Raw genomic sequence first — 63,714 nt, forward strand, 5'->3', positions numbered from 1 at the left:
TAAAAATTCCCCCAGTTCAGTTAATGTTGCTGTAGGCCTGTAGGCTTACACACAGAATCCTCACTGACTAAACTTAATAAAAAAATTTTGCACTTAGTGTGTCCAAACTTTGCCTTTATTACAGCTTCCATTCTTTTCAAGAGACTTGCTTACAGTTTTTCAGAGAAATATGCAGGGATTTTTTTCCACACCTCTGAAGCTCAGTCTTAGAAGTTGGTTGCATTCTTCTTGTTCTTCTTGTTCTTGTTTTTTTTTCCTTCTTCTTCTTCTTCTTCTTCTTCTTCTTCTTCTCCTTATCATTATTATTATTATTTATTTATTTTTGCTTCATATGATCCAAGTAATCCTAATTACTTAATTATTAATTTAGACCAATCAGTCAATGAAACTCCACATCTCAGATACCCAGTTAAGCTACACATCCTTTCAGACCCATAGTGTAATCTTGTACATGTTTGCAGATCTGAAGCAAAAGTTGAGCCTGATTTTCTCCTTTCTCTCAAGAATGAAATGCTGTTTATCTAATGGTGACAGTTGGTGGTCTACCAGGGCTTGCACTTGTGTTAGGAGTGAAAAATAGTTACTAGAAATTTAATAAATAAGGGGTGGTCTCTGACTTTTACTCACTAATATTTGCCAATTGTTATATTTATTTATTTTTTTTGATGGATTTTATTATTTAATTCAGGTCTTATTTTATATCAAATATATCTGTTGTTGTCTTATGCTGGTTTTAAAATTCTTTTATATTCTTTTTATATTTTATATTCTTTCTCTTTGTAAAGCATTTTAAATGTATAAAAGGTGCTAGATAAACAAAGTTTGTTGTTATTATTATTATTACTATTATTATTATTATTATTATTATTAATAATAATAATAATAATAATATGAATATTATTGTTATGCTTTGTGAGACTGTTATTGCATTCAGTGTTCATATATATTACATGCCTGCCTCTATGTTTGTCTTTCCAAGTAGATGGTGATACTTGAAATAACAATAAATATAAACTAAACCTGAACTGTGACAGAGATTTAGAGCTGCTACTTTAAGACTTAAATGTCACACACACTTAAATTTTTTACACACACACACACACACACACACACACACACACACGCACGCACACATACACCCCCCCCCACACACAGATGTACACCTATACTTTAAATGTGAACTAAATGTCTTGAACACTACTCAGAACAGTCATCTGATAACTATCTCACACACCATCCAAGAAAACGTCCATCAAAACAAAAATATAATATTCTCCAGGGAAACAGTGCCACTGTTTTTTTTTTGTGGCTGCTGCCAGGTTTGATAAGATCTTCATAAGGTAGAAACATGCACACTCCCACAACCTAACCACTCCAGCCCAACATCAAACCAACAGTTTAACCTGTACATTCAGGCCTAATATCAATATTTGAAAAACACTTTGCAGGTTACTTTAAGAGTAGCTTTATCACAATGTGGAGAACACACCTACGTCTGCTGCACATCACATGCTAAAGCCCTCTCATTCATAACAATGACAAATGAGCATATCTGAATCATCCAAACATTCTGCACTTCAGATTAAACAGCAAATTACTCAAACTTGGCAAAACACAAGAACTCAGTTAAAAAGCAACACTCTCCTAAAATGTTAAACCAACAGAAATTATCCTCTGGCTCTCATGCAGCAGAGCATTTAGCAGGTCAGCCGGAGAGGAAATGAGGAAATACTTAAAGCAGTCCAGTTTCTTAGGAAACAACTGCCAACTACAGTAAAGCAAAGACTGGAATCATACCAGATATAACCACAGCAAGTCAACGAAAACATTTGTTTTATGTTTATCTTTGACTATTTCAATAAATCTGTCATTAATCATCCCCATTAAACATTTTTGTCATGTAGAGCTGTATCTGCCAGGGAGATTAATGCATTGTAGGATGGCATGCACATGTTTAAACATCATAATTATTTTTTTAAAGGTGGTTCTGAGACTGAGTCAGGTTTGTAGCATGTATTATAGACAGTAAAAACACCACTGGGGCTGTAAATAAACAATGCAAATAAGATGTCAGTCTGAGAGAAGACCTAAGGCTCCAGGACACTGAAAAAATGGATGCAATGAGCATGAACACATGACCAAAATATATTGACAGCATTGTGCTGAAGGTAAGTAAACTGAAAGGTTGAATATTTCCATTTCGTCTCCATTATTGCTTGGAATAACATCTCTTTACATGTATTTACATTAAAAGTATAGAAGGTTTCTCCCATAAAGCTACCATTTTTTATTTTTTTCTTTGTTTTTTTAGGACAGTGACAATGTATTCATGTGGAAATGATGTTGCGCATTTGAATAAATGTGGTAAATTTAATGCATCACTTTTTTTCCTGTGCATATGCACATGACGCATATGCACGCATATTTTATTTTGTGTAATCATTATTCATTCTACTATAGTCTCATTTTGCAACATAATAGCTGTCTGGGCTGATACAAAGCCAACCATTGGTGGTTCCATTACATTTGTATGGGACAAATTGCCCATACTACCAAAACTTTACTACACAGCTCAGCAGCTCTACAGAGAACAATCAAAAAATCCACCATGAGATGAAAGATAAAAAAAACACTGCCAGTGGTTAAGAGGCCAAACAAGGGTCAACTGAGAACAGGCAGCTGAAAAAAGCTGTGCTTATCAGTTAGCATTCAAATGGAAAGAATGGTGTGCTTTGGTACATTACACCAGCCAAACACATGGACCACTACAAATGGGCCATGGTTACTCTCCTTTCTATACTTTGGTATGTGTTTGCTTATTATGTGTATATTTTCACTGAAAACAGATTTAAACTACAAAACAAAAAGGTCTTTGGGACTTTTATTGCAAAAAAAACATTACACAAACCAGGTGTTATAATTAAGACTAGGCTGCCATGAGGAGACGAAATAGTAAAACAAACACACTGACCTATGTAAATTGCTACTTATTGTATAAAAGTTATTCGTATTTATTCTAATATTAGTGTTTTCTAAGCAAGTTAATGCTTACTGACCTGATAAATAACTTGAAACGCTGACACTATGGTAGAAAAACAAATGAAATGCAGTGCATTACCTTTACATTACATTTCAATACTTTTCATAGCAACATGTGGAATACATGCCAAAATGAAAAGCAAAATGTCACTTGACCTCTTTACTGAAAAAAAAACAATATGTGGGGATTTATAGGTAAAAATGTGTTTGGAGGTAAAAATATGTCAGAAATTAATACAATCCACTTTTAAATATAGTCAACACACAGCTATATTACTTTCCAACATGCGGTACTTCAAACCTATACGCCTCATTGAAATGCAATCATAACAGTAAAAACAGTTATGTGCAGTGCACACAGGAGATTGGATTTAAACAGTGACACATGCAGAAAATGTGCCAATATGCAAAGTAAAAGATCCATTATGTTGATTTAACGTTGTTTGAAGTATTGCACAGTGTAAAGCAATATAGCTGTGTTTTGATTACACTTCAGGGTGGATTGTATCGAATTCTGACACAAATCCAGTTTCATCACATGATGTTTTTATTATCTGATGTTTTTATCATTCTTTGACTGTCCAGTTTAGGCAAGCCTGTGTCCAGTGTAGCTTCAGTTTTTGTTCTTGGCTGACAGAATTGGAACCTGATGTGCTCTTCTGCTGTTGTAGCCCATCCACCTTGACACTTTTGGCATGTATGCCTTTCTGATCACTGCTGTTGTAAAGAGTGATTATTCAAAATACTGTAGCCTTCTTGGCAGCTCAAACAAGTCTAACCATTTTCCAATGACCTCTCTTATCAGCAGTATGTGTGTGTGTGTGTGTGTGTTTGTTTGTCTGAAGGTCCATTACACAGACACAAGACTCTAAGCAAATTTTCAGGTTCACATAGAGTTCTCCTCTCATGGATTTCTGAATCCCACTCACACGTGAACACAAGCAACTAATTACATCACACTTGCCTTCCCCTTCATACACATCCTGAAGGTGTTAAAGAATTTCCTCCAAATTTCCTTATCATACTAAGCCATCCAAACACAATCTTCTTAGCCTGTTTACTTCAAAGGAAAGGTTGACTTCCTGTGACACTTCTTTGAACTTTTAGGTCAAATACCAGAAGTGCTGACATTTAGCATTTATCAGTGTCATGCATCATTTATACTGAGCTGCTCAATATTGCTTAGAAAGCTTAGACACCAGTTTTAGTGGAATACAGACACTATCTCAGTATTATCTCAGTAATAATGTGCACACTGAACATTATTGTTAAGCAACGTTATATATTTTGGTTATATTTTACTTTTCTTATAATATTTTCTTTATTTAATGTGCCAAAAGTATGAATGTGTATTTCTGTGCCTTAAAAACTGACATATGTAAATGGCCTCAGTTCTGATTGGCTGCCATGTATTGTGCTTCCTTTAAAAAAGCAGTTACATTTTCAGATATACCAGGAACAGGACAACGTTTAATCATTTTCACTTACATCTTTGGTTCCAGTAACACATCACTATAGCAGACTACACTGCGGTAGAATAGGTGGTCATATGTATATGTTCTAAATCCAGAACATATGACGTGACAACCATGATAAATTGAGAATGGGCTGTTTGTTTCCATACTTGGACGGTAAGGTCAGGAGAGTGAATAGGTATGTTTTTTGAACTTGTACATCAAACTCTTAATTTAAAACAAGGCAAGGACTATTTGGTTTAACATAATATGGGCCCTTTAACAATATTCTAGGCAATAAGATGAACACTGGTATCTCTTACTCAGATGCCATGTTGGTCAGCTAGAGCCGGTTCTATTTCTAATCACAAGGACAACATGGTGACCTCTCAAGCTTATTAAAAGAGGAGGGACAAAAGAAAGGATGATGATGCAGTTTCCCGTCCTGCTTCCCGAACTGAGCACTGATAATGCAGCAGATAGGATACTTTTGCCAGTCCTGATCTGCCCCATTGATCCTGGTGTCAGCTTCGCCACTCAAGGACTTCTGCTCTTCCTTATCTCACTCGCTGGATTATCAACCATCTGTAGGCAAAAGGGGCATGCTGACCGTAAATGAAAGGAAAAAATGCTGGATCTATTAATGAGTCATAACCTGCATGACCTCTAGTGAAAAACAACACAGTGAGCCAGAACAAGGAAAAGACAACAGTGAAACAAGTTGAAATTCCAGACATGTTAGAGTTAGATTTGATGATTCCGTTTGATAAATCCAAGCGGGGAAGATCAAAAGTAGGAGGCAGGAATGAAATTAGATCTCGAGGGCTGGTAAATGACGTTCTTTTGGAGTACATCGAAAACATACTCACAGTGCAGGCCAACAAAAACATGCATCTTGAGTAGTTAATAAGCAATGAAATATTGACTGCACGAAAGGCAAGATCCTGGGAATATTACTACAGGATAGGCCTGAACTCCTGAGAAGCTGCTTATTCACAACCCACGTTCATCTACCACATAAGCAGTTATTTACAGTGTCTCCCAGAATTATTGGCACCCTTAGTAAAGATGAGCAAAGGATTTGTTGCTTATCACCTTCAACTTACAGTGATGAACTTATGGGACAAATCAAGTAAAGATTTTCAAAGAAACAAATCTAAGCAAAACCTTTTTTTGTAGGCATGCCATACTTTCTGGTACTCCTAGAAATTCTTATGAATAAAATTATAACTGATATACAGCCATAAGGAAAGTTTAGCGCTCCTGGTCAAATGTCATGTTTTGTTGAAGTGATTGAAATAAAAATAAGTGAACCCGTCTTCTACAGACAACACACTTCTGCACATTTTCACACACAATTACTGTTCATTTGCTGAATTTAACATACTATAAAAATAAAACATGACCGGTGCAAACAACATGGCATATATTTAATGCGTTTCCAGTATTGTTGTTGTCCAAAGAAAAACAAGTATTACAAGTTATTATTTTTTCCCAATTTTCTCCACAATTTAGCCATATCCAAATCCACACTATAGTTAGGAGTCCCCCCAGCGCTCGGAGGACTCCGACCAGTGCTAGGAGGGCGAAAGGCTTCCTCCAAGACCTGTGAAGCACTACTGCATCTTTTCCAACTGCAGCTGATGCAACGTCATTGGACAGTTGAACATGCTCAGAGGAAAGCACCAACTGCCAGTTGTGTTACATCAGCTAACAGACGCCTGCGCATCATGCTCAGTGATAGGGGGGTGCAGGGGGGCCATCTTATCCACCCAGAGAAAAAGACACCAGTTGTGCTCTCTCGGGCTCCTGGCCACAGATAGAGGCCAAAAAAGTTCTTAACTATTAATGTGAATTAATGTAAAGAGATTTTATTCCAAGCAATTCTGGAGCCTTTCTATTGACCCATTCATCATGAAGTTTTCGCCCAATGTGATGGGCAGCAGCTGTGGTCAAATGCAGAAAAATAAAAAAAGCAAAACAGAAATGTGTTTTCTTTTGGACAGTGATGGTACGTTAAACTCAGCAAATAAACACAAACTTTGAACAAAAATGTGTAATGGTCATATTTAAGTGTGTTTCCAGGAGAGGTTATGTTAAAGCTTAGGTTTGGGGGATTTGGAGACCTCTCTGGTGGAAATGCTGGTTGTGCTTCAGACCCGATGTGTTCCCCATTTTTTTCTGATCCCCTCAGCATCAGGAAAAAAGCAGAAAACATATATTTAACAGAAAATTACACAGAAGCCTCGACAACAAGCACAATATCAAATTTTGGAGTATTTGTTGTGTTTTTCCACACCTCCAAAGTTCAGTCTTAGAAGTTTTCTGTTTCTCATGATTCAAATTAAACTCAATTACAAATTTAGATGCTTCAGTCCATGAAACTTTACTGCACATGTTCACTGCTCAGCTGTCCAGTTTTGGTGTTCTATTGTTTCTTTTTCTCAGTAAAGGCTTCTTGACAGCTACACATCTTTTCAGACTGTTCAAACACCTGTGGAGTTTTTCAGATCTGAATCATGTGTGAAGCTTGATTTTTCCCTCTCTCTTAAAGATGAAAGCTTTAAGTGCTGTTTATCTGATGCAGACAGTTTTTGGGGTCTACCAGGTCTTACATGGTTGTTAGGAGCCCCAATTCTTTGTATCTTTTAACCACTTTTTTGAACTTCAATTTTCAATTTTGGAAAGTAATCAAATCTCAAAAATCCTTAGCCATTTTAGAAGCACAAAGACAGAAAGGTGTGTTTGGGTAGTTGCTTGTGTGAATGTTCATGTCTCTTTGAAGGGGAACAAAGTGCCATTGAGCCTAAAGGTAAATTGTGGACAAATTAAATACTGATAGATTTGATATTATTCTTAGTGTTGGAGGCTTCTGTATATTTTTTGTTAAATGTTTCCTGCTTTTTTCTAACACTGAAAAAATAATATCATAATTTATGTCCATTGTGACTGGAAATTAAATAAAGAAAAGGGTGGTCTCTGACTTTTGCCTAGTACTGTATATGGAAAGCAATGCAAACTGGCACAACCGTGTTTTAAGAGTCAGGTTCGGGCAGGCCCTAGTGATTTAGGGGTTACATTTAAAGAGCAGTGACATGATTGCAATTGATAACCCATCTCTTCCTCAGGGACAACAGCAAACACTGTGGAATTCTCCATTTCAGTCTGTGGCTGAAGGTCGTCTGTCCCTCCGCTTGAACACATACCATTACAGCTCCATTTCCTAATAATCTTTTCAAGCATGTGTTGACATATTTACAGTTCCTCTGTGGACTGAAGTAAACAAACCAGTGGCTTGTGTAAAGTTGTAGGCAGATGCTAAGAACATTATGACTTATTCTTGGTGTCTCCTATAAGAACATCCAGAAGGATGACAACAAACTCAAGTGACCTGATATCTTACTAAAATTGAAGGGTTCTTTGGAGCACACTTTTAGTTCCCTAAAGAACATTTGAGTGGATTTTTGTAAATTGTGTGAGTGTGAAAGCACTATTACATACAGTCATATGCAAAAGTTTAAGCACCCCTGGTTAAATGAGATGTATTGTTGATTTTCTGAGCGCACAATTGAATGCACAATTACCGTTTGCTGAATTTAACTTAACTGGAAAGAAAAATAAAAATAAAATGGCCTGTGCAAAAGTTACGGCACATTTCTTTTTTGTTTTCTTTTGTTCCAAAATTATAAATTCAGCCAAAACATAGATTGTGCACTAAAATTAACACCAAAAATGCCATATTTAAGCTTATTCGTTGTAACTTACTTTCTCTTAGAAAATCAAAAAACGTGTCATTTGACTAGTGGTGTTCGAATTTTTCCATATGACTGTAATGTAAAGGTTCCCTTTCTATAACATTTTTTTCTGTGTGCATATACTACAGACATTGCCACTATCACTGTACAGAAACTGCTTCACAAATCGAAGGTGGCAGTTATATTTCTCCTGCACTTAGTAGACTTTTCACCTGTCGCACCTTATAATTAGCTTTCTTCTCTGGAAGCTAGTACATGTTTGCTTTCCAAATACAAAGGCCAGAGCTCCAGCTTGAAGGCTGTGACACCCTCACCCATGGGTCAGGCACTGCTGTATCAGGTTACAAGAAACTGCTTGGCATAGAATCATGTCTGAGCGTGAAATAGCCGAGAGCAAAGGTAGGCTGGGGAGGGAGACTTCTCAAATCCATTTTACATGTCAAATAGATGACATGCCTGGTTGCTTTTAAGACATGGGGGTTAATCGCCATTCTGTCTCAATTAAGGGCCCCCTGAGTTCGATTTTGATACCCTGTGGACCCGACTGTGCCGTGAGGCAAAAAAGAGAACATGGAATGAAATCCTGGTGTTTGCCAAATGCTGGTGCAACTTTGTAAATAATAAGGCTCAACTTTGATCTGGGGTGAAACTTGAAGCTTGGAGAAAAGCCTCCGCATGGCAGTTTGGGTAGCTTCAGGGAAAATTCAACCACAAGCAAGCTAGGAGATACCCTTGATCCTGGACTCACATTACACAACTCCTACTATCTTGTCATGTCCGGGTAAAGAGTAACCTGCCCACACACACACACACACACACACACACACACACACACACACACACATAGGTTCATTTTTATACAATGTGAAGATGTGGGGTCATATATAAAGTGCTGTGCAAACTGACATCTAAGAAACAACCATTTCCAAAGCTCTCCTTAAGGAAGTCCAGTATTTACAGTTACCATCCAGTACCTAGTTAATCTAATCAATCCTTCATTACATTAAATCAGATGTGCTGCTGATGAAACCACTTCATGTAATGGTTGGAGTGCACAAAGAAGTCCAAAGCTGTGTTCTTCTAACAGTATTAAACAAACGAAAACCTGGGGCTGTACTACAGAAACTCTGAAATCTTGTCTATTTAGTCACCATGACAGCTTCAGTTAGGACTGAATTTAGGACAGAAGTTGTTACAGAACAACAATTAAGTGCATAATCTTATCGTAACTCCAGATAAGAAAAATTGTGTTACAGAAAAATTTCCTAAATTCTGTCCTAACTTTAAGACCAGCTCAGACAGTTCACTACTAGCATAAAGATGTTACATTTATTTACATTGCAGAACTGTGGTTTCACTTGTGAGAAGTTTTCTTTTCTAAATCATGTTTAAAAAATCACAGACGCTCACAGACACAGAATCTCCACTGCCCCTCTTATTGCCTTCAGGTGTAAATGTTAATAAAAACTCACCAGATAAAATTACAGTGAGGGAGGTGAATAAAGAAGAGACTCGGATGAACACGTGGCTGTTTATTAAGAGCAATAATGTTAGCGTGGTTGGCTAACAGTGGTCGGTTTGGGAAACGGAAACTGAAACTGGGGAGCAGTGGCACTCTAATAAACAGCAGAGAGCACCTTTGTAATATTCCTAACTTCCACTTTATTGCACTTTAAACTGAGTTGTCTTCTCACAGTGGAAGGATGGACAGAAACACCTGTGGATTTTTTCAGACTGAACGCTTTAAGTGCTGTTTATCTGATGGTCAAAGTTTTGGTGGTCTACTAGGTCTTGCATGGTTGTTAGGAGGCCCATTTTCTCTGTATCTTTTAATCACTTTCTGAACTCCAGTTTTGGAAACGGCTCTATTTTCATTTATTTTCTATATGCGAGTAGATTTTCTTATATCTAATCTCCTCAGAAATAACTCCTAAAATATGAATTACTTAAATGGAAACTAACCAAATGAAGGGTGGTCTCTGACTGCAAAACATTGTATATTGTCACAGTCAAAGTAAAACTTGAATATTCAGAATCTAAAAACAAAACAAATCAAAAAAGATGGTTTTGATCTGACAGCATCAATATACAGTATATACATACTTATGTAAAAAGAATTTTCTAAGCCTAAGCCTAAGGTAAACCTTAAACCTAAACTTTAACTTACCTGACTGAAAAGAAATTTTTGGAGCTTTAAAAAACATTGGTCCTGAAATTGTATGTTAGCCCTGTATGTAAACAAACACACAAAGACCTTAGCAGCCATGAAAAAGAACAACAGAGCTGAGGGAACAGGTGCACACTCATCACTGTAAGTGGGTTCTGGAAAATGTGAATCATTCTTGCTAATCGCCGCTTGTGCTACATCTCTCTTTCTCTTATGTGTGATGATTTGTGTTTGTTGTTTTGCTTCACATGAACCTGTGAAAGTGTCATAAGCATGTAGGTCTAATGCACTAGATTTCTTCAGGGATAAAATGTTGCTGATGGTGTGAAGGCTGATTAGTGCAAACCCAAAGGAGGTCTTTGTGGTGTGTGTGTGTGTCTGTCTGCATGTTTGTCTGACTGTCTAAGTCAGCATGAGTTGACATGTGCGCGTGAGAACCTTCCTGAACTGATGCCTTCATCCTGACCTTGCAAAACTGTGTCTGCTCCCTAAAGGACCCTAACGCTTTTCCTCAACATGTTGTTTTAATCCTTCACCTTTGGCCAGTTGACCTATTCAGGCCCTGCTCACAAGCATGTTATTCCACTGCAAGTGTTGTGAGTCAAACAGGCTTACAGAACATGTAATGCAATCCCATTCAGCTTCATGAGAAATTTTTTTTGTACAAGTCAGTTTTTGTCAAAATATCTACATTTAGAGTACCGTATTAAATTCAAATGACATTTGTTTTCTATGTGTTTGAAAGATTATACTGTCAGAACAGATTATATGTAGATTTTTTTGGTGGGTAACCAGGCTGGCGTTAGCATGGTGGCAAATTTACTGTTGTTATTTGCAAGCTGCCTACATTTGATTAGTTAAAACAACATAGTCCAGCTCTGTAACACAGCATTCTAAAGGAATGCTTTAGTGAAAATTAATGTCTATACGATTTTCCACTTACCCCCGATGTAGTTGATCAGCCAAGACCTGTTTGATGTCCAAATTTTGCTTTAAACTGGAGCTAAGAGGCTAATATTGCTAACAAACACTAGAAATCAATAGTCACCCAAGTCTTTCCTTAAATACATCCCCAAAGCTTCTGTCAACCTGCCCAAACTACATACAGGTCTTCATTAAGATTGCATAGACTTGTCAATGTGGTTTAGGACACAGTATGACTTACTTAGAATAATGAAACTGAAAAATAAAAATTAGCAATGTAGCTGAATGCAGGGGTGTTGTCCCAAATTCCGACTGCTCTTTGCATGCACCCATGTCACTATCAAAGAGTAAAGTTTGTGCAATTATCTGCAATTATGCTCTTTATTATCAGAGTAATTACAGTTAAGATGACAGTACACTGCAACCACAACTTCTACCCGACTGCACATTATTCTGTTTTTTTATTACACCAAGATTAAGACACAACTCACATGCTATGGTAAAGCAAAGAAAAAAAATACCCCACACCCCACCCGCTTACCCATTTACTGCACTTATTTTCCACACATTTACCAAGTAAGAAGGCTTTGTTATCAGCACAGTCCTACATAGAATTAATCCGACTTTTGACATGATTCGTTGTAGTTTGACTTCTGACTTTTGACATGACTTTTGCTGACCTTTCCTAATCTGCACACTAGAGCCTGCATGTTCTTCCACAATGACTTCCTAAAACAAAACATCATATCAGCCTGTTGTACTGATAAAAATTCAGTAAGTTTGAAGCATAATAAAGTAATGTTGGTTGAAGTTGTTTTTGCTTTGAGGAAATGTGGGCCTATAGATATAGTTATATGTGTAGTTCCATTGAACTTTTGTTGAACCCTTCTGAACTGATGCCTTCATCCTGACCTTGCAAAATTGTGTCTGCTCCCTAAAGTGCATCTCATGCCTTTTCCCAACATGATTGTATTCTTTCACCTTTTTGCCATTTGCTAAAGAATAAAGAGCTTCAGCTTCAGAAAGTTAGAACAAAATTCAGCAATGATTTAGTCCATACATGCCTTATAATCTACAGAATTAGTTTGACTTTTGACAGTTTGCTGACCTTTTCTGCTCTGCACTAAACTCTACACACACACACACACAACACGGCCTGCACGTTCTCACAGACTGATTACACCCATTTCCATGTACCTAAACCATCCCATCGGCCTACCGCACTGAGAAGCTGTAAAAGTCTAGCATGAGAGTCAGCAGGGACTTGCTGTTTATGGAAAAATGACCAAACACTATTCCCACAATTACTACTGAAGGTCCAACATATTGTTATGGAAGCATGGAGGCTGCTACAAAAGCACACATATGATGGAAATAGTTATATCTGCTGAGTCAATAAGCTACATTGCAGATGCTTGACCCACGGATTCAAACTGAACACATAAAACTGATTGACTGTAGTTAGCAAACAGTTCGCAGTTGTATAAACAGATGTAGGTAAAAGTTTGGCCACCCATGGTTAAAGCTTCCAGGTCCCTCCCCTTCCCTCTCCGCTTCGCTTCAGCCCTGCCTCCAAAGCCCCACCATTCAGAGGAGGCGGTCGTGCATGTGCAGGCTACCGATCATGGACATTACTGTTGTGAAATGTCAGCACTGCTGGCCATATATCTTTTCGAGATGAAAAGTAATCTAAGCAATCTTGGTAAAACGGCACACACTTATTTCAGTGCTTAGATGTTTATTTAATAACTGTTGTGAATAGTGCTAAATAAGCAGTAAACCACTTATATGAGAACAACTTGCCGGGAAAGCACAGACACACATAAATATCAGGATAAATACTGAACTGACATGACTTCCTGGGCACTTCACAAAGATATTTTCAGAAACTTTCGAATAAAACACTAACCTGTAACATTGGAAACAAGCTCATGTTAGCCCAACTGCAGCATCACAGTAACATGAGATATGCACTACAGTGTGTTACTGTAACCATTATCACCTTAGCTTCAATTTAAATCAAATAAAATGTAAATCGAGCAGGGGTAATTACTATCAGGCAGAAATGTGGCTAACTTTAAAACTTTCAGGTCCTGTAGCTCCTTCCACCTCTGAAAAGTCACTCCAATGTTTATCAATGCTTTATCTCATGGTCTTTTTTTTTCATTTGTCTTCTTCTGTTTACTGTTTTCTGTTTTGTCTGTCTGGTGTTGTTGGCAAAAGATGGATGGGCAGTTTTTAACTTAGTGGTGGTTGTTTATCGCCATCACGTTAGGGCTGGTGCGCAAGGGAAGAGCTGCTGCCCGCTGCATGTGCATGAGCAGTGGTCGACACACTCAGTGTCAAACACTCATCCTGGCTCTGATTGTTTTTTTTTATTCAGACTTGGTGGATTTTTGGTGTCAGGAAGACTAGGTGGAGCTAGAGGAGCCTGATTTTTTTTCAAAGCTTATTACGCTACTGTCAGGACATAGTGACAGTTTCAGCAAAGCTACCTTTTTTCAAGTTACCTACTGGAGCTTTGAATTACACTCATAGTCAAAAAAATAGTGTCGGACTGCAGTGTTATTTGGAAGGAAGATAAAGGTTACCAGGAACAATACATGATTAAAAATTTAGACTGATATGGGCAATATTTATTGAGCTACACATACAGAAGTAGTGTCTCTCAGTGTGGCGTTAGGCTGCCATGTTTGCTAATGCAACATACCAGATGTCTCGGCACGGAGTTGTAGAGGTTCCTAATGATGTCCTGCGATAATCCATCCCGTGCAGCTTGAATATTCTCACGCAGTACCTGCGGTGTGATATCGCGTCCCACATATTTTCAATCAGGGATAGGTCTGGCAATGCGGCTGGCCATGGCATAGTGTCTGTGTCTTCAAGGCAAGCTCTCGAGACGGCAGCAGGATGTGGACGAGCGTTGTCCTGTTGGAATAGCGCACTGGAGTGTGCATTCAGAAAAGGTAGGGCCACTGATTGCAGGACCTCATTAATGTAACATTGGGCTGTCAAAGTGCCTGTAATGAAGACCAAAGGTGATCTGGCATAGTACGAAATTGCACCCCACACCATGACACCAGGCCTTCTGGACATGTGATGCATGACAACAAACCGTTTATGTTAGCGCTGACTATGGTGCCTCCACACACGGATTCATTGGTCGTCTCCACCAAGACAAAAGTGGGACTTGTCACTGAAGATGATCTGTTGCTATTGTGAGTCACTCCATGACAGTCTGGCACGACACCATTGCGGTATTTGGCGACATTGCATACCGTCTGCCAATAGTGCAGGCACTAACATGATGACTCATGGAGGGCATCACTGCTCCCTGAATGTCCGCAGTCATGGCTGTTGGGTCACGCGCATGTTGGACAATCCATTGGTTCTCCCTCTCTGTGGTTCCTGTAGGTCTCCCAGATCCTTCATGTCACTGGTGCGTGCCTTCTTCTATTCATTGCTGCCAACAGTGACCTATGGTAATAACCGCGTGACCGGTATGGCGTGCAATATGTCGATAAGACCATCCTGCTTCCTGGAGCCCTAAGATGCGACACCTCTCGAATTCCTCTAACTGCTCGAATTGCTTTCAAACTGCTCTCTGAGGCATACTTGGAAGTCAGAATGGAAAGCATGAACAACGGGATGACCTTATATAGTCAGTCAGGTACAGCATTAAGGCCCGTCCTTGCTTGCTTGAAACTTGAATCATTCGCATGTCTCATGATGTCAAACCTACCCACCAAGTTTCATTTCTGTCGGTTGATTCCTTCTGGCGTGACGAGGAGTGTACATTTTGTTGATTTTCTAACACATCCTTTACAGAGAACATAATTACTGATTATTTTCTGAACACCATATATTGGAAAAAGTACATAGAATGTGGCCTTGGCAAAAGTTATGGCACATTTTATATTTGCTATTTTATTTTTTTCCTATTATGTTTAACTCTGCAAATAAGTTGTGCACAAATTGTAGAACATGCAATATATAAGTTTTTGTAGAGGAAAACCAACAAAACTAAAGTTGACCGGCGCTGTCCAAATTTTTGCCTACGACTGTATGCTGTCTGTCACCTACTTTTTCAGAATGTTTTTAGTACAAGCATGTTTTCTTTTTCAGTTTAATGACTAACCAGAGATAAACAGTATTATCACGTTAATAGTTGTGACAGTATTAGTGACAGTGCAACCTTGGGAACAATGCCAAATCCTCCTGTTGTGCGCCAGCACACCTTTCAGCTGTTTAAACCACCTTTGGGGCCAAAAGAGTTTTAATGCATGCAATCGTTTGGATAAGAAAACTATTAAAACATTATTTATGCAAAACCTTTTTTATACCAAGAGAGAAACTTTGGTGAACACAAAGGTAAATGTTGTAAAATATACCTGAAGTATTAGCAAATAACTCTTTTAACGAAACCTTTGCAGGCTGGGCTGTTACTTCCTATAAACAGTATAAGCAGATGCTTCAGGCCACTGAGCCATCATGGACAACAGAGTTCTTTTGTAAACGTAATTTGTAATGACATATCAATTTTTTCATGACTCATTCATTCTTACATACAGAATAATGTTGTGGGTAGGAAGCCCCAAAGAGGTTGGTTGTAGATAGCCAGAAATGTTACAGGTTGGATTTCTTTGTTACTTATTTAAAGAGTAACAGCAAAAGTCAAACATTACTCTGAAAATTACTAGAGAAGGAAGGTATCCCCAAGCTTTAGGCAGCGTAAATAGAGAAGAAATAAGAAAATCCCCTTCCTGTCTGTTAGAAAGAACTGAATGAAAATTCTGTGTCGCCTAACAAACCAAGCTAACATTCCCCTCTGGACTGTAGAGACTGTAGACGGTGTGTTATCTCTGCTGTGTGTTGTAGCAGTATTGCTTAACAACTCCCATATGGTATTTGGGCCTTATCTCAATGGGCAATCTAACCCGATGGAGAGTGCACTCCACTGGGCTCCTGCTGCTGCTCGGGCAGGTAAGCTGAACCCAGGCCTTGAGTTACGCTGAGCTCTCCGCCTTTCTTTCCAGGTCACTGCTTTGCGCTGTCTGACTCTGAAAGAGCACAAGAGGGGCCCTGTCTGTGGCGGCTGGTTCATCATAGCCCCCCTGCTGTCCAGACCCAGCGTTATAGCTCCCAGTGCACCCCACTGTTTGTGTGAACACTGCACTCAAGCCAGTCTAAACACAAACACTTTAAGAGTGAATGGGGAGCAGACTTAACCTTTAGATGTCGACCGGTGTTACTTTCATTCTGCTGTTCTATTAAAATGTAACTATGTAATTGCAATTTTTTTGTACAATTTCTTTTAATTTAATTAGAGTGAGTTTAGCAATGAATTACACTGACATTCAATATACATTCTGTATGTACAGGGGGCCAAATCTGGTTTGACAGAGCGGGGTGGGGTGGGGGGGTGTTAGGAGGCTACAGCAATTCAAATATAAAACTGTGCACAACTAGAGTGATATCTCATCTTTTAAAAGTGTTAAGAACATGTCCAGTGCAGGTTTGTGCTTCTTTTGTTTTGTTTTTACTGACTATAACTAAACAAAACAATAATCCGTTTTGGGTTAAATTAGACTTTTAAACTGAATTTGACAGCTATGTAATAACTGATTTCTGGCAGCACTTCTGCAACTCAGCTATGTACTTTTCTTGTCAGCCCCCAAAATTATCTTGCATAATTTCAAAAAGTAATTTGCACTTCTGTGTATGAGGAACTTTAAATCTGCACTTCTGACTCCATTTGTTTCAATGCCTAGCGATGACAAAAAATATTGCAAAAGTGCAAAGGATGGCTTTTCTTTGCAAAAACACTAACTTTTCGTCTAGTTCAAATCATAATAACATACAGTGGACCCAAAAAGTACATGGACACTTTAACCATTTAATCACTGGTAAATGTTAATTTAAAAAAATACAGTTGTTTTACAGAAAAACACTGTTAATATAAAGCTGATGGTAGTTGGAGAATTCCAACCAGACTACAGTATGGCTTCTGTAAAGTACAGGGGTGGAAACATTGAAGTCTGGGGCTGTTTATCTTACAGTGTCAGTGCCTCAGTGTCAGTGAGCTTGATCCATTGATGGCACCACGAACTCAGAAGTTTACAAATATGTTTTGGATGCAAACCTGCGGAAATCTGCAAAAAATAATTATCTGAAACAGACCAGCCGGCTTTTAGAAGAATACTTTTTCAAAAAGAAAATGACAGTCTTCACTCTAAAAATGCTGGGCTGAAAACCTGGATTATTTGGCAACCCAGCACCAGGTAAATACTATACAGAACACATGCTGGGTTATTTTCACCCAGGTGGTTAGTTTAAGTAAGTTAATCATTGTGTTGGGTTGTTACAATAACCCAAATCAGGAGTCTTTTTTACTCAATTTTACCATGGATGTTGGGTTTTTTTTTTCAGTTGATTTGTGTGTGATAATAATAACAATAATTATTACAACAAGAAGAAGAACAATAATACAACCTATTGGTTCTTTTTGACATGATTTTATTAGTTATAATTTAAGAACTTCTGAAATTGAATTAATCAGCATATCAAAACAATAAAACATTTGAAGTAGACATCAACAGTCTGGAAGAGGATCCGCTGTTCCAAAGTTTGTCCATTCACAGCAACAATATATTGACAATTCCCAGTTTCAAGCTCCAAGACAAAGTGTGTTCTTCTGTTTCTCTGGACTCAGATACCGCACCACGTCGGTCCCATCCTAACAAAAAAAAAAGAAAACATAAAAGCGAGAACTACTAGTCCAATTTTACTAATACAAACACAACATTGAATGAATACTTTAAATCTGCAATTTCCACAAAAAGCCTTCACCTGTTTTGATGACTTTAGCATGAGAAATGATTAATATGAGACATGCTTTCACCCCAAGTGTAGCCAGTCAGCATGTTTGGTGTCTGAAGTTTGCTTCTTTAGTTTTGCACTGGTGCTACGAGGCTAACGTAGCTAAAAATAAAGGAAATGCATTTATAAATCAACATGCTTGCCTCAAAACTGTGCTGCTAAGTAATCTCAAATAGACCTGTTTAAGTTGTTTCTGATACTGTATTTAGAGTGTTTCAGACTGGCACCCAGCCAAGGGAAGAGGAAAAGGGAGTGAGGGAGGGAGGTAGAGAGAGATTCAACACTTACACAGGATACAGGTCAGGGAGGCTGTAGTGAAGCAGGGGTGAACGAGGACGAATAAAGTAAGGAGGGTGTGTAGACCACCGCTGAACTAGTGAGTGTGAGAGCAGGGTAAATAGTTGTGGAAGGAGGCCCCGTTCACCACTGAGAGTGTGTCTTTCACATGCGGAGACTGTGTACACATGGATATGACATGTTTCAGCACATATTCGACACAAATGAACGCAGACCAGGCTATTATTTTAAGCTGGCTTTCACCGCCTGACCTGCAGTGTTAACGGGAGCTATGTGGGGCTGCGACATGTGTTTATTTGTCAGTTATAGACACATGTATGTGTGTGTGAGTGAAAGTCTGCATGTGTGTATGTGTGTGTGTTTATGTGAGCGCTGAGGCAAAGAAAAAAAGTGAAAAGCTGTGCAGTGACCCATGTAAACGGGCAGAAACCTGATCAGGCTAGAAAGACAGAAGCTCTACCCCCCCTCCTTCTTTCTCCTACTGTTCCTCCCTTGCTTTCTTTCTCTTCCTCTGATGCCTGCTGCCCGCCTTTCCCTGCAGCCACAGCACACTGAGACGAGGGGCCGGGTTCTTTTGGCCCTGCAGGACCCCGGGGCCCCGTGACCCAGGTGGGAGACTCCCTCCACATCCATCAGGAGGAAACAGGCGCAGGGGGAGGGAGCGCATTGTTACACACTTGGAACAGGCGAGTGACTTTAGGAAGGCCTAACCTAAGCGAGCCTCCACGCCGCCGTAAACAAAAGGGTCATTGTGGTTGCAGGTGAAAGCAGTGAATGAGCCGTGAGAGTAAATGTGTATACAGTCCGCACGCAAACTTTAGTAATGCCAGATTCCCACAAAAGGTTGCAAACAAGCGGACAATAGAAACTATGATAAAGAAAGGGCCAGCAAAACCAATTAGCCAAAATTGTTCCCAATGTACTAGGAGGAACCCGTGCAATAGTTTATATTGTATATGGACTGTATATGAATTGTATTGTATATGCACTTACAGTGCTAGTCTGTATATATACAGTGAGGGGAAACCAGTATTCTTTTGTTATGTAATATACTTCCAGTGCTTACATCCACTTCACATTTACACACACATAATGTATTTTGACTTTGTACTTAAAAAATGAAAAAAAAATGTATTCATAAGCATTAAAAAAGAAAAGTATATTAAAGTATTCACACTTTAAATATCGCTGCTGATGGAACAAAACATTGTATCTTCAAAACGATAACTTTACAGAAGAAGACAAAAATATACTTTACTTTTAATGTAGTTCAATGGAACCTGACACTTTTTTTAATAATTTTGGGCCGTTTCTTTTGGTTGATTCATCATGAAATTTACACATGATGGAAAGGGCAACAGGCATTTTCAAATTATGTGAAAACTGAAAAATGGCAAAAATGAAGATACAAGGTTTTGTTCCGACAGCAGTGATATATATATATATATATATATATATATATATATATATATATATATATATACATACATATACACACATATATGAGCAGCCTTATGTCTGTGGAATTTGTTCAAGACATGTTAAACAATGGGCGGTCACAGTTATATTTGTTGGACTAATGCCAAGATCAGGCCCAGCCTATACATTACAAGTCACTGGTTTGACAGACATGATCATGTAGGGCTGGACAAAAATTGGCAGAACAGAATGTTCTAGGTATAATCACATCACATGCACAGTACAACACACATGATACTGAATATAATGGCATATAACACAGCACTAAACACATAGTAGTATATTTGTTCAGTGGGCACCTGAAAAGAGTTGCAGAATGACCTGGAAGTAACAGGAACCACAGTGGCATAGACAACAATAAGCAATGAACAGAACCACAATCATCTTCATTCTAATACCCCTCACCTCTTCACTAAACTCTGTAAAAAATCAAGCACAGACATGTGGGTCCAAAATCTGCACACAAGCATTTTGACAAATCAGAATTCTTTTGGAACAATGTACTCTGGTAAGACAAAAACAGAAATATTTGGCAACAGGGGTGTGGCCAGAACTTTCACAATGGGGTGGCCAGGTTAGACCCAGTGAATATATTGAGGTGGCCAAGGAAAACAGTGGTTAATAACATTCTTCTGTGTGTATATTTAAAACTGAGTTGATGTATTTTATTAATTCAAGAAGAAATTATGTGCACATTTGAAACAAGTAAATTCAGTACTTCAGTACAGCAAGATTCATATTTTAGGTATATATGGAAGTTGATTATTTAGGGTGCTCTTGCTACAAATCACTCATGAGTCTAATGATAAAGCGAGTCAAACAGCAAAGTAATGTTGCAAGCGAACAGTTTTTGGCTTTGAACATATTCTGTTTAGCACTGGATTCACCTCAGATGGATCTAGCCCGAACACACACATACTCACCTCAGCTGGGAAAAACAGTTAGTTAACATGGCAAAGTGGAGTAATTTTGGACAGTTAACACACTTACCTAAATAACATTATCGTGTGTTAACAACATTTTTAGAAGCAGAAAGTGATTTTGTTTCAGTTTTTGATAGTGTTCTGTAAAAAATATTGTTTATTTCTTGTATCATTTTTACTGCTGAACTACATATTATATTGGATAAAATTTTTAGAGATTGACAAGAAAACATAAGCACTGTACCATATCGAAGCAGATGTTAACTGTGTTTCCTAATGTTTAAACCAATGCTCACTGACTCATTGATTCACAATGAACAAGGACTGCATTAAGGTTTTGTCGAGTGTTCTCACCGGTTTGCCCAGCAGGGTAGTTAATAATAGCCGTCTATACTGATTATTGAGTGTAGTGTGATCAGACTTGCAGCAGACTGGTAACTGCCCTGATAACAGATTTTCCCCATAACTGTTCACACAGAATAGGGAGGACAACCTTTCTCAGGTGTCTGCTTTATTGTTGATGGCTGCAAAACTGAGGTGGCCAGAGGGGTCGCAGTGGCCAAGCTTCACTCTAAAAAGGCACAGGGCACCCTGTCCACCCCTTAGTTACATCAATAAACATCATCAAAGGAAACATGAATGAAATGATGTACCAGGAGCAGGAATGGGAGAGACAAGAAGAGACAAGAAGCTGTGATACTAAAACACAAGAAAACAAGTAATTGATGTAGAACGATCCAGTAAATCAGATCAAATGCAATATCGTTAAAAACTATACAGCTGTCTTGGACAGGCCCTGGTCATCAAGTTATTGGCCCCCAGGGACAAATCTTTGGTGGGCCCCTACCTAACTACCTTACAATAACACAATAAGATTTCTCAATTTCAACATTTGATATGTTGTCAGTGTACAAAATGTCTTTGTAATACATTTTTTAAATTAAATATAAAGTATTAATGATTTGTACATCACTTCATTCTCTTCTCATTACATTTTGCACAGTGTCCCAAGTTAGAAATGGGGTTGTACTATTGTTATATATATATATATATATATATATATATATATATATATATACATACATATATATATATATATTATATATATATATATATATATATATATATATATATGTGTGTGTGTGTGTGTATATATGAAAATAGCCTTGGGTTCTATTCCCCTGCTGGGACGCATAAGCAAATCCTAACCACTCCACAGGCAAGTGTGTAATGATTTAAGCATGCAGTTTGCATTTTGCTGTGTGGTGTGGTGGAAGCTTCCATTACTTGATGCCACAAAGCTAAGGAAGCAAGTACCAAACACATCTTTACTGATTGACTCAGGGGAGAGGATTAGGATGATTCCAAGGGCCTTGAACAGACGAAACTGCAAAGATAATTTTTTTTTCTTGTGATTTTTAGGCATACTAAAAATTTAAATTTAAACCGCTTCATTCATTAAGTAATAACTCAAGACTACATCTTTGCATGCTGTCAGCCCTCCAATGGATCCCTCTGTATGGTTTAGGCCTGTGATGGTCTGTAAGAACGACAAAAAAAAATTAATTCTAATGAAAATACTGGCAAAAAAAATAATCACCAGAAAAAAGAACAGTAAAAATAGGGAAGATAGTCTCACAGTTTTTTTATAGGTAAACATGAGTTATAAAGATACTGGAGCTGTTAATAGAAATGAAGCTTATCATCACTGACAGAACAAAATGTTGTATCTCCATTTTTGTTCTTTTTTATTTTTTTAAAGAATTTGAAAATACCTGTTGGAGGTTACAACTTGTTACAACTTGTCTAAAATGACTTAGAAGAAAACATTGGGCCTCATTCGCCAACAACTCTTACGAAGAAATTTCTTTTAAAACCCACTTACACGGTTTTCACAAAGATCCGGATGTTCACCAGTGTTTTCTTATTTAGGATTTGTTCTTAGGTAACCACAGGATGTACAATTACTCAAGAGCACAAAGGTGTGAACAATTCTGTGGTTTCGGGACTTTTCTATAGGACCTTTCTCAAGAACAAATTTAAGAAAGAAACAGAATGAATGTGGCCCATTGTTCCATTAATGTCCATGCAGAGTTAAGAATGTTTTCTCCTTGTCCTGTAAAGTGAGCATTTTGGAGAGGTTTTGCTGAGACACTGATGTTATAGTAACTGCAATTAAATGGAGATGATGTGAGCGATCTAAACAAAATCCCATGTCCTACTGTATATTTTTGAGTTTTTACCTCATAAATCAATGAAATGTAAAACTTTAACTTGAAAGTGAAGGTGAAGTAGAAAGTGGTCCTGTGTCCACTATGTAGGCTAAAGACACTCTCCAGTCTCCACTTCTATGTTTTAGCCTGGATAAAGTGTGAATTAAAACCAGGAAATCTCTATTATTTCACAAATGAATTTCATGGTTTATAGCTGCTGGATAAACAAGTATGTTTGTGGGATTTGAATAATGTATCTGTTCCACACTAGACAAAAACAGTTCCTTATAGAGTTTTACTTTGACAGCCAAGATGCAACACTTTTGAGAAGAAACAAACTTTACAGTTTCAGCCAGAAGCACAGTGTACAGCTTACTGATATGTAGCCATGTTGCTTATATTCATATTCACAGTTTGCTGCATGCCAAGTAATAGTTGGAATTTATGGAGTTAAAATAAAGAGTAGGATTGTGAAAATGTTGGCACGTTTTAATGTTCACGTTCTGCTGGGGGAAATGGGGTGAGGCAAGGAGCCCACGCAAGACATTTTCAGGGGGCCCAGTTTTCGAAGTGGTGCCTCTGGTTTGACTACATTTGGGGTATAGGGGGAATTTGTGTCCATGTGATTTTTGTGATCTATCATTCAAGTATTCTCTCATTATGTTACTGAACTTCAAATAAAGCATAAGATAGAAAGAGTAAAATCACTGCAATTGAGCCTGCAAGTTGTTTTTGCTCTGAAAACTGCTGGACCTTTACAAATGGACTTGTGAAAATAACCATTCCTTTTATGTGATTGGCTTAAACTAGTCATTTCAGCTATAGTTTGTTAACACACGTGAAAACTCACATAAAACATAAAAGAAACTGAATAAATTGAGGTCTTCAAAGCAATACTTGGACACAGATGGTTATCAACATGTCAGCAAGGAGATTTACTGAATCACAGCATAACCGGGCTCTCTCAAAAGCTTCGGCGTCTTAAAAATAACACTCTATCAAAACACATTAATAGCAAAAGGGAACTCCTCTAACCGCCCACATCTGCTGGCATTGTGCTGTGATAGTATGTGTATTATGCTCTTTTCCGGCATTACCGGCAACCCCCTGAATGACATCGAGAACTATGTGAGCTTCTGAGTTGTGTATAATCCCGAATGTATGCCAGCACAGCCTCGTCACACAGGTGTGTCCGGTATTCCTCTACAGCAACAATGTGAGGACGTGTAAAGGTTGAATAAACCTGACAGCTACTCTGAGCTCCCTCTGCAAAATACAAAAGTACACTAGCGTTCAAAAGTTCACTATCCAAGCTAACAATTTTCATTATTTTACATTCAATAATAACTTCTGCAGTGTGGAGTTATTGGAATATTATTAACTTTCCACCAAAAAGTATTTTAGATTAAAATACTTTGAGAATATGTTAAGAATAAATGGTTAAAATGTAAACAAAGTCATTCAGAGTGGTTTGGTGTGAAATGCTCCATTCTAGGGAAACTAATCGAGTCAGAATTTTTACAGCAGTGGTGATAGGAACCAGACCTCCAAAGCATTTAATGCCTCCGATAGCCCTCTTACAGAAGGCTATTATATGAAATGGTTATGAATACTGGAATATAAACACTGCCTGCTGCCTGAGATGTTGATTTATGATAGTTTTTAGAAGGTTTTGGCCTAAAACATATTTTTTTAAAAACAGGTGCATACAGATTGTTGGGAGGCAAAATAGTCCCCTGTGAAGATCTTTGGGAGGCTGGGAGGAGTGCATACACTGGGAGCAGGTTGTGGAGACACATAGTTTTCCTTTTATTCTGAACACAACACAAATTGCTCAGCTTTTCAGCCAGCATACATAAGTTAAAGAGCACGTTTGCAGGGACTTTTCAGGCTTTTTCCTTTCTTGAGCCTCCTCTGATCTCCTTCTCTCTGGGCTCTGCCATCTACTGAGAAAAGAGATGGCTATAGGTAGGCTGGCAGAAACAAGGCACAGGTGAACATTATGAGCTCATCAGCCCGCTGGTTCAGCATGACTGGCTCTCCATCCTACATGTGATGCTCGACCACGCCCCCTCCTCCACATCTCCTAAGAAAACTTTTTTCTTAGATTTATGACTATTTTACCATCATCAACATTACATATAAAAACTCAGAAGACAAGTGTAGGTTCACTGGTGTTTTGGATAGTCAGTAAAATGACTATATTTGCATTGTAGACATGGTGGTAAGTTTCTCTACAATTAACCATTTCACATCAAGTCACTCTGAATGACATTATTTACATCTCAATGACTTGATTATACAAATATTGATTATTTTGGAAACTCTGGATCAGTGGAATTCCCCTTTAAATGATAAATACGATCTATTATCTATTTGCACTCATCTTCTTGTCAAGTTATCTACCTTTAGAATCTCCTAAAGCTCTGCTCGTGTTTCTTTAGTTTCCTAGTGTCCGACTAGTAATTTGAAAGCTGTGAAGTTGTACAGGTTCAACTTATTAGAATAACTTTAGACACTTGTCTACAGCCAAACTGGTTTTATGTTATTCATACATACATGCATCATCTAAACCACTTATCCTTCTGGGTCACGGTGGGGTGCTGGAGCCTATCCCAGCTGTCATTGGGCGGAAGGCAGGATACACCCTGGACAGGTCGCCAGTCCATCGCAGGGCAGACTGACAGACATACATACATATACAATCACACACACACTCACACCTAGGGGCCGGAGTACCCGGAGGAAACCCAAGCAGACACGGGGAGAACATGCAAACTCCACACAGAAAGGACCCCTTTGTTATTGAAAACACTAATTCCAAACACTTGAACGATAAGGTGCATCTCAGAACAGAAAACCTGTACAAACACTACTTGGCAGGTCTCATTCCATAGAGGAGTACAGAGTATTATTAAGCTTTCAACATTTCAACAAGCTGCTCTAAGAAATATGTGTATGTGTGTGTGTAGATCATTTATCTCACCAAGTAGCGTTGCCAAGTGATCATCAATTTGAACATCAACTTTATGACTAACTGTTATGACTTGTGTGACTATTTGTCCACAGCTGGAGTCACTTAAAGCTTAAATAGCTGTCTGTCATTACACACTAGTTAACCAGAAGCTTTTCAAGTGTTCTGGCATGCTGCCTCAGATTCTCCGCCCCAAACGTTCTCATTCTAGCACTGCGGAGAATAGGACATGTGGCTAAATGGAAGTCACTGTTCCTCTAAGGCAAAGTTATGTAACTGCTGTACTCTTACATGTTAAGAGCGCCAAGAAAACTGTACAGTTGTGACACAAAATGTTCTGTTTTTCTCCACTGTTTCCTCAGTTGATGGCTTCATGCCAGAGGGACATCCAGGCCTACAGTAAAATAAAGGTTCCTAAAAGGATCTTGGCTTGGGAATTATGGTGCAGAACCTTTAACCATATGGGGGTTCTTTGAACTTTAAAGTCTTTTACACTTGCAATTTACAAAAATGGTTCTTTAACTCAGTGAAGTTGGCCATCAGTGTTTAACAACCCTGGACTCAATTGGTGTAGAGACTTTGGATCAAAATGCTTTTCATCATCGTCATGATTCCAAATCTGTTCATTGCTTTTTTAGTTCAGTGATGAAATACCATTCCTATTTTGTTATTTTGTTCAAGTTAGAAAAACCTTTTTCTGTTATTTATTTGCCATCCAACTTTCAAGACAGCAGCAACTGTTGATTTGAGCAGCAGATAGAAAACAAGACCTCTGGACCGGAGCTGCCCAGATTTAGACGTGGAGAGATTTGATTTGGCCCAGCAGAAAGTTACCCTAACCCTGCCCCATTGAGAAAACAGGCATATTTTTATACTATATACAAATAATTATCCTTTTTGTTTACTGTTTTGTCTTTTTGGCTCTCGGCCCACCACAAGCATTGCCCCCCAAAACAAAAAGCTTAGGCACACTGGTCTACACCAATCAAGGCTTGTTATTCAGTCTCTACAATCATCAGTTTTCATTCACAATGCAGTTGTGCATGTCACCAATGATTGAAAACACATAGTAATCTCCATCAGAACAGTAATCCTGGACCACATGTTCCTGTTCAAATGTTCCTGACCTCATTGATTAGGTGGATCAGCTGTGTTAGATCAGGGCTGAACTCTGCAGGGTGAGTAGATCACCAGGAGCAGGTTGGGGCAACATTTGTCCATGGCATCACTCCAAACGACCATTATTGGCAAGCTTGCATTTCACAATATGTTCAAAAATAATAATAATAGTCCATCTTCAATCATCCATAATGCTGCAGAGTAGCTTTTATCACTTGTCAATAGTTTACAGCACCATGTTTCACAGTAATATTATGACTGGAAGAACATATGCTTCGGTGTACTTTTAATGACTACATGTCACACCACGCCTACACGCACAATGGAGAACACCCACAAGCAAAATGCCTTTGCATCTCTCTGACAGTGATTCATGTGATTTGTGGTGTGACCAGCAACACCACAGCGCACCTCCTTCTTCACAGCAATCACATTCTTCTCAGAATCAGCTGGTATAACAAAAAATTAACCAAGGGGGTTGTTTGACTTAAAAACGACATCACAACATTAATTGCAATCGTATTGTATGTTGAGACAACCAAGTATGTATATACTGACTCTGTTGTATTTGATTGAATGAAATTCTGAGGCTGTAACTGTCAGTCAAAAAGAACAAGTTATTCAGTTTTAGACTGTCAAGAAGCTGTTACTGAGAAGAGGAAATCAATTAAAAATAAGAAAATTTGCAAATCAAACAAAGAAGCTGCTGGTGTTCTCAGAATGGACTGACCGCCCCAGAGTCCTGTCCTTAGCTGAATGTGTGTGGGATTACTTGGATCAAGAGAGACAGAAAATACAACCAACTTCACACTTAACTTTGGAAATTTGGAAGACTTGAAAGCAAATCTTCCAAAAAAGAATGAAATCTGTGAACACTGAAGTTTATATTACACCAAACGGCCACTTCATTAAGTGTACTTTGTATCTACACTCATTGTCCATTTCATCAGCTTCACTTACCATATAGGAGGACTTTGTAGTTCTACAGTTACAGACTGTAGTCCATCTGTTTTTCTGAGTACTTTGTTAGCCCCCTTTTACCCTGTTCTTCAGTGGTGACCACCAGAGATCAGGTATTATTTGGGTGGTGGATCATTACATCCAGCCAACAGCATCCTGTAGGCAGCGTCCTGTGACCACTGATGAAGGACTAGAGGATGACCAACACAAACTGTGCAGCAACAGACAAGCTACTGTCTCTGACTTTACATCTACAAGATGGACCAACAAGTTAAATGTGTCTAATAGAGTGGACAGTAAGTGGACAACATTTAAATGTTTAAAATCTCCAGCAGCACTGCTGTGTCTGATCCACTCATACCAGCGCAACACACACTAACACACCACCATATCAGTGTTACTGCAGTGCTGAGAATGATCACCACTCAAATAATACCTGCTCTGTGGTGGTCCTGCGGCAGTCCTGACCTTTGAAGAACAGGGTGAAAGGGGGCTAACAAAGTATGCAGAGAAACATAAAGTTCACCTATATGGGAAGTGGGTCTACTAAAATGGACAAAGAGTGTAGATACAAGGTAGGTGTGCTAGATAAACTGGCTGGTTGGTGTATATATAGTTGTTTTGTCATTTTTTTTCCCTGATGGTGTAAAATGAATAATTTAATGGCCATTTTGACAGGAAATTAAATGAATGAAGGGTGGTCTCTGTACTGGTCTCTGTACAGTACTCTGTACAGTACAGTAACTCTGCAAAAACATTTGGGTTATGGACAAAATTGAGTCAAACCTTGAATTCACACTTTCTGCCTCTACTTCTCTTTCCTGCCCATTTTTCTTCATTGAGAGCTTCCCAGAGGAATTGTTTAGAGTTCATCACTCCAGAGTGTAACGTGCATTCAGGCGTAAGTTTGTGTGTGTGTGTAAATATAGGTCTTTCCATTCTAATCCACAATTACAACAATAAGCCACTGTGCATTACATTGATTTTACCACAGTTAAGGGATGTTGTTTTGCTTGACGTGAATTGATTTGTATTAAAAAAAAAGAAATCAAGCAATGTAGTTTGTTAACAGTAGGCTACGATTTCCATGCAACATAAGACTATTCTATTAATAATTGTATTTATTTTGACACATTATTACAATGTTTATTTGATATATTTGATCAGATTTATGTGTATTAAGTGTTTTACATAGCTCAGCCATTTATATTTTACATTTCAGAACTGGAAGTTTCTGTTTTATAAAATAAAGTGATGAAATAAGGAACTGTGTGTCGTGTTTGTGAATAAAAGGGGAACTGCAAGTAATGTATCATATATCACTAGTGTACTATCCCGACTACCCTGCTGTTGTTTGCCTCCAGGTGAGGAACTGCATCTTCAAATACATGTAGAACTGATCTCACATTCCTGAACATATAATATTCCAAGGACAAGCATTTCCTTTAAAGATATCATGTATAGAGAGCAGGAACGCCAATGTAGATTATTTGATTACCTGTGAAAACCTTCAGCCATTTCTAGAAGCAACATCCGTCAGGCAAAAGTGCCACTGTTTGCAGTCCTATACTAATGAATGTGATAGAAAAACAATTTCTCTAGCCTAGAATCACATGAAACAAACCCCCTTGAGATGTGCTGATGAAAAAAACTCCTCACCCATGTGAAAATTACTTTAAACAAATGAAAAAATAAACAATGTAACTGGCCTATTTACTCACTATTGCTATGTTGGTGCTGTAATGCTTGTCTGGCAGGACAAGTTGTCATCTTGTAACAAGAATGTCTGGGAACATCCCTGAGATATTTTGCTGCTAAATGTGAAACGTAGACTTATTAGGGAGGGAACAAGGAACTTGTGAATGTGGAGCTCAAAGTAGGCGCACATCGTCAGTTAACCTGTTGTTAGCCCATGCGTGTAATGTAAGTTAGCACGGCTGAAAAGGAAATGGAAATCACATTAAATACATCACATTTCCAAGGGAAAAACAGTTCAATTAGCCACAACAGTGTTTTGCTCGCTAGCTTGTGTTATCAATTGCACTCCAGACCTTAAAAGAGAACACACTAGAGGAATGTGGGCCACATTACATCACACTACATGAGGTAAAAATAAACTTCACCTCTTCCAAGGGAAAAACAGTTCCATTAGCCACAAAATTGTTTTGCTAGCTAGCTTGTGTTATCAATTGCACTCCAGACCTTAAAAGAAAACACACTAGAGGAATTTGGGCCAGATTTTCAGTGGGGACATACCTGAGTTAATGGTGGGTTTCATCACAATCTAGCACCAACATTAACATGTTGTCCTCAAACATGTAATCTAGATATGAGATCACGTCTGGCCCTACTAGGCTACACCTACTCCGGTAATGGGTGAAGTATATCGTCAAGTTATGGAAGCTGAACTCTTTTTTAAACCAACATGAGGTTCTCGCCCATCTCATTTATAAAAATCATCTAAAGAACCATCCATTGAAAGGATTTTTAGAGAACAAAAAGTGGTTCTTGTATGGGATCACTTCTTGGCACCTTTATTCTTAGGAGTGTATCCATTAGATAGGGGCTCCAATAAAGATACTAGTGGTCTTGGTCAAGATACGCACCTTGCTTTACAAACTCTATTGTGACTGCACAACTACACTGGCAGTAGTTACACCACTGAAATGAATTCTAAGCCAAAACTGGATTATTTAGTGCTTTGGTGGAAAGCAACATACCATGGAGTCAACATTTGATTTGACAATTGGATGTGACTGATATTACAGGCTCTCGAGTTTCTCTTTCATTTGTTAGAGAGCCATGCAGTAAGAAAAATAAACGTGAACGTGCTACTCTCTACCCCACCAGCACAAACTCACCAGCGGCATGTAAACTTATACCTGACAGGGTTATCATTTTGAATCTTCTTCAGAAGTGTTCAAGCTGCTCTGAGCCATTTAAACTTTGCCAGGGTGAACCCTGAGGCTAGCCACTTTTGTTCTGCACAGAGTCCACACAGCCACAAAAACCTGCTCCTGCACAAATACAGAGAGAGAGAATGACTCATGAGAAAGCTGCGTTATTCACTTTCCACTGCTCTTCTCCGCTATAGTATAAATTTTTCATGATTCTTAAGCAACATACCAAAGTAATGATTATGGTAGCCCGGTGTGAGTCACGCTGGCTGCCCTGAAGCTGTAAAGCTGCACTGTTTTCTACATTTCTTTTGTATAAGCTGTTCACCCAAATTATTGCAGACTGTTGAATTTGAGTTTCAGGTTTACATTGTATGCTTAAAAGCTGTCATCAAAAAATGAAAAGAAGCAGAGAAAAAAAACAAGCATGTTTTTTCAGGGAATGAATCCAATATTCTACATACCAAATCATAAACATAAACAGTGGAGCCATGTCTGCAGGCCTGCTGCCCGAGAAGTCCATTTATAGAAGTGCACTAATTTGTTAAGGGGGAAACAATTTCAGTATGTATCAAATAATCTTATTTGAAACAGTGTACTATCATCAGTGCATCTCTTGGTCTCTTCTGGGGGTCTCTCATGTATCATCTCTCAGAAACCACTGTCAATAGGGCTGTCATCTGGGTGAACCTATGACCTAACACCTATCAAGTGGGAAAGGAGAGGGAGGGGCTTGTAATATGTATACACAATTTTTACTTAGTCTCATTATTAGCTGCAGGCCTTGCTTTGTATGAAGTAAACCACTACTAAAAAATCTGTTCGAGTCAACCCGGCTTCAGTTACAAAGTGGGCCCACTCAAAGCACAGAACTGAAGAGCTATAAGCAGTTAATGTGGTGTTCAGTAGAAAAGAAGCGTAACTTTAACTTGGTGAGTCTGTTGTTTATATAGCACATAAACCAGCTACATCTAATTCAGCTGAACTTTAGTAAGTTTTACAGGAAGGTGATCTGTAACTTACTAAAACTACTTTAGCTAAAAAAGCTTTGCACTGGCTATCCAAGCTACCTGCTAGCCAAGAGTTTCAAGCTGTTTTGCCCCTTTCCTTTAAACACTGTTGTAGCACTTTGTTCTGTCCATCAGCCTGAAGGTTTTTCTATAACGAAAGGCTTTTGTTGTGTTCCATATCAAACCTGACACTGCTGCAAGCTGTGGGAGTACAGTACTGCAGTAATGACTGCGCTTTCCCTTGGCCAATTTGACAAGCAAAGGCATACACATAACACTGGAAATTAAAAGTGTGAATAATTTACTGCATTAAGGTTGGTGGTTTTACTTTAATATTTTTTTTCTCAAGCTGAAATATCATGAGTCATAAGTCATGTTGCAAGTCATTTAAGGGTGAGTTTGAGTTGAGAGTCATTTAAGGGTGAGTCTGAGTCGAGTCACAAGTCATTTGAGGGTGAGTCAGAGTTGTGAGTTATTTAAGGGTGAGTCTGAGCCGAGTCACAAGTCATTTAAAGGCAAGTCTGAGTGGATTTGCAAGTCATTTAAGGGTGAGTCTGAGATAAAAGTCATTTAAAGGCAAGTCCAATTCGAGTTGCAAGTCATTTAAGGGCGAGTCTGAGTCTAGTTACGAGTCTTTCAAGGGCAGTCCAAATCAAGTTGTGAGTCATCTAAGGGCAAGTCCGAGTCCAGTCGTAAGTCAGTTAAGGGTGATTCTGTGTTGAGTCACGAATCAATTATGGGCAAGATGAGAGCCATTGAGAGCCATATGAGTCCAAGTCGTGTCTCAGTCGACATGTGATTCGAGGGTGACTCCAGTCCAAGTCGCTGACTCAAGTCCCTGTGTCTGATAATTACAGCTTTGTTTCATATTTAACATTCCTACACATAACAAATATTGAACTGAATCTCAACCTCTGAATTAAAAACTGTATTGAGCCTGAAAATACATGCGTTGTAACGCTCTTGGTGCGCATGCATGTAAGCTGTGCACATGGGGCAAACATTACCATATTAACATAACATATGAACACAAGACACATATTTAGTAACTCTATCTACATTTACTAAGCACTTTATTAGGAACACCACTTTGTATCTACACTGATTATCCATTTTATCAGCTCCACTTACCATATAGGAGCACTTTGTAGTTCTACAATTACAGACTGTAGTCCATCTGTTTCTCAGCATACTTTGTTAGCCCCCTTTTACCCAGGTCTTTAACGGTCAGGACCCCCACAGGATCAGCACAGAGCAGGTATTATTTGGATTATTTGGTGTAGCGCTGGTATGAGTGGATCAGACACAGCAGTGCTGCTGGAGTTTTAAACACCATGTCCACTTACTGTCCAGTCTATTAGACACTCCTACCTCGTTGGTCCACCTTGTAGATGTAAAGTCAGAGACAGTAGCTCATCTGCTGCTGCACAGTTTGTGTCGGTCATCCTCTAGTCCTTCATCAGTGGTCACAGGATGCTGCCCACAGGACGCTGTTGGCTGGATATTTTGGTTGGTGGACTATTCTCAGTCCAGTAGTGACACTGAGGTGTTTAAAAACTGCTCTATGGTGGTCCTGACCATTGAAGTACAGGATAAAAGGGGGCAAATAACGTATACAGAGAAACAGATGGACTACATTCTGTAATTGTAGAACTACAAAGTGCTCCTTTGTGGTAAGTGGAGCTGATAAAATGGACAATGAGTGTAGAAACAAGGAGGTGTTCCTAATAAAGTGCTCAGTTAGTGTATATATCTATATATCGTCGTTGTCCAAAGAAAACCATCTCCAAAATAGTAACTTTACAGGGCAAAACATTTTCTTTCCTTTTAATGTAAGTCAATAGAAAGAGATTTTGTTCTAATCAATTTTGGTGCATTTTATTGGTCCATTCATCATGAAATTTTCACACAGCGTAAAGAATGGCCTCAAATGATGTAGAAAAGTGAAAATCGCAAAAAATGGAGATACGTTTTTCTTTTTGGACAGTGACAATATACTACCTATGTATGTATATACAGCTGAATGCAAGAGTTCAGGTGCCCCTGGTCAAATGACATTTTGTTGACTTTCTAATAAGTTAACAGATTCTCTACAGTGAACACACTTCTGCACATTTTAATGCATAATGAAAATATTCATTTGTTTAATTGAGAAAATAAATAAAATAAAATTGTGCACTTAAATCGTTAAACCCTTATACTTTATTATAAGGAGTTAACACACACACACACACACACACACACACACACACACCATGTACACAACACACGTTGAGTTTCACTCGTCAAACACAGTTGAAAGTACCAGCAAGTACTTCCTTACTCAGAGAGAGAGAGAGAGAGGGAGAGAGAGGGCGTGTGTATGTGTGTGCGTGCGTGCGTGCGTGTGTGTATGTGTGTATGTGTGCGTGTGTGAGACAGAGGGAGCTCCGCGCGCTCTCTCCGCTCCATAAGCCTGTTGGAGCAGCAGCAGCACGCGCGCACGGTGCGCCCTCGTATGTGCGGAGTTTAGCTCGAGGATAAAGGATAAAAACGCGCGGGATAAAAACACACGGGATAAAGCACACAGGTCACAGGATCTTTCCTCCACGAGCTCCTTCATGTCGGGACTGCTGCACTCCCCCCACCGATGCTATGGTTACCTTCATTACGGTACGTACTGTCCTCACTGCTCCTTTATCCTCTCGGGGTCGTGTGGTGCCCAGTTGGCACATGGGGGGCGCGCTTTTGGCACTACTGGCACTGAGGGGACTCGATGGAGACCAAACGGGGCGCGCGCTCCGTGCCAAAAGTGCCGTTTTCGAGCACTTTTGTGGGCAAAACGCAACGCGAGCGCGTAGTGGAAGCAGAGAGGAAGGAAAGGAAGTCTGAGCGCGCAGCGTGGATACCTTAAGCGCTGCGTCTTCCTCGCTCTTCCTCCTCCTCTCCGGCTGCTGTGCGTAAAGCTCGGCGCCTCTCCGAGCGAGAGCAACATGGCCGGGGAGGCGGGTTTGAGGAGGAATGCGCAGCGCCGAGTACAGAGCCTGAGGGGGAAGGAGAACCAGTACAGGCAAATTCGCCTTCCCTGCGCCGGAATGTGCGCGCGCCACGCAGGAGCTCTGCGCTTCCAGGAAAGTTCGCGAGAGAGCCATCAAGTCTGGTAGCAAGTCGAGTGTTTACAGCGCGAGGAAAGCGCTTATAGAGGTGATGTGAGCCGCAGGCGCAGCAGACTCACTCTCTCCAATACCAGCACAGGCTGCCCGAGTTCAGGGGTGAATTTGGGGGAAATTCAGAGTTATTTTAGTCCAATCCCACAACAGAAATGCTCATAAACTGCAAATCTGATAACGAAAGTGTGCATCAAGCGGAAATCTCACAAAAAAGATGTGAATAAGTTGTAAAAAAAAAAAGACACAAAATGAATACATTGAAAATCTGGCAACAAAAAATGTGCATAAATCATGAATTGAGCAACAAAATGTGTTCACGTTGTGAATCTAACAAGCTTTGAATAAATTAAATCTCAAAAATGTGTGAAAATATTATAAACGTGATCAAATTAGAATAGATTTCAAATCTGGCAACAAAAATGTACAAGAAGTAAAAACTTCCCTATGAAATGTGCAGAAGATGTAAATCTGACAGCAAAATTTGAATTAAATAAACATCTCCCAACAAAATGTGCATAATGTGTATATTTTGCTAGAAAATGTGCAGAAGTTGCTACAAAATTAGAATAGATTTCAAATTTGGCAACAAAAATGTGCATAAATTGAAAAAAAAAGTGCTGTTAATGTGACTGTAAAATTTGAATCAATTAAAAAGCTCACAACAAAAATATGCATGAAGTGAAAATTTCACAAGAAGTTGTAAGTCTAACATCATCATTTAAATAAAGTAAAAATCTCACAACGTCATGTGTGAAGCTCACTAGTAAACGTGCAGTTGTAAAAGTTGATCATGAAAAAGTGTGACAAATCAGATTACTTTGAAAGTCTGGAAACAAAACTATGTGTCACCTAAGGATAAAATGTGCATAAGTTGTAAATGAGACACCCACTTGACAGTGAACTGAAGCTCTGACAACAGAAATGGGCGTAGATTCAAACTTGGGGAACAAAATCGTGTAAATGGACACTCTGATGTCAAAATGAATAGAAAGATTGTTTTCTGGTTTCTCTCTGTGGTTTCTTCTCCAGAGAGGCGACAGGCCGTAAATAGGTAATCCACAGTAGCTGCAGTGTACCCGCTGCCCACTGCCCTGGGAGCGCGCCTCGGGAACGCGCAGCTCATCGAGTCCAACAGGTTCGCCTTAAACTTGTAAACTTGTGGCTTCTTGGCACGCAGAGTGGTTTGATTGATGTTATGAGTTTTGATAAGGGTATCGTCCAACATGAGGAGCTGGCACGCGCATGCTTATAGGCAGGCACACAGACATGCACAGAAGTTTGTTTGTTTTACATACATACATATATATATATATATATGTGTGTGTGTGTGCATATATGTATATATATATATATATAAAAGAATTTGTCTGAACCCAAACTGTAACCCCACCAATCAAAAGAGGGTTTTGCCTTTTTCAGTGTCAGGACCATTTTGTTGCTTCTGACATTGTAAATGAGGCCTGTTTTACTCTGGACATTTTTGTCCCAAATGGATGAAAACAAACACACACACACAAGCGCTGAAAGAAAGAGGGGGTGGGTTTCAATCTTGTCACTCTGTGGTATGCACACACACACACACACACACACACACACAGGAAGAAATAGAAAGGGAGAGGGTTACACTCTCATCGCTCTGCAGTCTTGTATGGGCTTGCCACTCTGTGGCCTCTGTCAAACAGTCTTTATAGATTACAGATCTGTTGCTAAGAGGATGGAATTTCGTGAATAAATTCATTCAGCATCACACGTGACACATACGACAACATGTGAGGAGGCTTTGGTGGTCTCTTTTTCTCTGTTCATTGCTGAGATTCCATACAAATGAGAATTCCATAGCATGAACATACAATTGTTTTTGTTTCCATTCAGAACGTCTGTGTACAGAATATAAGTGTTGCACTTTTCTGCCATCATGGTCCTCAGTGCCTCCTTCCAGCATGCCCCCCACGACCTAAGCCTCTCCGAACCTATAACAGTACCCACACATCAATGACCAAATTATAGGCATCAGACATATTTACTTATTTATGCTGTGCTGTGTGTAGAGTTTTTTGCACACCACATAATCCATTCTGGGGTCTGTCTGATGTTTATTATAATGCACACTGGGTTCTGATGAAAAATTTAGCGTACTTCATATTATGCTCTGGTGTGATGCTTATTATAATTCCTAACATGCTCCGGTTTGATTAGTATAATTCATAATGTGCTCTAGTTTTATGTTTATTATAGTCCTGACTGGGTTCTACTGTGATGTTTAGTATGATTTATACTATGTTCTGTTTTGATGTTTAGTATAATTCATTCTGAGTTCTGATGTGATGTTTAGTATATTTCATACTGGGTTCTGGTTTGGTGTTTATTATAATTCATAATACACTCTGCTCTGGTGTTTAGGATAATACATACTGGGTTTTGGTGTGATGTTCAGTATAATTCATACTGTGTTCTCTGATGTTTTTGTACTTTTTATTTTAATAACTATGTGTAATTATGAGCCTGTGTACATACAGTATGTGCGCAGCCCTCGGGAATCATCTCTACATTTAAAACAAATATGTTTTTTTTTCAATTGTACCATAGTGTTGTTGGAACATAGGTTTAGATGTTGTATGAATGAAGTGAGTCTTTGTGAACGTACAGTTTTTTTCTCCTAACATCTGTAGAATTCCATGCTGGGGGAATGTTTTTAGGTTTAGTAGTCAAATGAAAAACTGGTGCTTAGTTACAGGAATGTCTTTGTAGGATTTTTATTGAATTTGTACACATTTTGCTGGTGCTATTTTGACCAGTGATAAGCAAACTCATTCAGCATCATGGCTTCCAGCGTGCCATGCACATGTAGGAGGTGGGCCATTCAGTGCATTGATGGCCTCGTGAATTCATATCTTTTAGACATCAGTGGAAATATATATTATGCTTATATTATGAGTATTTGAACTAGTTTTACAAGTATTTGAACTTCAACTTGACCAGAGTACATATTGACTCTAGTACTTCATCAAAGAAGTGCTGTTACTTACAATGAGTCGGGATCTCTTTGAAGCACCAGGACGTTTATTTGAGCACAGAGCTTTCCAGTACTCTTTCCACCAGTGCTGTGGACTGAGGGATGTCTTATGTCCATATATGAGCCCTGCACTAGTGTGTGGCTCTATTCTCTCAGACATGATCTGACCCAGTTATCTGGGTGAGCAGGGTGACAGTGCTCCACCGCAGCTGGCCTGTCACTATAGAATGTGCACGGAGGAGCTGGCCAGAAACCAATACAGAATTGCAGAGGGTCGCATCATATTCAAACATGGCCATAATCAAACAGCCATACCCAGCAGGCTTTTTTAGTCTCCATATTCAAACTGTGGGAAATTCACAACTGTGACCAAATAAGGAACGCTCTGTCCACTAAATATTGAACAAGCAGTCATGCACATATTCTTTTTGCGTCCTGCTTCCAAAAGCTCGTTTGGGAATTTTCGGAAGTTTGCACATGGATATGTGTGTTGAGCAAATTACATAATTTCGTTTTCTCATAAACAACTGTCTTCTTTCTTTCATATTGAGAATGACAGGTTATATTGGCAAGAGCTGTCACTGTAGTGCATGAACAGGCCTGTCAGTATAATTATCATCAAGCCTAACTACATAATTGATTAAAACCAGTCTAGTGATATTATGTAAAAATGTTGTATGTATGATGTTGTAAGTCTAATTTCTCACATCAAAGCCAGAATGGCCTGGCCATCCTTGCAGCACTTTCACGTTAGCCGGCTATTGTAACTTGTCATCTTCGATATGAAATAAAAAAAGGAGTTTGTTTAAAACGGCAAAGTATTTACGAAAAAAAGTTATGCAATGGACAAAAAGTTACACAAGGTCCTGTCGCTTACAGCGCAAAGTTTCTCTCAAACCATTTCTATGTACATGTCCAAGTACAAAAAAAGCACAAGAACCAGAAAAACAAAACCCTAGCTCGCCTTGGGATAACTTACCCACATGTCAGGGTGTGCTGGCTTGTCTTTTGTCTGTGTGTCTCCTTGTGTCTCTGTGACGAAGGACTCATTTTACCTCTTGTGTCAACTATATGCCACAACATCAATCATAAATGCGGACTCAGTGGTTCAGCTGCTTTTTCAGATGCTCTGTCGTTCTTTTCCTTTATTGGCCTTCGGTGATAGTTTCCCAATGTAACCCTGTAGCAGTGGAATGCTGTTCAAAAAAACATCCACAACAACATCCACAACACCGTCCTTGCAGTTCTAAGCCATGACGTTTAACAGGAAAATTAGCAATATCCGATAGGTTGAATGATAGAATAAATGACTGTGTAATTTGGTAACTTGCTATTGCTGAACACTTTCCTTCCAGACAGGGTTAGTCATTACATTTCCACATGCTGCCAGCACTTAATGACTTTTGCCAGTGACAGGGTTCCAAGCAACAGTGTTTACACAGCACTTAGTGTTTGCAGGCCTTGGCCCAGTGTTTTATGATTGCCAATTTTGGGACTCACGCACGTCAGCTTATGTGAAAAGTTGTGGCCAGTTAAAACTATAATTTGGCAAAATATCAGATTCACAAAAAACTTTCAAATGTAGTCCATGAACCAAGACATATTTGATGCCCATGGTGACAAATTTGCTTCATTAGTTTTGTATGGGAGCTGCAAGGCTAGTGTCGCTAACAAGTAATGGAAGCTTATACTTACATCAGTTAGCACTGAATAAACTGCATGGCTAGACTTGCTTCTGTGGTTTCTGACACTGCATTACATAGATAGAGATAAAGTACAGGCAAAATTCAGGCTTCAAGGTGGCTTTTATGGCTATTTGTGAGTATATGATGTACTTAAGTCCATTTTTACGCAGAACACCAACTCAAGAGTGAAAAGGCCAAATCACGCTAGCTTGGAGCAGCTCTGTCCAAATAACTTTAACAATTTCACTAACAATTGCTTTAGTTTCCACATGTTGCATGACTGCCTCTCCTATATTGGCGGAAAGGAAAGTTCAAATACAAATCAAATAGCCCCTAATGTATAATGAGGTAGCACTTACTGCTACAGCTGAAACTTTTTCATAATGAATACCAGTCCAGGTCACTTCACTCAAGTTCACAGTAAAACTGCACAGGATCCAAATGTCTTTGTGGAACTGGTTGTCAGTGAAGCTGAGGATACACTAAAAGCGACTCTAGTCCCAAATCAGCAAGAGAACACTGCCATCAATTCCTACAAAGCTGTTGGTGTGCTAAAGACTATCACTCTCTTATGGCTGCTATGCAAAATTCCTTTGTGTAATCACAGATGAAGAAAGTAACTACTCTCATTATGGTATATTCAATTTCTAATAAAGACATAAAACTTCTATTTCTAGTAAAGTGTAACTGTAACAGTAACGTCTCTCCGTTTTTCACACCTGCCAATCTGAGGAAGCAATTAGAAGCTAGCTAGCAAGGTAACCTTAGCTATGGTTTCTGTGTTCTTTTACTGTTTTCATTTAATTTGTTGTTTTAGAATAACCAGCAACGCATTTTTTATTGAACGTAAAGTTGTTGCTTATATGCTTTATCGTGAGTGCCTTACGACTAGGTAACTTAGCTAAACAAATGTTCAAGGTAAGCTAATGAGTTAGCTTTTATGTAGCAGATAAACCAAGTGAAACCCTGGGTGAATTTTAAAGCAAGTCGAAGTATTTGCTCAAGTAGTTTTTAAAAAAACTTACTTACTGTTACATGAGGAATTTTCTTCAGAAATACTTTTATATGCATGCAAGAAAATTAGCACTTTAATGGCAGCACTCTTTTACACCTCTGTCTAATTGGGAATGGTAAAAAAGTAGGGATTTGAAGCATGGTTAAGACACATCTGTCTAGACTCTTGAAGAATGTCTGAAAAGCCTTCATATAATTCATCCACCCAGATTTCCTCGGAAGGCACTCCTCTATCTAAGTTTTCATCTTACACTGCATAAGTGTCATGAAGTGTTATGCATTAGACATGAAGTCAGACTGTATCAGCACTACTGAGATGAATGGCCTCTCACATAAGTATAACTGATGGATTAGAACTCTCACTGCCTAATATAGGTATTACTGCATTGTCATCCCCTCCAGTCAAACGAGCCACTTCTCTTTCTCTTCTCTTTACTGAATGCTTAATGCATAACAAGTGAATTTACACTTTGGTGGCAGTAATCTTCCTTAGGCAATACTCTTACTAATTGTAAAAGGTGAAGTAGGAGTGTGGTTTAGACACATTTATAGGCCTAATATGGGTATTATTGCATTGCTTTTCCCATTCAAAACAAGTATTCCTTTAGTCACTTCTCTTTCTTCTACTGAATGCTTATTCTATTTTATTTGGCAAAACAGTATCAATACTGTAGAATAAAAAGCGCTCTGAACTTGCACCCAACGTTTATTTGCCTTTAAAAGGTATCCTAGGCAAATCTGAACACTAATCATTCCCAGACCGAGTGTTCACCATCTCCACTCTGCACTCTGGCATCCAGACGGAATGTGTTTTCAATGAAGAATTTGATTATATGCTTTTCTTTTTTTATGGGAATGAGTTTTGTATGCAAGGTGCTTATAAAATATGGTTAAGGTGAGTGAGAGTCTGAGATAAGGGCCATGTTTAAAGACCTAATGCAGAAGAAGTTGAGGCCCAAATATTTATTACCTTAGACTGAAAAAGAGAGGCATTCCAATGTGGCCATTATTGCCTCATTAATAAAATATATATTAACAGAGTTTTGTCGTTCAGCTTGCCAGCAATATTCGTGTTGGTGCAATAGATCTGTTTCATGTGCTGATGCACAAATTTGAATGAAGTCGATACAATGCATCACTTTTGTATTATTTGGAAAACCTTTGGCACGATAATGCTCTGGAGTAGCACACTCAGTTAAGGGTAGAAAAGCTCTGGCTGTCAGACTTTGACTCCGAACGCGCCCTCCAAAATCATTAGAGAACATACCATTTCAGGAACTGGCAAACAGTCAGTGCATTCAGGCCACACATGCAGAGCGACTGAGTGCTAATGGGAGGCGCTGAATGCTGCTGCCAGGACTGAGTGGTTCTCCACTCACGAAACACAGACAAGGCACAAAGCAGCAAAGTCCCAAGCAGCTCCTATAAAACCAGTCTTTCTTTCACTGAACCTCAAGGAGAACTCTGTTCCACCGTGAACGTGCACAGCATCCAGATGTTTTTGTGGAACTCAGCATGGATGTAGCTGAGAAGATACCAGAAGCAACACTTGAGAGAATAGATCAGTAATCTCCAAGGCTTTGGCCTTTATTCCTGTGGCTGCTGTACACAATTTAAAAGTAAAGATGCCAAAAAAAGGTCCTTTGGAGCGATGCCATAGAACACTGGTTCTCAACGCGGTCCTCAGGGACCCCCACTCGGCTCACGACCCATGTTTTTGTTCTTCCAACGTCCAACACATAGGGATAGAGCAATGAGGGAATGTGGATGTGCCACAGAAGAACCACTTCGGCTTTTAGTGGTTCTTCATAAAACTCTAAATTGCCACTTTCCTCAGGGAACCAAAAGTAGTTCTTCTACAGCATTGCTCCAAATAGCACCTTTATTTTCAAAACCATAAAACAGTTCTATTGTACAATCATTTAAGATAGGGATTCTCAAATTTAGAGACTTTAGTAGGGATTCAGAGTGTCTCCCCACAGCCGTCTACATGCTTAGAGTGTTTGAAAAGCCTTCAATAATTAATCTACATAGATTTCCTGAGAAGGCACTCTCATCTGTGTTGCATTTGCAGTTGCAGTTTGCTCCACATATCAAATGCAGAAGAGTCACTTAACGACAAGGTCATTGGCAGCACCTACAAAGCCATTTCTGGGCCTTTCTTCCACTGATCCTCAAGAAGAACCCTTCAGTTCTTCATGTCACCTGTGACTTGTCTACATTGACCACACGGGCTTGTGAGCAATGCATGGAATTCACACCATTTCAGAATTATTATGGGCGGGCAGGTAGCAGAGGGCGGAGCATGGTAATGTCACTAATCTCAGGCTGATGTTGTGTAGATTTACACTACAGATACTCCCAAGTCTTTGGGACAGGGGTTGGAAATGTGTATTTATTCAGTTTCATCCAAAAAGAGAAAGAACATCATGTGAATGACCACTATTTTGTGATAAACAGCCACTTTGTGCTTTCTGGTTTGTAACTGGCCAATGCATGCTTCACTCACAAATGCATGTAATTATTGTCAGGTTGGACACGCTTTACAGAACATTAGCAAACATCCCATTCAGCCTCATGAGAAACTGTAGCAAACAACAACAGCACTTTGCTAAATTAAAGACCATCTTTTTATTGAATTAATTTCCAGTCAAAACAGCAATTAAGTCCAAGTTATTAAATTTTCAGCATCAGAAAAACACGGCAGGAAACATATTTAACAGAAAATTACATAAACACCTCCAACATCAAGTCAACAAAGTCAAATCTGAGTATTTAATTTGTCCACTCTTTACTTTTTATGCATCTACTGCTACTTTAACACTCCATTCTTCCAATCTTGAAAGCCGCCAGTTACAGCTGTGTCCTCCCAATAAAAGCAGTTCACTGACATTGTCCCCTTTCAAAGAGGCACTAGAAATCACATAAGAGTCTACCCAAACACACCTAAGCTGCCTGCAAACTTCTTTCTGATTTGCATCCAAAGTGAGATGTTACTGAAGAGATTATATTAGTTATAATCTTGGATAAGGAAGGGGAAAGTCAGAACTAGAATAAAAAAAGGCGCCTTTTTGATTGAAGGCGTCATGAATACTGATAAGTACAAACAAATTTCAATACATCATGAAATACTCTGGAAAACGTTTAATTGGGAAGAAATGCATCCACAGCAAGAGCACACTGCTGAGAAGATCAAGATGTACTTGATGTACTTGACAAAGAAGCGTCAAAGAGTCCAGACCACAAGACTATTACATGTGTTTGGGTTACTTAGATTGAGAGAAGCAGAAAATATAGACTGGAGTTTGGAGGTCTTGAAAAATTTCCCTGGAGATTTCTTTGAAAAACTGAGAGCTACCTAATAATAAAGGCTGTAATAAAAATAAAAGGTAAACAGACTAAATACTGAAAACATGACATTACATTTAATTGTTGTGACGTCTCTGTAAGTTTCTGTTAAAAATATATTTTCCTGATGCTGAAAAATGAAGAACTTGTACTTCAAGGCTGGAAATAAATAAATAAAAAGGTGGGCTCTGATTTTTGAGTACTGTAGGTATTCAGTTATTTCATTAAAATAGCTAAACGTAGAATATGTTGTTTATTTCAAATGAATATTGTGAAAACAGTGTGAAAGGTCAGACTTTGGATATTTTTTGCTATGCATTCTGACTGTGCCTTACAGCTGTAGCAACATCTGCAACTGGATCATCTGCCAGTTTCATAGAGCCTTGTGTGGCCCATAAACTTTCAGGGGGATCTTAAGATTTCTGCCTCTATTTGTCTCTCTGTTGCTGTTGTTGAGTAATTTGATATAGCTTAAAGCAACAACTTGTGCATTCTTTGCCAAAACTAAGCTTAGGATATACTGAGTAGAACAACCTGTTTTAAACACAAATAAAATACTATTCTTTTCTTCTTCAAGAAAAGAATAAAACTCAAATACCACATAGAATGGAAGTTAGATGTAAAGTCACCATGCCCTAGAGAAAAGCTATGGAAATTGTCCTGATTGGAATATATGTCTCTGCTTGATCTTGATGAGATTTCAAACACTGTGGTCCAAGTCTGAGCGTTGGATTCGTTCCCTGGGTCTCGCAGTGTAAACTAAGAAGTGTGCATAGAGCATTCTTTACCCTCCTCCACTGTCCTCCAGATGGAATTTGGAAGTGTATGATGCTGGTTATAGATCTAGATTTAGGGATCCCAAGACTCCACACTTTATGGAACATCTGGAGGCAATTGGTACGCATTAGGGTTTAGATGCTCTTCTTTGAAAATCCTGGGTGGATTTTGTTCGCTGGCGTTTTGCCCTCTAAGCCATCCTTAGAATCCTGGGACCATCAAGTCAGGTTATGGTGCACCAACAGAGTGCATGTTTCGTTTTGGTGTGACATCAGCAGATTTCAACATGTCTAGATGTTCTGAGGTGAATATTCTTCCTCATAGCTCAGTATATAACATCACTAAACAAATCGTTTTTCATTCTTTGACATAATTTGAAAACACCAGCTAACCGCTGACGTTGTGTCATCATTCTGCAGTTGGCGCATGTCCATCTGAGAAACTCTGGGTCTAAGCTGGTTTTCTCTATGACAAAAATGAATGGGATTTTTCAAAATTGCCATTGTGTCCCATTAACAAAATGGTTCTAAACCTGATATATTTTATCCTGCATATATTTTTCAATGAATGTCACTGGATCTTCTAAATTACGAGGTTGTTAACCCCTTTAGGGTCCACGAACTCACCCGCACATCAATTTCAGTGTTCAATGTTGCTGTTCAAAGAAAAACATGCATCTCTATTTTGTCGATTTTTAGTTTTCTGCATTAATTTCATGATGAATGGACCAATAGCAATGCTCTAAAATTACTTGGAATAAAACATCTTCACATTGACTTAAAAGTAAAGAACATTTTTGCCCTCTGTTGTAAAGTTACCATTTTGGAGATACTGGAGATAGATACGTTTCTCTCTCTTTGCAGTAATACAGTGCCGAATTACGGTTCAAACATTTCCTGAATCTGTAGAGTCTGCCCTTGTGATTCCATCTTATCACGAGATTGTGACTTACATCTGGAGTTGAGGCTATGAGGAGAGGTTAAGATTCACGTCATCTGCCTCTCACTGTGTGTAATTGGTGGAATTATGTGTTTGTCTACATTTTGTGTGAAACTGGCTAATGGACACTCAGGAAATCACTAAGGACTAATCCAAATTGACAGACACCCTTCATTCTTCATTCAGTCGACATCAGAGTGAAATAGCGTGCACAAAGTTTACAGCTGCTGAAGTTGCTGCAGCTGTTTTGGAAAGTAGTGACAAAGAAAAGAGCATTTTGATATGAAACATATGGGTATCATGTTATATGCAAGTGTCTTTAAAGTGGGATTTTAAGAGAATACGCAAAAATCAAGAAAAATGCCCTTAGACTCCAGAGGGTTAAGGACCTGAAATATGAATTTTGCTTTATGCAAGCTAACCCTGCTCCACACTGAACTGACATCAAAAGACAGGCGAGTACATAAAAATACACCAAACAAGCCAGCAAGTTTTGTTAAGTGTGGAAGTTGCTTTGGCAGGAGTAGCTGACATTCAGTGGAAAAAAAAGCGCATTGGGTTTTTAACATTTTTGTGTATCATTTGGCATGATAACGGTAATTTTTGAAAATCCTTTTCATTTTTTCCATAGAGTAATCCAGCTCAGACATAATAGGCATGCTAATATAGGCATGACGCAAAGTACACAATGACGCACAAGTTCAGAGGTCTATTGTTTGAAAGTTACATGATGAATGGACCAATAATACAGGTTCAGAATTACTTGGATAAAATCTTTTGGCATTAACTTTCATTAAGTCATTGAGTTAAGAATGTTTTTTTTCCCTTGTTCATGCATGTGGCATTCTTCATGCTTACACTAGCTGATTTGGAAAGCTCACAAACTGTATTCTTAAGAAATAAGAGAGCACGTGGTTCTTGCATATGCCCAAGTCCTGATTATTCAATCAGAAGCCCAGACTACACTATAAATACGATCACCAGGAATGTTGGAGCTTACCAACTCCTCCATCCTTCCTGGTAAAAAGACTGGCCATCAGGAGATTCAGCAAGGCGGATTCTTTCATTCACTGCAGTATCAAGTATAGCCCGTAGATCATCTTCTGATCTACAAGATCAGAATAAAAATCACAGAACACATTTACAAAGAAGCATAATTACAAAAATGGAGAAGCTACTTATTGATGCACTAAGGTTATGTGATAGTGTTTTACTATATTAATTGATCATTGTATTGGAATAACAATGATAAAAGACAATATTACTGTATATAATCAATATATCCATGCATTTGTACATCCCATGTACAAGTGTTTTTAATGCAAACATCCTGCTTTTACCCCAGATCAACCTTATGTGAACTGCTCCAGAAAGTATAGCATCCCTACCTCCCCAGAGTGCTAAAGTGCACATCGGCTGCATGCGCTAAGATGTAGGGCTCAGAAAATGCTGGGCGGCATAGAGGCCGTGGCTAATCCCAAGGCAATCCTCTGGGAGTTAAAAGCTCAGGGATCTGTAAGCTTCCTTGGCCAGTCTTAGGGGATCTGTGTAGGTGGTGAAGAACCCCCAGGCCTGAGGCCACTGTGACAGCTTAACACCTGCTGCCTAAAGACAAGAAGATCCTGCTGCTTGTCAACCTAAAACACACCGCACACCGAGATTTGATCAGGTGTGCCATAAAGATGGAGCTCCATTATGCTGCAAGTTAGATCATGTCCTCCAAAATTTTTCATCATTCACACTAAGGGTTGAGAACAAAGGTGCATAGGAGTCAGATGTGAGGAATCAGGTCAAACAAGCTGGTTTTCATTCATGCCTCATGATTTTTGACCAAAATGTAGACATCTCATGAGTGTTTTGTGGATTAAGCTCAAGCCAGGTAGAGGACTGTTTGCTGAGTGCTCTAAACCATTTAAAGGAGATCAGGCAGCAGATTTTAACGCCTAATGCTCCCGTGTCCTGGAATAAAAAGGCTTGACCGTGAACGATCTTTTAACATGGGCTAACATCACACCATTATGAAATATGGCTATGCATTTGTTAGGGAGGGTTATTACTTAAACCAGGGAAGAATGCCAATGTAGAAGACATTTATAACATATCACAAGACAGGTTATATAAAACGTTAACTTTATTTACAGTTGCTGTTTGCTTAGATGAAACTGGCTGTTAAGGATGCTCTGTGAGGGCCAATTGTGTGTAAATGAAAGAATGTCTTGATGCCCCGCAACCAGTGGTCGTTTCTAAGGTAGTTCACTCCTCAGTGGCTGTGGGCAAAGCGCCCGAGACACATCTAACAAAAGTTCCCTTGTGTCTAAAAAGAACCACAAAGCGTTCGGCCGGTCGGCTCGTCGCATTCTTTTTCTCTCCTGCTCGGGCTTGGCCTGTGTTGGCCCGAGGAGTTGCGCTCGAGGAGCAAACAGGAGCCAGGGTGTTTTAAGAACAACATCTCTCTGATCCGCTGATGATCAGTCCACTCCTGCAGCTATTCAGCCTGCCCGCCACCCCACGCCCATGTGACTGCAAGGGTGCCTGTCTATGTCCTGTACGTGTTTGTTGCATAATTCCAAGTGCTATTTGTCATCAAAGACACATTGTAGACGGTGTTGAAATACCTAAGGGCTCTGCGAAATGTAAGCAGAGGTCAAGCAGAAGATGAAAAAGAAATTGTCTCTGCATTCGCTGGTGTGGGGAAGGTGAGACTTGAATCCTGCAGTTCAACATGAATTAGCGACTGCTGTGTTGGATCTAAATAGATTCTACAATGCATGCAAACTCTACCCCTAATCCACTGCATAATTGACCTATCCAGGCTCAGCCTTCCTTTTGTAGCAACTGTTACAAGAAAAGCTTTACAAAATGTTGGCAAAAACTGAAAGAAACGGCATTACTGAGTCGCCTTGTAAAGCCCAAAGTAATCATTTAACCAAGTCAAAGGCGTCAAGTCAGATTTTGTGGGAGTTTCTTAGACTTTTTCAGATTTATCGAGTTGTGGAAGGGATCTGAAGCATGACTGATGTTAGAAAATGTTCGGTGCGTAGCGTGCATTTAAATATTTCCACCACAGAGGTCTCCAAATCCCTAAAACTTTCATAGTGTAGCTTTAAGTACTATCGTTTAGATTCTCCACATAACATTGAGTTTCCAGTTTAAAATGCTACACTACTGAGCTGGACTGTTATTATTGTATTATATTATATTATTGTAGCTTAGCAAAACCACACAGGTTGGAAACAACAAAGAATTTGCCACCATGCTAATGTTAACTCAATTATACAAAAACCCTGTATCCAGTCTATCTTAACAGTGTGATCTTTCATGCATACAAAATAAATATCTTTTGAGATTAATAACACACTCTAAATTTCTACAGTTTCTCTGTAGGCCACAATTTGCCTCTGTTGTGTAAAGCTTAGCCAACCTCACAAAAGTTGCTAGGAATTAATGAACTTGTGGGTGGAGCACTGATTCATCAGTTAAGCAACAGAGCATGAGAGAAAGTCATTGTGAATAATATCACAGCTGTAATTTGGTCATAGGCCTCAGGCTGGTAACAATAAAATACACTTGTATTCAATCTTTAAAAAGTAAAGAAAAAAAGTAAAGCAAAGAAGCCCCAAACATTGTTTTTGATACTGGCAATTGCTTCTGCCAAAAAATAATTTCAGCAGAATAAGTGACCTTACTTGTGCTCAGTGGAGTAAAAAAGGTGATGTTATCAAATGTAACAACACATATGAAATGCTTTTCAGCCAAATAGAGAGTGTGGTCAGGACTAACTGCTGTATATTTTAAATAATTAAGACCAGAAAGTATTTGGGCCTTCCAGATAAAGTAACCTGGAGCCCACCGGCTGGTGTGTCAGCTGAATAGACTAATCACGTGGGCCTATAAGGAGTCTCATTCCAGGCCCTTGAAACAGTCTGCTGCAGCTTGGCCGACAGATAACATGTGTGCACTGCCAAGGGTAATGGTCTCAGTCATTCACCAGTTAAGTGCATCCACGGCTTGCTAGTGCCCCACTCGGTTTGGGTGGAATGATTAATGACAATAGCAGGCAGTCAGGGTATGTTGAAGCAAGCAATTTACACCAGAGGCTTGCCAGGTTGTTGGCCAGCTGCAGCTCAACCTATACTCTGTTAATGGACATGGAAGTACTAAACCTGTCATAGGATAAGTACTCTTGATTGTATTGCAAATAGAAGAGCAGTTTGTTAAAGCTCTTTAAGAACCGACAGGGTGGTTGTTGAGCCTGACTTTCATGCCTACTTTGGCAAAGTGAAAGCAAATGCTTAAGCAGCATCCTGTTGCAAGCATGAGTGATTTAAGTGACGTGTGTAATTCCAAGACCTATTTTTCTCTGTCTGTTGCACAAATATTGGGCTGAGAAGATAATTTATTTTGCATTAGCAGACTGAGAGGAAAACACTGCAGAGGTAGAAGCTGCCCCAAGTAATGATCATATTAAGTATGAGTTATAATATTATACCAATAAAAAGACAACTTTATTCTCTCATAATCTTATGTCAAAGTGTAGTGAATTTTGCTCATTGTGCACCAACAATTAACCAATGATTTCATATTTCACCTCCTATACCTACTCCTGCCATGCTTACCTACACTCATATGTAAAAGTTTGGGCGTCCCTGGTCAAATAATGTGCTTTGTTGATTTTCTAAGTGAACACATCCTCTACAGAGAACACACCTCTGCACATTTTAATGCACGTTTACTGTTTATTTAACTGTTTAACTGTTATTGTCCAAAAAAACATAAAATGTGGCCTGGATAAATATTGTGGCAGATTTTATATTTTATGTTAATTATTATCAAAAAATGACATATTTACATTTGTTCCCTGTACAGGATGTGATAACTTATTTTCACTTCGAAAAAATTTCAAAACCTGCCCTTTGGCTGGGCGTGTTCAAACTTTTCCATATGACTTTATCATCGAGTGACAATCCTCAGCTTTTGAAGAGATTCTACCAAATATTATATGCCAAAAAAACATCAAGTTCTTTATGATTTGCAAATCACATTGACTTTAGGGTAACAAGGTTTTATTCTAAGTAATATTGGACTATGTCTCTTGTATGTTCACACAACGTAAAGGGCAGCTGACATTTTCAAGTAGTCAAAAATAAAACAAATAAATTGATGCTGTCTTTATCATTATCAGTGTGTATTATCATAAAACAGACCTCAAAGCTATGCAGTTCATAATAACAAGAAGCTTCCGCATTTCTTGTGAATGTAATTACATTTGATTCTGTTGATCTGCACTGGGCAGAAATTTAAAGCAAAATTACTCCAGTCTTCAGGACAGTACATTTCAGAGTTTGGCAGAATAAGCAGGAAGCTGTCTCTGGGTCAGATGCTCAGAGATAAAACAAAACTTCCTCCCCCATCTCTACTCCCCCTCTGGAGCCTCTTCTTGGCACCTCCCGCAGGACAAATCTGTAATCTGGTTGTCACTCGCGTAGCCAAAACCATCTCCACATCTGTGCTCTCTGAGGCCTAGTTTTCCCCTGCTTATGTAATATGATGACAGGTGATGGGGAAATATAGAATTACCACGCATTACAGCACAGGGAAAGCACCCTACTCTAAAGCAAGCTACTTAAGTAGCCCTCGTATTCTAATACAGTTAAAATTGCTAATGAATTAGAGTAAAGACCACAAGAGGAGTCATCTCCAGAAGGCCCTCTGTAAAGTGTGAAGTAGAGAAATCACAGCTAAGTATGTCAGAGCAGTTAAGAGGATGCCAAAGATTACTGCTTCATGGGTTAAGGAGTTCAAGTGCATGTATATGTGCTAGATTATCATAAGTACTATGCATTTTGTTTTTAAAGGAGCCAGATTAATATTACTAGGTCTGTATGGTTTATTAAAACCCAAAGAAAAATGAGAACATTACTGCATAATGGCTTTGAAGAAGGTGGTGTTTTTATACCTGGTTTGGAATCAGTGAATTTCTAATCCCTTTTCAGTTGACCCAATGGAAGCGTAGGGCAGAAAGATTGGAGCAGTTTTCTGTGAAGCAATCTTTCTCTTTTACTCAAGCAAGCAAATTCCCTGAATGCATAATCCATTAGATGTGACATCGCAAGAAATAGACTGTAAAAAAGTAACAGTTTCACATCAAGATGTTGGCTGTAACTGATGTATTGCATGCAAAAATGTGAAAAAAGAAGTAAACACCACCTCTGCAGCAAACTAGTTAAAAAGTATAATTTTCTTTAAATGTTAATGCAGAGTTACTTTATGGTACAGTGTGTGCAAAATTTTGCTCACTCTTCCAGTTAATTTACTCTTAACTTGTTAGGCCTTAATTGACTTGGTATGAGTGGTTTGGTAGGTCAAGGGTTGCCATAAGGAACTGTCAGCTAAGGACAATTCCAGAGAATAATATGACTCTTCAGACCTTGTGCTAACACTCAACAGCCGTGGGCTTCTCCAAGCAGCTGGCTGATGATCTGAAAATAAAGCTAACTTTTGCCTACAAAGCAGGGGAAGCTATAAAAATATGTCAAACCACTTCCAGCCTGCAATATCCACTGTCCAAAATGTCAATAAGAAATGGCAGTAAGGGGAACTGTGGAAGTCAAAGCAAGATCTGGAAGAATCTCTATAGAACTGCTTGTTTGTAGAAAGGCAAAGCAGAACCCCCATATGACAACAAAGGCTTGCGTGACGTTTAAGCTGAGACAGGAGTGGTGGTGCACAGTTCAACTGAGCATGGAAGAGTCATCAGAAGGAAACCTTACCTGTGACCTTATCACAAAAGTCAATGTCTGAGGTATGCAAAATGACCCAAGAATATTGCCGAAGAAGAAGGTTTCTTCAAGGTAGAGTGAGTGAAAAGTCCTAACACCAGCATTTGCAAGCTGTGACATCTACCAAAGGGGGTGGAACTAAGTACTGATTAGTAGGGTGTCCAAACTTTTGCACATGCCACAATTACTTTTTCTTAAATTTTTAAATTAATGAAATAAAAGTAACTGTGCATTCATATTTTCTGAAAATTATTATTATTATTATTATTGTTGTTGTTATTATTGTTATTACTCAATATTATTTCGTAAAATATTTTGATATTATGGAGAGATTGTGTTTATTTTCTTTCATTTGAAAAATCAACAAAATTTGTAATTTGTCCAGGGGTGCCCAAACTTGCACACAGCTGTACTTTGCTGCATCTACTGTAAACGTTCTAAGGCCGAACAGTCAGCATTTAACTGCTTAAAATAGCAGTTTCCTGCTTCACGTCTGGTAACTCTTTACATTTTATAGGTTTTTTATTCCAAACAAAGCTGCATTAACTTACTCCGAGGGAATGCCAAATAGTGTGTTTCCTTCCAGTCACGCTCCTTTTTTGGGTTTTATGGTGTTGTTTTATGAGTGCAAGCTGATGTATATATGGTTTTATGTCTGCTTTGCAGTTACTTATTCTGAAAAAAAAGCACTTTATGTCAGGCTCTGTCTTAGTAGAGTGAAAATGGCACTAATGATTTGAATTATTGTAGTGAGTAACTGATTCCTTTGTGAGTAAGATGTTGTTTGAAGGTAAAGATCTTCATGTCTAGCTGATTTGCTATATGGATTCATCCCACTTTTAGGTTCCTTAAATTGTACTGAGCACTTGACTCACATTTTACCAATTTAGCTGTTGAAAGTACATTTGAATTGTAAAACCGTCCTTTTTATACACAAAACTCGATAAGACTTTGAAATTCAAAACATACTCATCTGCAGTTTAGGGTTGATAATGACTCTATCAATAAGCTGGTGCTTTAGATGCTAGTAGATAATGTATTCAAACTGAAAAAGCTGAGGCTATAAAGTGCAGCTGCTGCTCCCAGGTCATTTTCTATGCCACTGCCTGCAAAGTGACTTTGACAGTATGTGTGCAGCGTCCCTTCTCTGAAGCATCCGGCTCACAATTGTAATGAGGCAGCCATCATTTTAGCTGCTGGCCTGCCAAAAAGCAAAATTAGCTGCGCTTATTGACCACTAATGGGGTCAGAGTGTGTGATTAACTGTCCTCTGAGGCTCACACACCCTCACACAAACTGGCCTCTCACTGTAGACTAACAATGCCATTTACCATAACCATGTTTTACTTGACCTTCTTCTTTGTGTTAGCGTCTTTAGCAGCTAATAAAAGTTTCTAAAGAGTGACAAAGTTTATTTTCTGTTACTGATCCCATTGTGACAAGACATTCCCATGACATTGAAATAAATATACAATTAAAAGCTCTTTCATGTTCATCTATCCCAGCAAGAGAGCTAACATATAATAAAAAGTCTTTTACTTATGTAACACCCAAGCCAAATCTTTTATTCGAATACCCCAACAAGAACATATTTTAGTTTGTTATGAATATACAGGAGCACGTGAGAGCTATTCAGGACAATAAAACACTAAACAGCAGTTTAACATTACCAATATGAAATAAATGATATGATACCCCAGTCATTCCATAAATGATGTGCATTACACCGCAGTGTTTGATGTATAAAGCTTTCCTTACATAACATGTTTAAGGGATGTACAATGAAAATGAGAAGTAGTGAGTAAAAATGCTGTTTGTTTCCTTTGCTCTCCTATGCTGGTCAGCATAGGCATGTTCAAACAGTTTGGGCAGTAGCAGATCAACAGTGAAGCCCTCAAACACAGTCCCCTACAGCGGTGTTCTGCATGTTCTGTAGCTTACATGCTTTTTGTATTAACTGATTTAATGAAAATCTTTAAGGGAAATCCCATAAATACTACTGAGTAATTCAATATCTTTGTTAGATTCTTCTCTAAAGGATGAATGTTAAAGTGCCCCGCACGCTAATAGCGCCCCTGCTGGAGAAACTTCATACTGAACGGTGGGAGCTCCAATGTCAATGTTCTTTATATATTAAAAATGAGGTGGTCTGTAATTCAGCTTTAGAAACCATTACATTTTATATTTTTATGATTTTACAATCTAATATTTCATATTAGTTAGGAAGCTGTTTAAATTGTCTTCCTCTTCTCTGTCAGTTCCCTTTTCCAACATGGTGATTATCACCTGTGAAGCATTGTCAGCATTATTAGATTAATTCACAAGCATGAATAAAAAGTAAAATTATACAGAAAAGTTGGTTTAGTTTTGTCTGTGTCCTGAATTAATCCACTTAACACCAATATGATTATTAAGTGTAGTGTTTGCTAAGAAAACCTTCACTTTATTAGTAGTAGTCTTTGTTAGCGACTGCTCCACTATGTTAATGCTAATTTCTGTCAGCACTTTTAATGGGAGTTTTGATTTACTGTTAGCTGTAAGCTAATAGCACTGAGCACTCAGTTTTCCAGACTGGGTTTAACACTCAGGGAATTTCTAGCTTATATGAGGATATTTGAAGCACTGAAGAAAATGAAATGATATCTTTTACTTTTTGTGTTGACGTTTTTACAGTAAATAAAGAGTTTCATTGCAAAATGTATCCATTTGTTACAATGTTGGATATGAGAAGTTTTTGAAAAATCTAAGCTGATGTGTAATAGAAAACATAGAAATTATAATAATAAAACAAAGAAATTATAATGTAGCACTGATTTCTTGTATGTGCCTAACATGAATGAATATCATAAAAGGAAGAAAATTTGTGCAAGTTGTCCATAATGAGTTTTAGGACTAAACCCTTCCCACGATTTTGTTAAAAGCTTAACTCTGAGAAGCCTGTTAGCAGTCTGTCTTACTTCCCCTGCTTGGCTGTATATCTGCTACATAAAACACGCCAGCAGTATGTTGTGCTGTCGACTGCAATAATACAGTGGAGATGAAAAGGGTAACTGTCACTGATAATACTACTTTTTAAATGTATATATGTCTTCTGAGGTGAGTGCTTGCTATTGTCTTCTAGGTCATCAACATGGTTTCCAAACTAGGTGGTTGACATCATGGCCACGGCAAAAATGTCACGTGACAAGCTTATGAATATTCTTTTCCCAGAGAAAGTGATGTAAAAGATGTATCAGCCTCCATATTTTCACACAGTCAAAGCTGTAAATCAAAGTCCTGGCAATGTAGGATGGCAAGGCATGTGCTGGTGAAAGGTGCTTCTCAGAGGCTGAGGAGAGCACTGTTTGGGTGGCCTGCAGTATGCCATGCCAGTTCATGCCAGACAGACCTTTGATGTAACAGCTGCAGCCCCAACTGTCGGCAACACCTCTGTCTCAGTGCATCATCATCATCATTAGTTAGGATCTGAGTTTAGTTTCATTTTCCATTGATCAAGATAACTCACATTGGAAGAGAATTTGCACTTGTCACTGTGGTTCAGTCGTCCCACAGATCTTCTGCTTTTTATCTTTCATCATCTCTTTCAGGATCCGCGGCTGTGACCGCTCGCTGAGTAATTCATACAGGAAACAAACCATTAGCCACAGTTATAGCCAAAACAGCTGAAAGCCTTGAGAAACAAATTTGCAATGAAAATCACTAAGGTCAGTTATGTGTGACAAATGAGCAGCTGACCGTGTCGTACTCCCTGTCCGAGCCGGCTATTTTGATGACACCCAGCACTGTGACCTGCTGGCTGGCGGAGGATGTCCGCAACAGCCAATCTGCTTTCACTCAACTTAGAAACACTACTCATTCTCTCTGTTTCAGCTAGTTCCAACTTCCAGCCACTCAAAGTGATTGTCAGAAATAACAGGATTTTTACCATGCCTCTATTATTCCACTGACCACTGGTTGCCAAGTAACCCAACAACACAACTAACAAAAGCCAATAAACCCAAACATGTGGTTGGGGTGCCATACCTGTGTGTGATTGCTGACAGTCTCTACAATGTTCTCCCCCATTCACCCTGTTTTGGAATGTCGACCTCCCATTAACATGGTTCTAGAATGTTCTCCCCCATTCACACTGTTCTGGAATGTTCACCTCTCATTAACACCATTCTAGAATGCTCTCCTTATTCACACTGTTCTAGATAGTTCTCTCCTGCTGACAGCCATTAACATATGTTAACAATATAGAAACAGAAAAATTATTTTAGTAGAAAAGATAACATTTCACTTGCAGCCAATTCTTTGCTCAGATTTGGAAGGAAAGTGTAACATGAGTAGGATTCTAAACTGTTGTTGCCCCTAAGCCAAGTTTTGTTTGATGAAATTACTTCTCTGCCCACTAAAAGTGCTATATATGGGGATACATTTATATATTTATAGAAATTTCTGTTTTGATTTACTGCTTTGGATAGTAAATAAAAAGGCTATTTCCGTTGTAGACATTGTGACCCCGGGTTCCTATTATCACCCCTGTAAAAGTCAGCTAAGGAATGGTATTTTTCTCCTCAGTGCATCAGTTCATATCCCAGTGAAATTAAATAGCTCATAATAATAGACGTCTATGTTTATGTAATATGACATGGGGCTAGTATTGTGTCATTGAACTAAAATGGAAAACTGGGCCGAGAAGTCATCATCATCATCATCAATGTCATGGTGGTTTAAGACAGAATATATCGGCATAATCCTAATTACTGATAGTAATTGGAATGATGCAAAAAAAAATATTGAACTAGTGAACATACTTGTGTCATTTTAATGCTTGGAGATACGGTAGATAACTATAATGATTAATAGATTTAGGTTGATTTAGTACTGTTACAACCTTTCTGTATTACAACTGTGAGATTTTGGCCGTTACAGCCAAAGAGAACCAGTACTACAGCAGGAACAGCGATTAGTACTACGAGCAGATGGACTATAAACAGTATACAGCTTAGCAGTGGCTGTTTGACAGTGGAAGTTTTTAGCATGACACATTCTTCCATGATGTAGCAATTCCTATAAAAATGTGTTCTTCTTTATGGACTCTTCACAATCACTTTGTAGTTTCTATTTGGGAAGCTGCATGATATCCCGCCATGATGTGTAGAACATACAAAGAACCAAATGGATATGTTAAACATACACAGGGCCAAATGCCATTTGCTCCAATAAATCAGGCAGAGGGGCTGCAGACTCCCTCATGGTATGTTAGTGCATGTTAACGCATGCTGCTAACTACATACCTCTTTAGTTTTGTACAAAACAGCCACCGCAAGCGGAAGAGGTGTGAAACATAGATCCACAATAATTTTCTGACTACGCATTCAGGCACTCGTGTTGCTGAGTGTCACAGTGTAATATACATAATTACTCATAATTACAAGCAAAACCGTAACTTATACCATCCAATTAATACATGAAAGATTCCAAACAGATTCTATTGTGGTCATCTCTTTTTTCCTTCACAGTAGGTTCGCTCATGTATAGGTATTGAGTAAATTAAGTTTGGATTCATTAACAAGACCTGCAATTTATTTTATAGGATATAAATGTGATTATACTTTAATCAAAGAACTTGAGGTTATGGTAGGTAAAGATTATACTGATTTGCCCCTGACTTATAGTGAATATTTCAAAAAGACCAACAGAATTTTTGACACTCAGCTCAATTCAACTGTTTCGTTACATTAACAAATGAAAATTCATCACAAAATATTCCTGTTACCCAAATGTTAATCAGCCATGTTTAGCATCTTTTATAGTTTAGGACTGGAGCTATGATGCTAATGTAGCTAGCTAGCTAAACCATGTCCTTACTGACCCTTCCACTACTTTCTCCTCGCAGATCTTACAGGTGAATCTAGTGATGTCCATCCTGCTGTACGTGATGTTCCTCGCGTACCTCTACGGCATCTCGGCCACCACGACCAACAACAGACAGCGGCCCACGCAGGACCCAATCAACACCCTCATAGTGAAGCTCCTGCAGGCCGACATCGGCCGCGGCCGCCAGCGCCAAGATGAGGGGGCTCAGGAGGCAGCGCTGCCCACCACCCACCCCTCAGAGACGGAGTACCCTCACCGAACCACAGCCAAGAAGGCCGTTGCAGACGAGCTCCTCCGGCAGCACAAGCGCTATAACTCACCCCGCGTGCTGCTGAGCGAGCGACCGCCTCTGCAGCCCCCGCCGCTTTACCTCACGGACGACTTTGTAGGCAGTCAGGACGCCACCAATAAAACGCGCCAGAAGCGCTATGCTGAGCACAAGAGCTACCGGGGCGAGTTTTCGGTGTGCGAGAGTGAGAGCCGCTGGGTGACAGACCGGACCACAGCAGTGGATACCCACGGCCGCGAAGTCTCGGTGCTGACCGAGATCGGCATGGTGTGGCCGAGCATGAAGCAGTACTTTTACGAGACGAGCTGCAAAAGCAGCAGACCCTTCAAGAGCGGCTGTCAGGGCATCGATGACAAGCACTGGAACTCGCAGTGCAAAACATCGCAGACGTACGTGCGTGCCCTCACCAAGTACAACAACATGCTGAGCTGGCGCTGGATACGGATAAACACCGCATGCGTCTGCGCACTTTCGCGCAAACGCCGCAGGACGTAAAAAAAATGCAACTGCATTACTACTCAGTACTCCTTTTTTCTTTATATTGTACCCTGAGGGGGGGCTGTACATATATAAATATAAATTATTATTTAAGTTATATGAAAAAATGCATGTAGTCTATACATGTCTATATGATGTATAAAGATATTTGTGTTATTTATTGAAGTCGCTATCAAAGCAAAATCTGACTAAAACAAGAGAGAGAGAGAGAGAGAGAGAGAGAGAGAGAGAGAGATGTATGACCTTGTGATGAAACATGCCATTAAGCTACAGGAGCATTACATGGCAAAACAATGTGCCTTGCTCAAGCATCTTTACACACAGTGAGAGGACATATCACTCCTTTAGATCTGAACCCTGGGATCAGCTGCAATTGATGTATAATATTTAGTACTGAAAAAAGTAAAACCCTTTCAACTACATCCTCATTACTACAGTATTTTTCAAAACACAGTCTGTGCTACTGATACTGTGCAATCAGTATCTCCACCATGTCTGGGACAAAGAAAGAAAAGTTGAGATGCTTTGAAGAAATATAAAGATGTATATGTATATCACAGAAATGCATGGAATAACTAAGAAATATATATTTTTATATCACTCATCTACTTGTGCACAATGAGAACACGATGCATGTGGGTATACAGGATATACAGGCTGATGCAGTGTATAAAAGTTGATGGCAAACAACAGAAAATGTATTAGCACTGGAGATTCGTTGCAATTCTAACACCACAATGAGCTCAACCAGTGGATGACTGTGTGAAACTTTCCATATATGGAGTCCATTCAAAAGTTTTAGCAAAAATTTTTTTTTTTACATGCAAGAATATTTAGTATATATCCCTGTGTATTATAAAGTTACAGTGCTCCAATCATTAAAATGCTCCAAATGAATTGAATTAAACTGAATTGAATAATTCCTCAACCAATCTTTCTGTTTTACTGATTTTGGACAAAAAGGAATATACACTCCTAAAAAAGATGGTTCTTCAAGGGTTCTTAAGTAAAGAAAATGACTCTTTGTAGAACCATGAATACACGAAGAACCCTTTGCATGATTAAAGGGTTCTTTGCATCATGACAGAGTTCTTCAGATTGGTGGGGAATGTGCTGTAAATACTATGCACTCTTAAAAAGTTGGTTGCTCAAGGGTTCTTTAGTAAAGACAATAGTTCTATAAGGAACCATGGACACTCAAACAACCATTTGCTTGCGTAAAGCGTTCTTTGCATGGTGAAATGGTTCGTCAAAAAGGGTTCTTCTTTTGCTACAAGCTTGACATTGTAACAATACAAGAACCCTTTATGTTGCTATACAGAATCCTTTTCAAAAAAGTTCTATGTAAAACTATACACAACAGATTCTCCTTCAATCTAAAGAATGCTTTCACCTTGCAAAGGGTTCTTTGAGTGTTCATGGTTTTGTATAGAACAATTTTCTTTACTAATAAACCCTTGAAGAACCATCTTTTTTAAGGGTGTTGGTTTATGTGGGCCCTCCTTAGCCCAGCCCTGCATGTAGCATTTTGTCATTTGAAAGTTTAATAAGCTAAACTCATTTGGCATGTGCACTGACTTTAGGTAAAGAAACAAATAGGAGGATAGTGAAAAACCTCATGACATGTCTGAAACTATATCATATAGCAATATAGCACTGTACATTAGCCCTGAATTAAGCAGCTCTCCAAAAGGAAGAGCAATGAATTGCCCTTCCCTTGAGACCACCCACTTTCTAATATTCTCCGCATGCTTCACCAGAGGCCACCTCTCGCCCCGCCCACTAAGCCTAGCATCACTCCACAGCAAGCCCACTGCTTGCATAGTTGTCAACCAATATGTCCACCAATACACAAAAAGTGAGACAATTTTGTAACACAAGAGGAGTAGCAGGCAAAGTAAAATGTGCCATTATTAATGACACTGCAGTCTTACAGAAGAGTAAAGCTGCCTTAAGACGATGTACATACGTGCAGAGCTGGGATTTGAGCACATAATCTTTCCTTAAGAGGGTTTCCCTCTTGTCAGGCTCATTGTAGGAGATAAACATTTCACTGGGGCGCTCAAGAAAGGCCTATAAAAAGACCTGGCTCATTTAAACCCTGCAAGTTTCAAAGGATGGCACACTTAAAGAGATTGTGACTGATGTACATTATGTTTTGTCTCACTGGTGCAAGATGCCTTGAATTGAACATGGTGTCTGATTACTGGATAACTGTACTTGTCTGTCACCAGAAAGCCCCACCCAAACCTTTATGGGCACCCCTAAATAAGCCCCGTTAGCAAGTTATCTAAATGTTTAGTAGTCAGCGATGACGTTAAAGAAGCAATTATAATATATATGTCTCAGGAATGATGGGTTAAAGCATGGTATTGAGCCTGCCCTTGTTGAGGCATGCCAGATTCATGCATTTAATTTGTGCATTTAATGAAGCAGAATTGGATCTGTTTAGTTACAGTTAGTCTACAGCTACCAAAATAGGCCTGCTTGGCATGTTTCCCACCAGGTTTATGGTAAAAGCTTGCTGTAGTGGACAGTCCAGGTTGTGTTATGACCCACAGATTGTGCACTGGGGAGTCATTTTGCAAACACATATGAATGCCTGTTTGGATCCCCACCTCATTTTATGACCATGCCCTATGGGGCTGTGATTTGCTAAAAAAAAAAACGACTGACATGTGCATTTAGATGAAATGCTAAGGCATTCCACCCATGTAACATGCGTGAAATGAAGACTATGATTTGTTAGCACTTTTTTTGCTTTACGTCAAGGAATAAATGAGAAAGAGAGAATTTGAGAGACATATCAAGAAAGAATTAGATTCTTATGAGAACTTCAATCTAACTCAAATTGCATTTAAATGAGGGCTTCGATGTATGAGTGATATCTGAAATGGTCTGCTTAGGCGGCCCGGTCTGAGTAATCCATAAACTCTTTAAAAAATGTATAAATAAAGGTTCCTTAGTGGTGTTTGGCTTGGAGTTATGGTTCTAGGAGAATGTTAACCCTGTTTTGAGGTCTTCACACTCACAAATCTCATTTACAAAAATAGTTCCTCAAAGAAAAATCCACTGAATGGGTCTTTTGGGGCAGCGGTTCTCAAAACAGGCCCTCAGGGGCCCTCCATATTTTTGCTCACTATTGCTATGTGAGGACCGGTCTGAGAACCTTTGTTTTCAGAAGCCCAAAGTGGTTATTCTGTGACACCAAAGAACATTTTGGCACCCTTATTTTAATGCTAAAAGACCTTCTAACCATCCCATAAAGACCCATGAATGATTGTGCCCAGTGGCCTATAACACTGGTAAACCATGATACTACTAGCATTTCCTTTCCATTTCCTCTCTTTAGGCCTTTTGTAAGGTGTGCTTTAACAGAGATGGATGTACATGTAAGTTCGAATCAGACTACATCCATTAATCTGATATGTATAATGGTGGGTCATTAGCATAGGAAGCTATTCGTGATAAGGTCAATAAAATAATCAAAGATTGATACATCAGAGAGAGAACTGAGACAGGATGCCGCTTCCCTCCAAAGGCCATCTGGACTATAACGCTTTATTAGTACCAAACTATGCACAGCTATTAAAGATCAATAACAATCTTGTTGTACTTAATGCCTTGTAGGAGACGTAATGGTAAATTTGAAGTTACAAGGTGCATAAAAAATGATGCTAATAGAACATCTGATGGTTTGAACCTAGGATATAATGACTGACAGAATCTGTTTGCTTTGAGTGACTGCTTTGGGGTGTGAGTGTACAAAAGAGTTCAGCTAAAATGTCAGAAAAGATTCAAAACAGAACTCTAGACCACCACACAGGATACATCCCTCCTGCGTTTCATTCGATATTCCACTGGGATGCCTCCTTCATCTCTATCTGGAGCTATTGGAGGAGACTACACAACAGAGGAACTCACTTTGCTCTCATTTCCCTTGAATACTCTTGGGAATGAGCCTACACATTCATCTGGACACTTTGCCTTTTCCCGTAAAAAGAAACGCATCTAACACTGGATTCTGGAGAATCGCGCAAAACCCTACATGCCCTTGACTTTGCTCGTGTTTGGATTGTGATTGATTCAGTGAAACATTCCCACATGTTTTTGTACTGTGTGTAAAAGGCCCTGCTGTTGTCATGCATACTGTATACGATTCTTGCTGCTTTAAACAACCACGACCATCCAGATCATGGAACTCCAACCATTGCAAAATGCTGAAACCCAAGGATGAGTACTCTCTTGAATACTTCCAGCTTTTGAAA

At 39.0% G+C, this 63,714-nt stretch overlaps 1 protein-coding gene across 1 annotated transcript; it reads left to right on the plus strand.

The window, feature by feature from the left end:
- Window positions 1–34,487: 34,487 nt before the first annotated feature.
- Window positions 34,488–60,476, plus strand: ntf3 (neurotrophin 3). Its single transcript, XM_036575550.1, has 2 exons — window positions 34,488–34,742; window positions 58,679–60,476. Exons 1-2 carry the CDS (start codon window positions 34,725–34,727, stop codon window positions 59,441–59,443), a joined length of 783 nt encoding a protein of 260 aa, XP_036431443.1. The 5' UTR covers window positions 34,488–34,724; the 3' UTR covers window positions 59,444–60,476.
- The last annotated feature ends 3,238 nt before the right edge of the window (window positions 60,477–63,714 follow it).

Source organism: Colossoma macropomum, unplaced genomic scaffold (assembly GCF_904425465.1).
Source record: "Colossoma macropomum unplaced genomic scaffold, Colossoma_macropomum, whole genome shotgun sequence".
NCBI lineage: Eukaryota > Metazoa > Chordata > Actinopteri > Characiformes > Serrasalmidae > Colossoma > Colossoma macropomum.